The sequence below is a fragment of the Electrona antarctica genome (genome assembly GCF_951216825.1).
Source record: "Electrona antarctica genome assembly, chromosome: 5".
NCBI classification, from domain to species: Eukaryota; Metazoa; Chordata; class Actinopteri; order Myctophiformes; family Myctophidae; genus Electrona; species Electrona antarctica.
Window position 1 is genome coordinate 6,302,462 of NC_136810.1, and position 72,089 is coordinate 6,374,550.

At 44.0% G+C, this 72,089-nt stretch overlaps 1 protein-coding gene across 1 annotated transcript; it reads left to right on the forward strand.

Annotated features, from left to right (window-relative positions):
* Positions 1 to 931: 931 nt before the first annotated feature.
* On the forward strand, positions 932 to 43,617 carry tasor2 (transcription activation suppressor family member 2; the record flags this gene model as incomplete). The annotated part of the gene is made up of 20 exons (XM_079501276.1): positions 932 to 1,085; positions 1,210 to 1,332; positions 1,756 to 1,904; positions 2,396 to 2,491; positions 2,713 to 2,785; positions 12,330 to 12,421; positions 13,293 to 13,430; positions 14,630 to 14,766; positions 14,907 to 14,923; positions 16,092 to 16,191; positions 17,083 to 17,177; positions 17,680 to 17,783; positions 18,688 to 18,760; positions 21,394 to 21,465; positions 21,627 to 25,490; positions 27,293 to 27,703; positions 28,375 to 28,587; positions 41,618 to 41,723; positions 42,143 to 42,324; positions 43,385 to 43,617. Exons 2-20 carry the CDS (start codon positions 1,320 to 1,322, stop codon positions 43,615 to 43,617), a joined length of 6,168 nt encoding a protein of 2,055 aa, XP_079357402.1. The 5' UTR covers positions 932 to 1,085; positions 1,210 to 1,319.
* Positions 43,618 to 72,089: the final 28,472 nt, after the last annotated feature.

Sequence of the window (72,089 nt, forward strand, 5' to 3'; positions counted from 1 at the left end):
GTTTTTATTTTTAATAGGCCCTACACGTGGTATTCTAGAATAATTTTAGAGTTGATCCTGCAAGCAATATGTTCATTTAACTTTTTTTCTCTTTCCGTACTTTACTTTTCTATGTTTTGCTATGTCAATTACAATGCCTTGATGATGACAGACATTGTTCTGGAGTTTATGCCTCACCTATTTTAAACAGAACACACAGGCTTTATGTCTGTAGCAGCATTGTCTTTACTACAGGCAAGATCAGCCTGGGCCTGGGGACGGCCTGGGGCCCCAGCAGTCAGTGGGCCTTTTTAAGTATAAATATGAACTGTTAATTAATAATAATAATAATAATAATAATAATAATAACAACGTATGCACGCAAAGGGCCTCAGGGTTTCCAGGGGCCATATATATATTATATATGCTATTAGCCAGGGCTGTCAAAATGACTGCCAAAATGACAAAATTAACTGAGTTAATTAACTAAAATGACCCGCCCCATACATCCGATAATCCCATCCACATACCGGTAGGCACAGTCCTGACTCCTGACTCCTATAATAACAACACCATATCCTACCACACTGGATTTGTTATGAATAAAACATACATACGTTTGTTAAATGTACGGTATGTGTATCCATTCCCACAGCAATGTGCAGAAATACATGGCATATTTTGGACATATAGTTCATGTTGGAATGGTGGTTAATCATGATTAATACATTTTCAAATATATAAATCAATATTGTGGGGACTCTGCTATTGTGTAGCAGCATCAGATGTGTGGACATGGGCTTATATATCTATGGCTATGACTATACAGACCAACCAACGTTATTTTGTCAACCTTGACTTTTATTTTGGAAATTGTCGACCGGAAGTCAAATGTTTATTCTTGCCACACTGACGCGCAGGTGTCGGTGATCTCCAAACGAAGTGAACGCTTGGCACTGGTGGTTTCTGTTTCCCTTTAGAAACCTAGCCTTATAATGGTTAGAGTACATTTATTAAGTGATTAACATGCAGTCAATACCAAATTGGTCTCTTCGCAAGGAATAACAAACGAGGTTCACGTGGATGTGGCATGGTGGATATTTCGTGTAGGTTTTGTTCTAACTTCAAACTTTTTTTACTTCCTGGTTTTTGCTATATCACTCCCCTCCCTTCTTTTATTGTCGGGGTGGTAAAGTGACTTAGTTTTAACATTTAAAAAAAATCTTTCAGATGCGTGGAGTTACTGAAGTATCACCATTGGGATATTGGGATGTTTTTCACAAGAGACACGAGATTACGACGAATGCCAAAAGGAGATATTCAATAAGTGGAACTGTGCCATGGAAAAAAAAGGTTAGGTTTTGTGTGTGTGTGTGTGTGTGTGTGTGTGTGTGTGTCATGTGTGTACTAATTTTATTATGCTATTCACCAAGACTGACATAATAATAATAATAATACATTTTATTATTTGGCACTCAAGGTCGCCGTACAGGTTAAAAACAGTTGACAGGACAGGACATAGAAATGATTTCATAATAGCGCAGAAGACGCTGGTTTCCTGATTGACGGGTATTTAAAGTTACGAAAGTCAAAGTGTACACCAGGGCGAAAACATGTAACTTAGTCAGTTTTATATGCAGGTTTTGGGAGGGTAGACTATTTTAATCACCAACTACTATATTTTTGCTTATTTTACGCACGCCTGGCTAGTGGAAAGGTACAGCATTCTTCCTCCTGGCTGCTCAAATTAACCGACTTCCAAATTATGTCCACTAGGTTTTTTGGTACGTGTCTCCGAAAGTTCAGATAACTTTCTGAAGAACGTCTTGGCACCTCTTCAGAAATCATACTTATATGAGAAATCCAACGAGTCATTCAGATATAAATCCGCATTTTTAATCAAGAACCCAAGACTTCGAAAAAAGGTGAGATTGTGTTCACTCGGTCTTTCTTCATGTCGTCACGACTCACTCACTGCCCCACAGTATGTCGTTGGTTTTGTGGTGTCACCGTGTCATACTTTACCCTGTGTTTTCCCCCTTCTCAAGTTGCATAAAAAAACAGACCAAACAATATACGAAAAATATATATCCTACATTTAAAATAAAATAATAAAAAGGCAAAGTAGGCCTACCTCAGTCTCTTACTTTTGGTCACCAGAAACTGGTTTGACACAAATACAAGTATTACATTCCCAAACATTGACAATAACTCGTATTTAATCATCACTATAGTTGTAACTTTGGCAGATAAATATGGCTATGACAGATGATCAAAATCATGCATTAGGCTATAGTTCTATATCTAGAGCTCAGATTTGTATGGGCAAAGAATTAAGAACATTAAAATGAAAATAATCCCTTATTAATTTCATCCGAGCATAAAATCTGAATCAATTGCATCATTTTCTTCACAGTATGAGGCCTTCCGTGCCAAGAAAAGAACGGAGGGCTATTCAAAAGAGGAACTGAAGGAGTCGTATGGATTTGTGCTATTTGATGATGAAAACAAGGTAGAGGAATTATAACTTGTGTTTCTCATAAATATATTGTCAGTCACACAGAATAAATTCCATAACACATTAGAATCAATGTTCTTACACACACTGTGTGTGTGTGTGTGTGTGTGTGTGTGTGTGTGTGTGTGTGTGTGTGTGTGTGTGTGTGTGTGTGTGTGTGTGTGTGTGTGTGTGTGTGTGTGTGTGTGTGTGTGTGTGTGTGTTATATTTGAAAGGCTAATAAGCTGGGAGGAACTGGTGTGGTCACCGGAAATAGCACATGCACAACACTTGGAGATCCATCTAAGGGTAAATAATATTTTTGCAATTACTATCTAACACTTTTCCACTTTCCAGCCCACTTCCTGTCAGTGATTGCATCACCAGAGATAACCACAATTAACCAGGGCCGGATTAACACCTCTGAGGGCCCCTGGGCACTGAAGCTCGAAGGCCCCCCCCCCCCCCCCCCCCCAGAGTGACAGCCAATCTAGCGCATTGTTGCTGCTTTACACACAATTGCACTTTTCAGCTGCCCTTCTCACCAACAATAAAACACTAATCTTTTTAGACCCCATTTATTTCATTCGGATTAGCAGGGACATTTTCTGTGGAGCTAAAAAAAAGAAAAGAGAAATCTTGAGGGCCCCCTGGTGCCCAAGGGCCCCTGGGCACGTGCCCAAAGTGCCCATATGATAGATCCGGCCCTGCAATTAACGCAGTATTGAGTGCTATATGTAGAGAAAAGCAGTATTCCGCAATCATTACAGCTTTACATACAGTGTTATACCATTTAATTTAATAGCTACTGGAAGCTCTTTGTGTGGTTAAATCAAACTGACACAATTGTATTTTTGATGTGTAAATGATAGGTTAGTAATGGTATGTGACACCACATTTCTCTAATGACTTAGCATGCATGCATGCAAAAAGAAAGTTAGCAGGTATCTTACCAATCTGTGTTAAGCAGTGAGCACATGTTTGTCTTGACTTGTATCCCACTGTTTTGGAAAGTGAAACTATGGTAGTATGTATGAATGTGCAAAACTGAAAGTGAGTCAATGAAATAGAACAACATAAAAGGGGTGGGAGACTAGAAGGAACGAAATATACAGTAGCTGACATTTTTATTAGAGTTTTTAGAATTCTCTGTTTCCCTTCTGCTAATGGCAACGTTGAATTGTATGGTCTTTCACATGGCCTGACCTTGCTTGTGATTGAGGCATGGGCACAAATTGTAGATAATGTTCTTCTGTTGTAGATATCACTGTTCATCAGCTGAATTGAGACTGTTCCTGATAGTTAATGAGTAACCACACTGGTCACACTGGTCAAAGTCCTTTTACTGAGCTGTTGTATGAAACCATGTGATAACATAAGGTGTCATAAGACACCTTATGTTACCACCTACTGAAATCGATGTTACACAGTAATTAAGGGCCTTATCTTGCCTCATACATTTTTGTGTGAATGCATGTCCTGCCCCCACCCGGTTTTGTAATACCCGTCGTACCCGTTCTCAGAGTACCACTGTTGTAACAATCTGTGGCTGTGTCCCTTGTATTCCCTTATATGGACATCCCTCGATGATGTCATCACCAGTATAAAGCCATGTACAGGCATATCGGTCTGATTGGTTGTGATGGACAACCGCATCTCCATGATATATATCCGATCGATATACATCGATATATATATTTACATAAATAGATTATTTAAAAAAAATATATATATATTTTAGGGATGCACCAAAAGGGAAATTCTTGGCCGAAACCAAATATACCGAATATAGGAAACAGTTCAGTTGGCCGAAAACTGAATACCGAATATCCGAATATGATTCATATTATATATATGTTTTCCTTCCATTGCTGTCATGGCCGTACCTTAACCCATTTGGGCTTGACGTCTGGGAAAAAAAAAGTCTTCTGAAAGAATATATATTCAAAGATTTGTGCCACATTTTCACGATTTCTCAAAAATAGCAGACCTACAAGCTTGTAGCACGCCACTCGGTGGCGCGCTCATAGTGGCGCGCTATGAGCTTGCATTTTTAGCCATTTTCTGTCGAATATTTTCTGCGGCCGAATATTCGGTGCATAAAGCAAAGCAAAGTTCATTGTTTACCCAGGGTAAGTGGACTAAGCTCGAGATGCTTGTTTACAGCCACGCCCTGCTCATAGAACATTTCATGGTTGGGGTTCAATGCCTTGCTCAAGGGCACTTCAGCGGAGGTAATTTTAACGTGCCGGTCCGGGGATTCGAACTGGCGACCTTCCGGTATCAAGACCGCTCCGCAAACCGTTCGGCCACCGCTGCATCACTAATATATTTCTGTTGCAAAGGCTATATTGTCATCCAAACCCGACCCATAGTAACTACCTTAGAGGATACTATTTATTTTGATAGCTTAGACATACCGCAGGTGAATGCTATATGGTGCAATGTTGAGTACAGGGCTACAGGTCTAATGGTCTGTTAGATTGAGGCAACATTTATGTGGATGGATAACAGAATATCTTTTTCCCCAATAGTTTTTTTATGGTTGACTATCAATTCATTGTTAATATAGAATTATAGTAGATCAGATAGCCTATTTTGACTATTTTCAAATGTTTTTCAAAATAATAAATGCCTAATATAATAAGATTAGGCATAAGAGATGAGGCGCCATGCAAGATAGGGCCCTAGGACTTTAATTGATTATCATACTGTACATACAGTACATAATCAAACACATGAACTGTAAACGACAGCTACGGTTTAACCCTGGGAACATTCTTACAATAGTGGCACTGGCACCTTGCCAGAGAAAACATGAGTCTCATCCGACCAGTTGTGTTTTAGATCAACTTACTACTTTTTGTAAGGTGAAACCATTCCCTTGTCAAGCAACTCTTATCAGATTGTAAAAATGTCTTCTACATCCTGACAGTTTTCTGAAAAAGCTATGTTTCTATTTCAGTGGTTCTTCGATTTTTCAAAAATAGCAGACCTACAAGCTCGTAGCGCGCCACTCGGTGGCGTGCTATGAGCTTGTAGATCTGCTATTTTTCAATAGCTAAAGCATAACATAATGCTAACACCAAAAGGGGTTCCCGCCCAGAATGGGTTAAATGTGCATGAATATAGTTAGACTTAACTCATATCGCTATCGGCTGATATTTGCCGTTATCGGTCCATATTGGTATCGGCAAATAAAGCTGACTTTAAACGATGGGTGGCATCCGATATTTATCTGTTGTTGATGAGCATCAAATTTGGTTGTTGGTTATCTGTAGTCTACCAAGCTGGTTATCTGTAGTCTACCAAGCTGGTTAGCTGTAGTCTACCAAGCTGGTTATCTGTAGTCTACCAAGCTGGTTATCTGTAGTCTACCAAGCTGGTTATCTGTAGTCTACCAAGCTGGTTATCTGTAGTCTACCAAGCTGGTTATCTGTAGTCTACCAAGCTGGTTATCTGTAGTCTACCAAGCTGGTTATCTGTAGTCTACCAAGCTGGTTATCTGTAGTCTACCAAGCTGTTGGTTATCTGTAGTCTACCAAGCTGTTGGTTATCTGTAGTCTACCAAGCTGGTTATCTGTAGTCTACCAAGCTGTTGGTTATCTGTAGTCTACCAAGCTGTTGGTTATCTGTAGTCTACCAAGCTGGTTATCTGTAGTCTACCAAGCTGGTTATCTGTAGTCTACCAAGCTGGTTATCTGTAGTCTACCAAGCTGGTTATCTGTAGTCTACCCTGTTGGTTATCTGTAGTCTACCAAGCTGTTGGTTATCTGTAGTCTACCAAGCTGGTTATCTGTAGTCTACCAAGCTGGTTATCTGTAGTCTACCAAGCTGTTGGTTATCTGTAGTCTACCAAGCTGTTGGTTATCTGTAGTCTACCAAGCTGTTGGTTATCTGTAGTCTACCAAGCTGGTTATCTGTAGTCTACCAAGCTGGTTATCTGTAGTCTACCAAGCTGGTTATCTGTAGTCTACCAAGCTGGTTATCTGTAGTCTACCAAGCTGTTGGTTATCTGTAGTCTACCAAGCTGTTGGTTATCTGTAGTCTACCAAGCTGGTTATCTGTAGTCTACCAAGCTGGTTATCTGTTAGTCTACCAAGCTGGTTATCTGTAGTCTACCAAGCTGCAGATTCTGAACAGTTATTTATTTATTTATTTCTTATAATGAAGATTTGTTTGTTTCCCTAGCACAAAAGGGAGAATTAACCCATTCTGGGCGGGAACCCCTTTTGGTGTTTTACCCCCTCAGGCCGGGAACCCATTTTGGGGTTCCGTACAGTATGTACAGTATTCAAAAATGTAAAAAATTTGATTGCTGCTATATAAATATTTGAAGTTTTTCAGAAAACGGTCAGGATTTAGAGGCGTTTTTAGAATCGGCCTTAGGCCTAAATGGCATAATAACGCCAAAAACGAAATTAAAGTTGCAAGCAGCGATGACCGGGCCCTCGCGCATCTCAGCGTCTGTGCACGTTGGGGACAAATATCGATCAATCAGAACTGGGAGGATTTTCAACCGAGTCTAGTGAGGCAACTCATGACTCTCTACGACAAATATTATGGCAAATGATAGAAGCTATCGACCAATCGGAAGAGGGCGCGGAGAAAATTGACTCCAATCATGGACAAGGACCTTCAATCAAATCAAGTGACGTGAATCAAAACTACGACAAACCGCTGAAGTTATATTTAAAAAATCACACCCGTGTGAACTGAGTGGTGCAACTCCCCCCCCCAATCACAGCCGTGTGACGTGAGGGCTGCTCTTATCATTATACATCATCATACATCATCTCATGAACAACTGAATATATGTGATTGGTTAGCCGATTTCCTCATCTACATATGACGTAAAATTTCCCTTCATTGTCGATGGCATTTAATGTTTGTGTTGCCACAACTTTACGTTATATTTGAAGGACATATGACCTCATTTCTCCTTCCATTGTCGATGGCAAATATGAGACGTGTGGGGACAAAAGCTGTATATAGGACTCCTAGCGGCCCTCAAAAATAGGAACTATCAAATATAACATTGACCAATCAGAAGAGGGGGCGGGGCTACGTTACACCAATGAAGGACAAGGACTGAACCAAGTCCAATGACACCACCCACAGACTGGTGGGTGGTGTCATTGGACTTGGTTCAGAGTATGACAAACCATTGAAAAGTTATAGGACAAAATAGGAACTATCAAATATCAGAACAGGAGGCAGGGCTAAGTTACACCAAAGAAGGACAAGGACTCTGAACGAAGTCCAGTGACTCCACCTCCAAGTCTGTACGACAATCGGTTCAATAAAAAAAGAAAAACTTGATCTTGTAGATCTGCTATTTTACACTGTCACTCTCTTTAACGTCGCTCATCATTCTTTATATAAGCTAAATGATCTGATGAACACTGAGAGCCAAAGGCCCTGCCCCATCCATATATGTACTTTGTTGTTGTCATCCTGTTAGCAATAGCTAAAGCTATTGCTAATCAACACAACATAGCTAGCAAGCTAACGTTGCATATCCACACCATAGACAAGAGGATAATTTGCGCTTCACAGCTTTACTTTAAAGTGTACTTTGGTTTATAATCCATAGTTACTATGTATAATAATAATAATAATGTTACTATGAAAATGCATAAGACTGCACAGCGTCCTAGCTATTCTAATGTAATTTGAATATATAAACATTAAAAATGTTCTTTATTAGGGCCAGAGAACTGCACAGAGAATTCCTCCTCAGAATCTCATCAAACTCGTTCGGCGTGAATTTTCATAAAACCGCCCCCAGAGAGAAGCTGCCCCACCCCAACTGTAGGCGGGCAAAGTCCATGCACGAGCAAAAGGGCGCACAGCTGGGTTTTAACACAGAATGTTCGTTAAATAATCTATTCAGGCGTTCAGGGAGGTTAATAGTCTATTCAGGCGCGTTCAGGGAGGTTAGCAATTCCGCATTTTCAAGAAAAATCTAATCAATTAGGAATCAAGAAAATGCAGAAGTAGATACATTTGTTTGGTCAAACAGCTCCAGTACAATGCATACATACAGAATAAAGAGAAGCATGATGAACATATAAAAAATACATTATATCAGTAGAAATAGTATGCAGTAATAAAATACATTAGCTATAAGTTAAAAAGGCTCAAGTTAAGAATACAACATAAATAAAAACAAAACAAATACATTAAAGGACCACTTCACCACTTTTCAACATCTCTTCATATAATTGGTCCTCACTAATGTTCATGATAAAACACCACCATTTTTTCCTACTCAGTCTGTGTCTCATAGGAGGGCTTTGGGCAGTTCGGACACCCGTCCACCAGTGACATCATCATTAGGCAGATTTCTTTTTAAACAAGATTTGTTTTAAAATATATTTCGATTTTTATTATCGTGAGAACGATGGCTTCAACTTTTGCATTGCAACTTTTCAGGAAAAGAAAGCCTGCCGTTTCTATTAGCTTGGATTCACCATCGATGATGTCACTGGTAGACGGGTTTCTGAACTGCCCACAGCCCTCCTATGAGACACAGACTGAGTAGGAAAAAATGGTGGTATTCTATCATGAACATTAGTTAGGACCAATTATAGGAAGAGACGTTGAAAAGTGGTGAAGTGGTCCTTTAACTGACCAACCCCCTCCCGCCTCGTCTCTCCCCTTCAGTCATTATACAGTCTAATGGCTCTTGGGATAAAGGATTTCCTAAGTCTTATCTGTTCTACATGACCCTACAACCTGTTACTGAATTTGCTCTTCTGAGAATAAAGTGCTGTGTGCAATGGGTTATTTTTTTTTATCCCACGATTTTGTAACCCATTTTTCACCCCTGTGTCAATTATCTAATGTGATCCTGGGCTCTACACACCCTCCGCTAACCTGGGGAGAGCAACGGACTTGAACTCATGCTTCCTTCATGCATGAGTGTCCAAGTTGCTCCTTTACACCTGACAGGGGGGAGATTCCCTGGTTGGACGTAGCACGTGGAAGGAACACGTTATTCCAACCAGTTCCTTTCCCCTCCATCAGGCGCCCCGGCTGGCCAGGGGGAGGCAGTTTAGAGACCAGGATTACTGCATGTTTTTTGTGAGGGTACCTACCCTAGGGGACACGGGGAGGACATGCAAACTCCACACAGAAAGGCCCTTTCGCCAATCCCGCCTCGGGTATGGGCGATGGTTTCTGACATCATCCAGAATGGCTAGTGTCTTGGCCTGAGTCCTCTTCTCTGCCATCACTGCCACAGAGTCAAGCTTGGTCCCTATCACTCCAATCCAATCCAATCCACTTTATTGATATATCACGTTTCAGAACAAAGTGCTGTACAGGAGAAAATAAAAACAAATAAACTATAGCTAGCACACAGAACAACAACAGCGAGAATACAAAGTACAAACAGTGAAAACAACTGAGACACATCACAGAAAAGCAACAGCATCACAGTGAAAACAAAACATAAGGACTTTAGGCGAGATTTAAAAGTCTCGATGGAAGGGGCCAATTTGACGTGGGAGGGGAGAGCGTTCCATAATTTGGGGGCTACAACAGAAAAGGCTCGGTCGCCTCTGGACTTTAAGCGGGTCTTCTTTGTGACCCTGAGATTTAGCTGGCCCTCAGACCGCAGTGACCTTGGAGGAGTATAGACCTCAATAAGGTCAGACGGGTATAGAGGAGCCAGACCATTAATAGATTTAAAGACAAACAAAAGCATTTTAAAATCAACTCTAAAGCGGACAGGGAGCCAGTGAAGGGAGGCCAAAACAGGTGTGATATGCTCACGTCTGCGAGTACCTGTGAGTAGACGTGCGGCCGAGTTCTGGACTAGCTGGAGTCGAGCAAGGGAGGCTTGATTTAAACCAACGTAAGTGCATTTAATACAGTAGTCCAACCACGTAGAAATAAAGGCATGGATAACCTGCTCAAAATCGCTAAAGGATAGCACAGACTTGATTTTAGCCAGCAGCCTTAGGTGATAAAAACTTGAGCTGACTACCGCATTTACCTGTTTATCAAGTTTAAGGGCATTGTCTAGTTTGACGCCAAGGTTAGTGACCACAGGTTTCATATATCCCTGGTCCCTATCACTAGTAGAGTGTTCTTCCGGGTCCTTCAAAAGCCACTTAGCAACTTTCATTGAAATGGATAGCTGGGCGTGGCGCAGTTCGCTCTCTAGTGTATATATAACTCTATGGTAAGACGCCGTGACCGTGGCGAAACTTCCTTGTTTTCACTGCCAAACGGGAAGTGAAAATAGCTGATCTACAAGGTCATGTTTTTTCCTTTTTTCTATAACTTTTCAGAGTCCTTGTCTTTCATTGGTCTAACTTGGCTCCACCCCCTTTTCTGATATCTGTATTTGTAATCTCCTATATTTTGCCATAACTTTTGACATTCTTCTCTTAGCCACTTGTAAGTGGCCTCATTCTGCACTCAGCTTAGACTAGAGTCCTTGTTCATAATTGGTGTTACTTAGCCCCACCTAGTTTCTGGTTGGTCGATAGTTTATAGCCGGATTTGGGCAGATTACTACTCAAGCACTTCCGTTTTCCCGTCTCGCAAAATGAGAGAAGAAAAGGCTAGTGTTAGCATTAGCACACAATGTATCTTTTTCCAGAAACGTTAATATTTTATTATGAAATGGTTTGATATTTCATATAGTTTCTATCTTTTGCCTTAACTTTTGAACAGTTTGTCGTTAGCCTGACTAATCAAGGTCTAAATGTAGACCGTCTATATATAGACCTTGAAACGACGTTGTTTCAACGTCTAATCTAAGCCTAGACTGCTATTTTACCCCAATTTATAGACATTTTTTTTGCCATTTAGACAAAAATGCTCAGTGGGGAACTACTAGACCAGGGGTGCCCACACATTTATGACGTGAGATCTACTTTCAAAATGACCAGCTCAACAAGATCTACCCACTGAAAAAATAAGTGTACCATTGCTGAAAATAGTTTAAATATATAATGTACCTGGGGGGGCTTTGGAATAGGGAGGGAGGAGAAATTATGACAGGCAGTTTCCGCTGTCAAAATATGTCCCCCCCGTATTTAACTTAAATGCCCAATGCATTCTCAATGGCAATAGCACAAACTTTGGCATGCTACTAGTCCTACATCAGGGGTGCCCACACATTTATGACGTGAGATCTACTTTCAAAATGACCAGCTCAACAAGATCTACCCACTTACTCCACAGTATATAACTTTGTAATGCTACTGACGTTTGTGCACAACAATCTTGAAAACAAAGTAATACATTGTGGGTTTGAGCTGACAGGCCCTTCTAAATGTCAATCAAGTCACCTTAATTCAAGTGGCAAAATTTAAATTAAATATATATTTTTAGGGGCATGTAATGTGATATACCTGCACAGCCCTTGTGATCTACTGGTAGATCGCGATCTACCTTTTGGGCACCCCTGTACTAGACCAATATAAAATAGTAGGCTAGTATATGTTTTTCCGCGAGTAAAACTCGCAGGTCGGTCTGACCTGGGGCATAGAGAAAGTTATTTTCAAATTGGCAGAGATTGTAGATAATATGTTGAGTAATATGTAGTTCCCTATTCTTCATCTGCTGGGTCAAGACTGATAAAAGGTAGTTATTGAGTAACCACATGGGTCAAAGTCCTACTGAGCTAGTTGGAGTTTAATGTTCACTGAACTGTGGTATGAAACAATGTCACACAAGGTGAAAGGAACTGGTTAGAGATAGCAGATCTACAAGCTCACAATGCAATGCATTGCATCACAACACATTGTGAGCTTGTAGATCCTGATGGGAGAGAGCTGTTAACTATTTGATCATGTAAGCACATAACTGAGAATCATGTCTATTTAATCAGGGGCTTATATATCCAAGTATGCTGACTGCCTGGACGAAAACCTGTGGTCCCCTGGGAAATCTGGCTACATTGTCATCGTCACACTGACCAAGGTATTTAAAAATCACACTGTGTGAAGTAAGTGGTGCAACTGCGTGTGGGGGTCCCCGGGGGGGGGGACCAGACCCACAGGAACGCACCCAGGGTGCCGGCCCGATTCCGGCGAGCCGCCCCGCGTCCGAAACGGTTGAGAAATTACAGAGTTACCTTGTGGGGGTCCCTCTACTGTACCCTCTACTGTACTGTCGCTGTACTGTACTGGCACACCCAAAATCACCATATATACAGTTAATATGTGCGTGTGTATTTGTGTGTGCGTTAGGTTGCGCACAGGTGGTGAAAAACAACCATGCTGTTTTCATGCTCAGACGCACCCACCCACCCACCCAGCCACCCAGCCACACACATAGTCACTTAAGGAAGTGGTTGCACTACTTAAAACTAGAGAAATGAGTCGCGACACTGGGGCATTGTTTATTTATAGGGGTTCATGAAATTGAACTTTTGGCTCATATCTGATAACCTATTTATTGCATGGTCAAATTGACAGATACCAATATTGCAATACATACATGTTTCCAGTAGGGTGTATTTGTACCCCTCTTATACAGTAGACTTACAGGAAACTAGGCCTACTGATATTAGTTCCAACAACTTAAATGTAGCTTAAACCTTTCCTGAAAACACTGATCATCATCAATCATCACAAAAGGATTTTTCAGCTTCACTTTAGATCATAAATATTATAGAATACACTATCGGCTGACACGGTTATTTTGATATTTGTTCGATGCCGATATTGCATTTTTAAGGCCGTTATTGCAGATACCGATGTAATAACCTATTAATTGTGCATTCCTATTTATTAATTCTATTGAATAAAGATTCATGTGCAGTAGTAATCTAACTTTTGTTTAATTACAGGGCAGAGTAAAAGAAGTGCCTGAAAACTACACGCAGAACTTCACCGCACCTTCTGTGGGATTTGACTGCCATGTGTCAGCGAAGTTGTCTACCGTGTCCGCTAACACCAGCTCGTTCCTTGCCTTTGAGAGGACGCAGGTGAGAGACGTGTTTTTCTTTTCTTTTTGAGTGGTGTAAACCACTCCTACAACTGGCTTTGTTAGTTTTTGAGTGGTGTAAACCACTCCTACAACTGGCTTTGTTAGTTTACGTGTCTGTCTGTTCGTACCAAAAAATTAGCATGGTTGCTATGGTCACCCAGTTCACCCGGGTGTGATTTCAGCTTTGTTAGTTTACGTGTCTGTTCGTACCAAAAAATGAGCATGGTTGCTATGGTCACCCAGTTCACACGGGTGTGATTTCATTACGTCAGACATTACGTCAGACCACAGTTGATCAGTCTATATAAGACCTTACACCACTCAGTTCACACGGGTGTGATTTTATTCAGAATCATCTCGCTATTTTCCAATTTCTAGCTAGGCAACGCTTGCTTTGGCTTTGCGCTGTGTTTTCCAGATTTCCCCGCAGTCCACCAGCATTATAAGCGCAATCTTTAAACCCTTTTTCTCTGAATGTAGGCTGCATCGCTGGTGATTGAACAGTACGCAGATGTTCTGTGCTCGTTTCAGATTTTTCGATGCATCGCGGTTACAATATCAATGCTTCTGAAGTGAAATAAAGTTTGTTAAACTGACTTGAGTAATGGTGGATTTCGCTTCCTGATTTTTGGGGAAGGGAAAGGGAAGGGGTTTCACAATAATATAGAGCGCTGTATACGGTGGCAGTAGCAGAGCAGCGCCGGAGGTTTTGGTGTCTGTCCATCTGGAAGCAGCTAATCTCTGTAGTGTCCCCCTGAGTGCCTCCCCAGTGTCCCCCCAGTGCCTCCCCAGTGTCCCCCCAGTGTCCCCCAGTGTCTCCCCAGTGCGTCCCCAGTGTCTGCCCAGTAATTCATTAATGAATAAAAAATTTCGGCGCGCGGCAGCCGCGTCGCACTCATGGGACCGGACCTTAGTCTTTTTCAAAAAATATTAGTGGACCTTCAGCATTCTAGTTGAGGACCCCTGCTCTAGAAAGTAAAATAAAGTGTTACCATTACAATAGAAGGCAACCACACTAATAATAAAGTGTTACAATTACTATAGTCTGGTTGCAACCACACTAATTATTTTTCCACATTTGCTGCTTGAATATATATAATATTCATATATATATATGGATGGAATATATGTAATATTCCATCCATATAATAAACTGTATCAATGTATCTTCTTCAGAGCGTTGTTTTGGTTTTACAGTATTACATGTATGAGCGGCTACATGATGGACGTAATGAAGCAGCCCAGTCTCCCAGCAATGTCTGTCCCCTTGCCATTGTACCATTTTCATATATGGAAGAGAACAAGATAATGCCTCCTGAATCCCCGGAGAAAAGGTATTGTAATCAATCGTACAACAATACACATACTTAAGTATGTGTATTGTTGTTTCTTACCAAATATGTTATGAGAATGAAAAATCAAAGCTGGGAAATACAATATGATCTGTAAGATTTTCCCCCTTATCTCTTTTCAGCGAGGAGGGAAAAAAAGGTAAGTGATTTTCCTATTTGATATTTTGAAGGTGTAGTTATAGTTTCTGCCTCTATGTGGAGGCTGAAACTATAACTCATTAGTCTCTGGTTTATTGCAATGGACACACACACACACACCAAAAACCGGAAAAAATCTTTAACACCTTTAACTAACCACATTTTACGTTAACACCTTAAAAATCTTTAAAACCGTTCAAATCTTTCAAATCTTTAACACCTTTAAAACCTTTAATGCAGTTTAACACATGTACAGTAACACCTTTAAAACCAACACTTCTAAACCCTTTAGCACATTTAACAAAATCTTTTACACCTTTCAAATCTTTTAACACCTTTAAAACCTGCAACACCTGTAAAACCTTTACCTTTAACATCTGTAACACCTTTAACATATGTAACACCTTTAAACCCATTAATACATTTAACACCTTTAAAGCCTTTAACACCACTAATACAGTAACACCTTTAACACTAATACTTTAACACTTTTAAACCTTTTCACCTTTAAAACCTTTAACACTATTTTTGCCGTCTCTATTCATATATATGAATAGAGTTGGTCAAAACCATGGAGAGCGCCCTAGATTTAGAGTTAAAACTTATGAGCCATTCTAATGGAGCCGTAAACAAGGAAGTGAACAGCAGCGCACATGCGCGAAACACAAGAAGCATGTTGCAGAAGGAAAGGCCAACCAATATTATTATATATATTAAAAAAAGTAAGACATTTAAAATATTGTAACACCTTAAACCTTTACCACTACTAATGCATTAACACTTTTAAATACTTTAAAACCTTTAACACTACTAATATGTTAACACCTTTAACACCTCACATCAATATGTAATACTATCAGCATTCTTCCACACTGTTTCTTCAGGAACAGTACTTTCTAGTTATTATTATTACTACCATCTTTATTGGTGGTCCTATTGAGCCTGAGATTCCCAAACCCTGATGAGGGTCACTCAAGAAAAACGTATTCCTGAATCAAAATGATTCAATTAAATGATTTGGTTGTTTGAGGTATAATGCAGATAGTGATACACTGGAAGCCAGTAGTATCCAGTAGGAACATAAAGATGTCCAATTGTTAAAACGGAGCATTTCTGAGCTGTCTACAGTACTTCTTTAACTTCTACATAACGTGATATTGTGTTTCCAGTTTTCCATTATTTCCCTTGGAGAGGCCAACTTCAAATCGGTCCCCAGCTCTACTGTGTTGGGTTGAAATCCAAAACAGGGGCCTTATTCCCAGCACAACTGTAAGTTTAATATGGACCACGGCAAAGTACATGATTTTGTAACAGGCTCTATGAAGCCCATGTCTGTAATGCATTATAAATATACTTAACACATCCCCTGGGGTGTTTATTTCCTCTTGAATAAGACACGGCTGAAAAGACATCGGCCAGGGGCGAAATAATTATTAATGAATTAATACCTGTTTACCTACCTGTACATTATATTACCTGTTCTAATGCATTCTGATGTGATTATGTTGACCACTTGTCCAAGACCAATTCATCCCATGGGAGACTAAATAAAGTAACCTTGAATTTGAATGACTATAATGCATTATACAACTATGTATTACAAGTACTGTATGAGAAATATAATACACTATAATCATTGCATAAAATAATGTGAGTGCCCAGTAACTTTGAGGTTTTATGATACTTGGGGCAGTATTATGCGTGTCTTAAGTACCAGGTCTTATGACTTAACTTAAGACCTGGAGGCGTGGTCAATGCTGTTTGGCCACTCAGAATAGCCAAATGGCATTGATCACGCCTCCAGGTCTTAAGTTAAGTAATAAGACCTGGTACTTAAGACACGCATAATACTGCCCTTGACCTCCAGCAGCAACATTGACATATTATGATACACATATGACCTCATAAGTCATTATAAAATGTTTTGTAATGTTTTATAATTAGTTTTTTAATAAACCATTGTGAATATTTATGAGTGCTTATAGTTATGATAGTGTACAATTGTATAAAAGTATGGACACAAGTGTATAATACATATAATACGGACGTCATGGAAAGTGTTACCCAATATTCTAACTGACATTATTTACATTAACTGAATTTGTATGATCTTCTACTTAAGCCACATTGTTGTATTTATTCTTTTTGTTGCCATTTCAGGCCTGCAATACTAAAAATTGACCAAGCGATCTCTATGTTAGTCCTGAGACAGTTGGTGCCAAAGGCCATCTTTGAAACTCCTTTCTCTGGTGAAGGTATGTTCTTACAGTATAACTCATATATGATAAATAAAACCGGATAAATAAGTTAAATTATAAAACGAGTCTAACACAGGATCTTTTTTCATAATTAGACGGGATGATTTAGATCGCGAGTTATGAGCGTTTTAAGATTTTAGTTTTCGTCCGCTAAACAGGCAGGGAACATTTTCGATGACGTGTCACTGTTGTGCAACACCGAGGATTGGGCAACAAGCGCTCCTAGGCTGTGGAGCGATGCGATCGGTTTTGATATCATTAATCTCCGTCCCATTTATCAATCTCCGTCTGGGGCACTTGATCATGAACTTGACGGTGATCTCCGTCTGGGGCCCTTAAAGTGTTAAAGAGCTGCAGAGACTTTTACAGGTTTTACGTTCATAATTAACAAGAACCCCTTTGGTTTAACCAAAATATATCACTTGCAGCACCGTTAATGTTGTACTCTGTATTTCATAGACATGACTGTAAGTTTGTTTTAATGTATGCTGTCTTTCAGTCTCTCTGGATGGCATGTACTGCAGTCTATATGAATTGGTTCCCTCTGAGACGAAGGACGCTTCTCTCGCTCTCCTTACCCAGGAGCTGAAGGACAAAGACCTGGTCAGTGTCTGTTATCAGCTAGTTGAAAACCTTTTATTTATGCATTGCCATCAACATCTGTCTTCTGTGTTTTCATAATAATTTGTTCAGCTTTATTACTGTATTAAATGCATTAGTTTTAATGTATGTTTGTTGGGTAGACCGTTTCCATGATCATATATATATATATATATATATATCGAATTTTGTCACTACCGAAACAACCATGTCACTTAGTGACTAATTGTTTCGGTAGTAACTGTTTCGGTAGTGACAATTTTATCTGGTTTTTAGCTTAACTCTACAATGCTAGGCAAAAAATGGCTAAGAAAAACAGCTTTGAACTGATGTACATGGATAGAAACATCACATTTAACAGAAAAAACAAAATTGTTTATAATTTATGAGAAATTATGTGTTTCGGTAGTAGACATTCAGACTTTGGAAGACATTGATTTCAGACTGAAGTAAACTAGCTACTCATCATTTGGCCATGATGAACATGAAGTCTGTCACTTCTTGGTGAAGAGTGTGGGGGTGTGGCTTAAACCAGGCTCCATCTATGGACTTAAACTCTTTCTGTTTCGGTAGTGACATGGAAACATGGGACAGCATTTTTTATATAAAGTTTTTTAATTTAAAAAAAATCTTCTAGATCAATTTCATTATTTCAACTTATATTTAAGAAAGTACTTTAGTGGTTAGAGATTGGGATAGCAACCTCTAAGTAACATATAAAGGATGTTTTTTTTAAATATTATCTCAATTAATGTATTGTAAGTGTGTGTGTGTGTGTGTGTGTGTGTGTGTGTGTGTGTGTGTATATATCAAAATGTATATCATATTGTTTACTGATGCAATACTTTGGAGGTGTTTGATTCTCTTCAGTGTTTGTATTGGTTAATAGAACATTTCTTTTGCACAGGCTCTTGCTATCAAGCTGAAAGATGGTGGTTTTCTTATGATGTTACATTCTTCCCAATTCCAAACATATGATGGTAAGAAATGTCAATGATGTAATCTAGGGTGAAACTTTTGTGCACTGTGTCTATAATCTGTTCTTAATGTAATCCTAGCACTGTGTAATCTATAGTCTGTTCTTAATGTAATCCTAGCACTGTGTAATCTATAGTCTGTTCTTAATGTAATCCTAGCACTGTGTAATCTATAGTCTGTTCTTAATGTAATCCTAGCACTGTGTAATCTATAGTCTGTTCTTAATGTAATCCTGGCACAGTGTCTATAGTCTGTTCTTAATGGAATCCTGGCACAGTGTCTATAGTCTGTTCTTAATGTAATCCTGGCACAGTGTCTATAGTCTGTTTTTAATGGAATCCTGGCACTGTGTCTATAGTCTGTTCTTAATGGAATCCTAGCACTGTGTAATCTATAGTCTGTTCTTAATGTAATCCTGGCACAGTGTCTATAGTCTGTTCTTAATGTAATCCTGGCACAGTGTCTATAGTCTGTTCTTAATGTAATCCTGGCACAGTGTCTATAGTCTGTTTTTAATGGAATCCTGGCACTGTGTAATTGTCTGTTCTTAATGTAATCCTGGCACTGTGTAATCTATAGTCTGTTTTTAATGGAATCCTGGCACAGTGTCTATAGTCTGTTCTTAATGTAATCCTGGCACAGTGTCTATAGTCTGTTTTTAATGGAATCCTAGCACTGTGTAATTGTCTGTTCTTAATGTAATCCTGGCACAGTGTCTATAGTCTGTTCTTAATGTAATCCTGGCACAGTGTCTATAGTCTGTTCTTAATGTAATCCTGGCACTGTGTAATCTATAGTCTGTTCTTAATGTAATCCTGGCACAGTGTCTATAGTCTGTTCTTAATGGAATCTTAGCACTGTGTAATCTATAGTCTGTTCTTAATGTAATCCTGGCACAGTGTCTATAGTCTGTTCTTAATGTAATCCTGGCACCTGGCACCACCTCTTCAGGAAACACTACCCTTCCTCTCTGCCTGACCTACTTGTTGTTAACTAGTTGTACGAACGTTTGTTTTCTATTGTTGTATTGTTTATTGGATCTTGTTTAGTCGATACACTTAATTGTTTTAGCTCATGCTCATTTGATTTAGCTATTTTGTCTCATCCGGTTAAGGAAATAGGTAGCTGATATATTGCACTTTTACCTTAGCGCTAGGTATACTCTTGGTTGCTTGTTTTTGCAGAAAATGCACTAAAGACTTCTGGTGATTAGTAGTTTTTGTTCCCTACCTATGTTGAATACACTTATTGTAAGTCGCTTTGGATAAAAGCGTCTGCTAAATGACTGTAATGTAATGTGTAATCTATAGTCTGTTCTTAATGTAATCCTGGCACTGTGTAATCTCTGTTCTTAATGTAATCCAGGCACAGTGTCTATAGTCTGTTCTTAATGGAATCCTGGCACAGTGTCTATAGTCTGTTTTTAATGTAATCCTGGCACTGTGTAATTGTTTGTTCTTAATGTAATCCTGGCACAGTGTCTATAGAGCGTCGCAGTCCCGCCCCCTACCATGGACCAGGAAATGATTCTCCGTTCATTTCAGAAAGTATTTATTTAAAGACGTTTACGCCGCGGACAAAGCCAACTCGAGTCGTGACAAATCATGACAACAAACACAATTTTTTGGGCCGAACAAATAATTAGAAAGAAGAAAAAAACGGCAGGTTACAACACTTTTTGTTGTTTTTCTTCTTTGTAATTATTTGTTTGGTCCAAAATATTGTTTGTGTTGTCAGGAGTTGTTACGACTCGAGTTGGCTTTGTCCGCGGCGTAACCGTCTTTAAATAAATACTTTTTGAAATGTCTATGGGAAAAATGCATTGGGATTCATTTCCTGGTCCATGGTAGGGGGCGGGACTGCGACGCTCTATAGTCTGTTCTTAATGTAATCCTGGCACAGTGTCTATAGTCTGTTCTTAATGTAATCCTGGCACAGTGTCTATAGTCTGTTCTTAATGTAATCCTGGCACAGTGTCTATAGTCTGTTTTTAATGTAATCCTGGCACAGTGTCTATAGTCTGTTTTTAATGTAATCCTGGCACAGTGTCTATAGTCTGTTCTTAATGTAATCCTGGCACTGTGTAATCTATAGTCTGTTCTTAATGTAATCCTGGCACTGTGTAATCTATAGTCTGTTCTTAATGTAATCCTGGCACAGTGTCTATAGTCTGTTCTTAATGTAATCCTGGCACTGTGTAATCTATAGTCTGTTCTTAATGTAATCCTGGCACTGTGTAATCTATAGTCTGTTCTTAATGTAATCCTGGCACTGTGTAATCTATAGTCTGTTCTTAATGTAATCCTGGCACTGTGTAATCTATAGTCTGTTCTTAATGTAATCCTGGCACTGTGTAATCTAATCTATAGTATGTATAGTTTATATCTGTTAATAGTGCAATAGTGCTGTGTAATCTATAAGCGGTTAACCACTTAAACCCTCTGAATTTACTAAACCTGACCTGAGTTGTACTTGGACTGCTTTCTTCCCTCTGCACCAAATCTGTTCGAATAGCACACTGAGCTAGTAGATCTGTAGACCCCGGAATATAGATACTAAGGTTCAAGTGGTTAACCATTTAGACACAGTTCATTTACTGCTTAATGGTATTTTAACTGGAAATGTATTTTTCCAGATGCTGGCTCCAGTACAAATGGGGTAATACAGGGCATCTTTGTATATCCAGAGTCACGGGCAATACAGAGAGGTAACGACTGCTTTTTATATTGTGGAATTCTTTTAGATAAATGTCTTGCCCAATTAAAATGCATTTCCATTGTGCCTGTTTACATGCATTTTCTGTAGATGCACAATTAAATATGCCCATTTAATAAATTAAACACCACTCATGTCTTGTTTTCTTAACAGCTATCAAAGTTGGACAGAGTGGGCCTACCATTTCAACTGCAATTCTCCAGGTTCTGCCAGCACTGAATTATGCAGAAAGTGAAATGGAGAAATGTTCTGACGGAGACACTGAAAGTGGCGATCTGTGTGGATTATTGGAGCAGCATATCCAGAGTTATGCAACACTAATAAATCCTGGTTTGACAAGTTCTTACAGGGAATCCAGCATCTTTCCAGATCAGTATGATGTGCCTGATGCCTTCAAAGATCTCTACTCTGCCCCCAAGTGGACTGACAGGGCATGGAAAACCTTGGGGTCATATCTGAGCAATCTCATCACTTTCCAGCTTCCGGTGTCAAAGGCCACAGAGCTCTTGGCGGCGGGGCAAGAAGAGCAACGGGAGGACCTTGATGATGTCTATATCTGTTTGTCATCACCTGACGAGACAGCAGACACTTCTAATAGTATTTACCCTGAGGATAATTTGGAACACCAGGATTCCCCTGCGCACACTGAGACATTTGTGGACAGTCACGTAGCTGACTCTGCCATTAAGCCTCAAAGTGAGTTGAAAAAGAGTGTGGAGTCTAGAGTTTCCCTCGGCGACACTGGAAACTCTGTCTCTGTACATGCTGAGACATTGATGCCGGACAGTCAAATCACAGTCTCTGCCATTAAGCCTCAGGATGAGGCTGTGGAGAGTGTGGAGTCTAGAGTTCCCCTCGGCGACACCGGAGAATCTGTCTCTGCACATGCCGAGACATTGATGGACAGTCAAAGCACAGACTCTGTCATTAAGCCTCAAGATGAAGTGATGGAGAATGTGGAGTCTACAGTTTCCCTCGACGACACTGGAAAATCTGTCTCTGCACATGCCGAGACATTGATGGACAGTCAAAGCACAGACTCTGTCATTAAGCCTCAAGATGAAGTGATGGAGAATGTGGAGTCTACAGTTTCCCTCGACGACACTGGAAAATCTGTCTCTGCCGAGACATTGATGGACAGTCAAAGCGCAGACTCTGTCATTAAGCCTCAAGATGAGGTGATGGAGAATGTGGAGTCTAGAGTTCCCCTCGGCGACACTGGAAAATCTGTCTCTGCACATGCCAAGACATTGATGGACAGTAAAATCGCAGACTCTGCCATTAAGCCTCAAGATGAAGTGATGGAGAATGTGGAGTCTAGAGCTTCCCTCGGCGACACTGGAAAATCGGTCTCTGCAAATGCTGAGACATTGATGGACAGTCAAAGGGCAGACCCTGCCATTAAGCCTCAAGATAAGGTGATGGAGAATGTGGAGTCTAGAGCTTCCCTCGGCGACACTGGAAAATCTGTCTCTGCACATGCTGAGACATTGATGGAAAGTCAAAGCACAGACTCTGCCATTAAGCCTCAAGATGAGGCAGTGGAGAATGTGGAGTCTCGAGCTTCCATCAGTGACACTGGAAAATCTGTCTCTGCAAATGCTGAGACATTGATGGACAGTGAAATCGCAAACTCTGCCATTAAGCCTCAAGATGAGGTGATTGAGAATGTGGCGTCTAGAGTTCCCCTCGGCGACACTGGAAAATCTGTCTCTGCAAATGCTGAGATATTGATGGATGGTCAAATCGCAGACTCTGCCATTAAGCCTCAAGATAAGGTGATGGAGAGTGTGGAGTCTACAGTTTCCCTCAGCGACACCAGAAAGTCTGTCTCTGCACATGCTGAGGCATTGATGGACAGTCAAATCGCAGACTCTGCCATTAAGCCTCAAGATGAGGCTGTGGAGAGTGTGGAGTCTAGAGTTTCCATCAGTGATGCAGGAAAATCTGTCTCTGCACGTGCTGAGACATTGATGGACAGTCAAATTGCAGACTCTGCCATTAAGCCTCAAGATAAGGTGATGGAGAATGAGGAGTCTAGACTTTCCCTCTGCGAAATCTCTGGGACATTTGTCACAGGAGTGCCGTCAACAAGTGAACAGTCAACAGAATTGATTGTTGTTGTTTCTGCAGAGGGAAGAGTTACAAGAGTCATAGATGACAATCCAAGTACGTCACCAATAAAACATGAGCTTCAGCACTCAAGTTTAAATTCAGACAAGCTACAAAAACCAAGTGTAGACGCCATGAATCACAAGCTTGACAGAGCTAAGAACTCCTTAGATTTCCCTGAGAACAATCATACCTCAAACATTGATTTCAGGAAACTACCAAGTGGTAGAGGAAGAAGAGGTAAAAGTAAGTCAATGAGGCAGATCTCAGTTCAGACTTCCTCCATACCATCAGACAAGTCACCACTGAAAACTAGCATGTCCTTGAGTGATAAATGTGACACAGATGGCCGGCCACCAAAACGGCCACATCTAGCCCTTACATTCGATTTGAGAAAACTAAGGAGAAGAGGAAGGGGAAGGGAAAGTGGTACAAGACGGTCACCAAGATCTGCAGTTCAGACATCCAGCATACCATCAGACAAGTTACAACTGGAGACTGGCATTACCTTGAATGATAAATGTGACACAGATGGCCGGCCACCCCTGAAGCTACGTCTGAAACTACCACAGAAACTCGATTGGAGAAAACTACCAAGACGAAGAAAACACAGACATGAATTGAGGTCTGCTGCAGTTGAAGTGGAGGACAAAGTACCAGGCATCATGGAAAGTGTTCTTTTAACAGAACTTGAAGATTGGCCTCTGAGAAGGAAAACTGAACGATGTGACTTGAAGCCAGTTATCTCACAGTGTGGAAGGATTCTTGTCCCACATGGTACTGCTACTACTGCTGATATTACTGAACAGATCAAGTTTTTGAGAAATAAGCAAATGGCTACCATCGATGAGAAACGCACTGATGAAATGTTAGTGGATCCTTCTGTGGGAACACTTGAACAAAAAGAAAGAGATGAAGAGATGAAGCTGCAAAATGCAGATCCAATTAAAGCCATTGATGAAGACAACCATCTTAAAGAAATGGATGTCGGTGAAGGCGATTTGGAACAAACAAAGATGAAGTCGCAAGATGTGAAGGAACATTCTCTAGAGAACAATATATCCCAGGAAAATTGCAGTGTTGCTCTTACAGGAACACTAATTGCTGTACAGCAAAAGGACAGTGGGATTCCCTTACCAGCAGAGGATGTAAAAAGGAGAGACTTTTTGTTCTTGAGTAAATTAAAAACTGTGCTTTCAGAGGGAAACAAGAGGAAACTTTCTCACTTTGTATCTGCAGATGCAACATTATCCTGTAGTTCACGTGTTAATGAACCTTCACGCAAGAAGAGTAAGGCCGACTCTGACATGGAGATGTTGAGGAATCATGATTCTGTTACAAGTATCTTGGATTCCACAGAAAAAACTGAGAAAATGACGTTGGATCCAGTTTTTGCACATGCCTTAGGTCTAGCTCCTAAAGAGGTGCTAGATGAGCTACAAAATACCAAATTTCTGGATCAATCAACAACAGACTCCACAACCACCAAATTGCTGGATCAATCAACAGACTCCACAAGCACCAAATTGCTGGATCAATCAACAACAGACTCCACAACCACCACATTTCTGGATCAATCAACAACAGACTCCACAACCACCAAATTTCTGGATCAATCAACAACAGACTCCACAACCACCAAATTGCTGGATCAATCAACAGACTCCACAATCACCACATTTCTGGATCAATCAACAGACCCCACAACCACCAGAATTCTTTATCAATCAACAGACTCCACAACCACAAATGACCAAGTTGCTGTTCAAGCCCATGTTGCTGCTCAAGCCTTTTCAGAAAAACTGGTTCAGACCATACAAAGGCAACCGACACCTATCATCAGGAGGAGGATGAAAACACTCAAAAAGAAGCAAAACCTTTCTACTGAGACAATAAAAAACAAATGTAAGTTGCATGTCACAATTACAATATATTATTAATTATAATATCTGTTCTATATTCTATCCGTGCCTCGGGTGTATAAAATGTTGATTGTCAAGAGTGGCTGACACTGATTACTGACTCCCTGCTCCCATCTCTCTCATTACCTTTATCAACTTTGTATACTATCTTTTCCAAGTTGCTTCAGCTTCAGCTTTCTCTTCATTTCTCTAACATTTTCCCCAATTATATCTATATATTCATTCATCTCCGCCAGGGGATTCATGTTGTCATCGTTGCGTGTCTGTGTGTTTGTCCGTCGCTAATCTTGCATGATACTACTAGACCGAACAGCACTATATATTTTTTTCTGCATGCTGCCAGCAGGACAATTAACGTAATTACCAAATGTAGCCAGTCAGATGCCTGTCCCTCTGGCTTATGGGATTTACATTACCAACTGACCAATTACAATACTCCCGTTGCTATGTCTTATAGGATTCACTGGTAGGCCTACTGGCAGTTTACAGGCATGCAAGTCGGCACAAGCCAAGGCTCAAAACTGGAATGCAACTTGTAGTTAATAAATAATAAATAATAATGCATTGTAGTTGATGTTAAAAAATATACTTTTCAGTAAAACTTTTCAGATCACTGTCCATTTAGAGGCAATACTACTGCCCCACTGCCTTGTATTGCCTAACTTCCTTTTGCAGAGGACTTTCTGAGTTGGGCAGAAAAAAACAAGTATTTTCAAATTATAACCTTTGTTTGATTGGTGATACAAACATTGACAATGAATTAACAACCAAACATTGCAGATTACAGATATTTGGTAGCCAGTGATTGTTAATTGGAGAGTGAGGACAACAGATGACGTGGTGGTAGTTGCATGCTGCACCAGTTTCATGGCTGTACATAGCAATTGAATTGCATACAAGGCAATTATAGCATTCCTCCTGGCGGAGATTGTGCTCTACTGACCACACCTTTCTAGTTGGAAGGTGATAGTCATAATTGAACCTTCCTGTTTTGCTATTATTATTAGAGCATGCCTCCTGGCAGAGATTGTTCTCTACTCAGCACACCGTTCGTTGTAGTTGTAAAGGGTTAGTCATAATAGAACCTTCCTGTTTTGCTATTATTATTAGAGCATGCCTCCTGGCAGAGATTGTTCTCTACTCAGCACACTGTTCGTTGTAGTTGTAAAGGGATAGTCATAATAGAACCTTCCTGTTTTTAGGTGGTAAACTTTTGTGGCCCGAATTTATATTTGACGAAGTAAATTAAAGGGATACTAGGTAAGACTGTGTGTTTGTGTAAACATTGCACCCCCCCCCCCCCCCTCTCTGACAGGCATCAAACAGGTAGCTGTCTATATATAAATATATATATCACACCCGTGCTCTTACATACATCATCGTCCATCATCTCATTCCGGCCAGTCACAATTCGTGTCCTAACCTTTGTCTTCAATGTTTGTGTTGATGCAATGTTTGCGTTTACACAAACACTTAAACTGACCATTCATTGTCAATGGCATTCAATGATTGTGTTTGGACAAACACTCAAAACTGCCCATTAATTGTCAATGGCATTCAATGATTGTCTTTGGACAAACACTCAAAACTGCCCATTAATTGTCAATGGCATTCAATGTTTGTGTTGCACACAAACCCTCAAAGCTGGACATAGAAGGCCCCTAAAAGAAATAGGCTAAATGTTACCTAGTTTCCCTTTAATGAATAAGTAAGTATTGCTGTCAATGTGCTACCTTTTCTTTTACTGTTTCTATCTCTTTTTTCTTCTCTCTTTTGTCTTCACAGGGTGGTTGCATTTGCATTCATCTCTCAATTACAATGTTTGTACTAGCAGCAATTCAGTCAGGAAGAATCAGAAGGAAAAAGTCGGCACTACTTGCCCATCTGCAGATGCTTTGACCTTACTTGCTGACATGGCCCTCAGTGTTGCTAGTGACAATAATCCACAGCAGCCAGAACCAACACTTGAGAGGAAACTTGACACGAGTTTGGATGGGTGTGACAAAGATGGTGCCAATCCCAAGCCAGAATCAATGCTTCATGCTCTACTGAGAAAGCCTTCTGCTTGGTCCATGTTGCCCACTAAATATCCTTCATCCAAAGGTGTTCTGGGACACAAAGGTGTGGTTAATTTTGTATCTAACGAGCATGCTTACTCATTGCCCCCGTCTTCCTTTCTACTGTTGGGTTTGTCAGGTATCCCTTTTCAAGTGTCCCCTTTACGTGGTTCTGGAGGTCTTCTGCACCATCACCAGAATATGTACTGCAGTGAAGCTCAGGCACAACATCTCTTTGTCTCGGAGGAAGAAGAGCGGCGACGCAAATATGGACCAAGACCTCCGGAATATCTACAAGACGCCGTGTGCACGAAGAGGTTCAGACAAGCTCGATCCTTTGTGGAAAAGAATGGGAGAGTCACAGTTACAAGGACATGGAAAGAAAACTATGACTTCAATCTAGACAGCAAGTTTACCACTGACCCAAGCGATAAAACTGTCATCCGAGCCTTGCATGGGTATGTCACTCATTATGTTAGAATTTGAAGAATTTCTCATTTGTATTCATGTATTAGATATACACTCACATTTGATTGGTCAAATTAAGCAACTATCTGTTTGTAATAACACATTTTTGTACTCTTCTCATCTTGGATAGCCCATGGGATTTCACAGTTCCAGACACCTTTGAAGAGGTGCGTCTTATCGTCCACATGTGGATATCACTCTTCTACAGCCGGTCAACTGTGAGATTTTTTCAGCTTGACCCTGAAGTTCTGCATTCACAATATCCTGATCCTTTGCAAATGCTACTTCAAATGGCACCAGTCCCAGCTCAATCTGAGCTCCTGAAGAACTCCTTTGCTCCAGTCCCAGCTCAATCTGAGCTCCTGAAGAACTCCTTTGCTCCAGTCCCAGCTCAATCTGAGCTCCTGAAGAACTCCTTTGCTCCAGTCCCAGCTCAATCTGAGCTCCTGAAGAACTCCTTTGCTCCAGTCCCAGCTCAATCTGAGCTCCTGAAAAACTCCTTTGCTCCAGTCCCAGCTCAATCTGAGCTCCTGAAGAACTCCTTTGCTCCATTGCGTACTATACTTCCAAAGGCTTCTGCTCCAGTGCCTACTATAACTCCAAAGGCTTCTGGTCTAAACAAAGAGCCACCACCCCCATATGCAGTGGCAGTGTTGGACCTGAAAGTCAGAAACCAGAGTTTGATGGACCGTACTTCTGATCCACGCAGCCAGAGAAAAACGAATGTCTCTAGTGAAAACACGGTAGATGTCAAAACCTCTCAAGTACTTCAGCCACCAAGGGGATTACATGGAACCTGTGCTTCATATCTTCACCATGCAAGAGTAGAGGTATGTATAGTTTATTTGTTAAATATACAGTATTTTTTAAGTGTTGCAACCACTTCCTTAAGTGACTATGTGTGTGGGTGGGTGGCTGGCTGGGTGTCTGGGTATGGGCACAAAACAGCATAACTGTATATATGGTGATTTCAGGTGTGCCAGTACAGTACAGTGACAGTACAGTACTGTCACTGTACTGTACCCCCACACGGAGTTGCACCACTTCACACGGGTGTGATTTTTAAAGACTCACGCAGTGCTTGGACTAATATAATGCTTTAAGTAGAGTCCTGACCTCCAGGCCTCAAACGTTCCTCTGCTCATTTGATAGTTTTGGACAGATGGTGGCAATAGTGGAAAGGTTGTAGTGACGGCAAAATGTGAATCTAGTTGGGAGCATTTTGTTTCTGTACAACTTTGTTCAGAAATTAAGGTCCCTGCACACTGCTGCGTTTTTCGGATTTTTAGCAGCGTTTTTCCGCCGGTTTTCCGAAAAGTCTGCAAGGAACTCGACTTCGTCTCATTCCTGACCGCATCCCTGTCGTGGCAATAATCACGTTAACCCACACCCTCTCGTGTAATATTGCTTAAATGACCAAAATGTAGGTTGCCAGTGGTGTCATGGTCGTAGAACTCAGTACCATGCCGTGGTACCAAAGACATTGCGACGTGCACGTGCAGGTACGGAACGGAACGGTGCACGTGATGCGTCCCTTTTAGATTCAAGAGAACCTCGGGTCACAAGACTTTCCAAGACGCACCAAGTACCCAGTGGTCTAGGTTTATTGGCGGAGGGCGTGTCGAGTACCGTGCCCAAATCAAATGGCTACTACTTTGCATAACAACAGAATTAACTGTTTACCTGAACACACGTTCTCATACACGGTAAGCAACACAGCAGTATGGGCAGTATTATGCGTGTCTTAAGTACCAGGTCTTATTACTTAACTTAAGACCTGGAGGCGTGATCAATGCCATTTGGCTATTCTGAGTGGCCAAACAGCATTGACCACGCCTCCAGGTCTTAAGTTAAGTCATAAGACATGGTACTTAAGACACGCATAATACTGCCCTATGGCTCCAGTAGGCTACTGCTTCTGTGTTCTGCACGCAACAACAACGCCTCCTCCTCCATCAAGGAAGAGAATCGTACAAAACAAACTTTTTAGTTTTGCTACTGCTGCACAGTAAAGAAGTTCATCTGATTATTTTAAGTCTACTTTTGTGTTTGTGTGTCTACAACTCTCATACACTATAAACAATATAGGCTTAGGCTATCAGCTGTTCTGTGTGTAGGGGCTGAAGTGGTTAATGTAGGCTATGTTTTGTAATAATCAAAATCTACAAAATAACTAGTAACTAAAGTTTTCAAATAAATGTAACTAAGTAGCCTTGCCGAGCCATGAGGCCCATAGGGCAGGAGCCTATCTCCTGTTTCTGTAGCGTGAGGCAGCTTGATGTACAAGTACACCCCCTGGACATGACGCTAGTATGTCGCAGGGACTTACCCCCAATCCAACCCTTGATGCTGAGTGTCAAGCAGGTCCCATTTTTTTTAGAGTCTTTGGCATGACCCGGCCGGGGATTGAACCCCGACCTCCCAGTCTCAGGGCGGACACTCTAACCACAAGGCCACAAATTTGAAATACTCCAGTAAAGTAAAAGAAATACCTCAATTGTACAGTACAGTACATGAGTAAATGTACTTAGTTATTTCACACCACTGTCAATAAAGGTAACAGGCCAGTGAAACTATGCGCGCGCACACACACACACACACACACACACACACACACACACACACACACACACTGCCAGTAGGCCAAGGAAGAACCTCCACCCCAATTTATGGTCGCGATATAACAGCCTGCTTCACGTTTTGACCTACTGTACAAACACAATCTTTTTCCCCATGGATTCCTCAGATCATGACTCAACATAATGGGTCCTCAGATCATGACTCAACATAATGGGTCCTCAGATCATGACTCAACATAATGGGTCCTCAGATCATGACTCAACATAATGGGTCCTCAGATCATGACTCAACATAATGGGTCCTCAGATCATGACTCAACATAATGGGTCCTCAGATCATGACTCAACATAATGGGTCCTCAGATCATGACTCAACATAATGGGTCCTCAGATCATGACTCAACATAATGGGTCCTCAGATCATGACTCAACATAATGGGTCCTCAGATCATGACTCAACATAATGGGTCCTCAGATCATGACTCAACATAATGGGTCCTCAGATCATGACTCAACAGTAGTCTAGGGTAAAGGTACGCATAGCATAAAATGGACAGGAAACCAACTGCAAATTCGAAAATGCTTTTACTTGCACTTAGAGAAAAAAACAACAAAGTTGTTGTTGTTACAAATGGCTCAATAAATAGTAAATACATGATGGAAGTTAATCGACTTTCAAGTACATTGGCTATCCTTCTACCCTAATAGAAAGGGCCAAGGGGTACACAAGCACATGGCCGTTTATCCGTTCTCCTTCTTCTACCAAACCACTCCATTAGCACACATCTCTCCATGCACAAAAAAATCCTGCACGCCACCCGAATCCATATGCACTACACTACATTTGTACATTACTGTACAAATATTACTTTTGTCAGACACACTGTTATTGCGCAACATGTTGTGCAATAACAGTTGTGATGTAAATTACATCACAACTTCCTCATTCCCCGGCACCTCCCCTTTTCACTGCACACACACATACACACACGCACGTGCGCACACACATACACAGGGCACAGCAGCACGGTACAGTACAGTATGGTAAGGCACAGTAGAGTATGGAACAGTACAGTAGCGTACAGTACATTATGGGACAGTATTGTACAGTACCGTATAGTACAGTACAGTATGGCACAGTTCAGTATAGTACAGTATGGCACAGTTCAGTATGATACAGTATGGTCCAGTATGCTACAATACGGTACATTATGGTACCGAACCATACAGCACAGTGCAGAAGAGAACAGAGTACAGCACAGTGGAGTGCAGTACAGTACAGTACAGTGGAGTACAGTACAGTACAGTGAAGTACAGCACAGTACAGTGGAGTACAGCACAGTACAGTGGAGTACAGTACAGGAGTACAGTGGAGTACAGTGGTGCACAGTACAGTACAGTGTAGCACAGTACAGTGGAGTACAGTACAGCGGAGCACAGTACAGTACAGTGGAGTAGAGTACATACAGTACAGTACAGTGAGTACAGTACAGTGGAGTACAGTATAGTGGAGTACAGTACAGTGGTGTACAGTATAGTACAGTGCAGTACTGTACAGTGGAGTACAGTACAGTGGAGTACAGTACAGGGGAGTACAGCAGAGTACATACAGTACAGTGGAGTACAGCAGAGTACAGTACAGTGGAGCACAGTACAGTAGAGTAGAGTACAGTAGAGTATAGTACAGTATACTATTCCCGCTAGGTTGCCACATTTACGACATCCAAGCAACTTGGTATATAGAAACATTGCCACTTGCCATGCTTGCTTTTAGACGGAAATAAAAACAAGCAAAACAAACAATGGGGCCACTCAGCCAGGTTGCCAAGTTTGCACTTTCCAAGCAACTCGATATATGAAAACATCATGGGTTGCCATGTTTGCTTTTCCAAGTAAAAAAAACAGTATCGAGCATCGCCACAGTACAGTACAGTACAGTACAGTACAGTACAGTACAGTACAGTACAGTACAGTACAGTGGAGTACAGTACAGGGGAGTACAGCAGAGTACAGTACAGTGGCGTACAGCAGAGTACAGTACAGTGGAGCACAGCACAGTACAGTAGAGTACAGTAGAGTATAGTACAGTATACTATTCCCGCTAGGTTGCCACATTTACGACATCCAAGCAACTTGGTATATAGAAACATTGCCACTTGCCATGCTTGCTTTTAGACGGAAATAAAAACAAGCAAAACAAACAATAGGGCCACTCAGCCAGGTTGCCAGGTTTGCACTTTCCAAGCAACTCGATATATGAAAACATCATGGGTTGCCATGTTTGCTTTTCCAAGTAAAAAAAAAAACAGTATCGAGCATCAGTACAGTACAGTGGAGTACAGTACAGTATAGTACAGTGTAGTACAGTACAGTACAGTGGAGTACAGTACAGCACAGCAGTGTACAGTATAGTACTGTACAGTACAGTGGAGCACAGTACAGTACAGTTGAGCACAGTACAGTGGAGTACAGTGGAGTACAGTACAGTGGAGCACAGTAGAGTACAGTACATTACAGTACATTACAGTGTAGCACAGTGGAGTACAGTACAGTGGAGTACAGTACAGCGGTGTACAGTATAGTACAGTACAGTGGAGTACAGCACAGTACAGTACAGTGGAATACAGTACAGTATAGCGGTGTACAGTATAGTACAGTGCAGTACAGTACAGTACAGTGGAGTACAGTACAGTACAGTGGAGTACAGTACAGTGGAGTACAGTACAGTATAGCGGTGTACAGTATAGTACAGTGCAGTACAGTACAGTGCAGTACAGTACAGTGGAGTACAGTACAGTGGAGTACAGTACAGTGGAGCACAGTACAGTACAGTTGAGCACAGTACAGTGGAGCACAGTACAGTACAGTAGAGTAGAGTACATTACAGTGGAGTACAGTACAGTGGAGTACAGTACAGTGGAATACAGTACAGTGTAGTACAGTACAGTGGTGTACATTACAGTGGAGTATGGTACAGTACATACAGTACAGTACAGTAGAGTACAGTACAGTGGAATGCAGTACAGTGTAATACAGTGGAGTACAGTACAGTGGTGTACATTACAGTGGAGTATGGTACAGTACGGTACAGCACAGTACAGAACAGTGGAGTACAGTACGGTACAGTACAGTGAAGTACAGTACAGTACAGTGGTGTACAGTACAGTACAGTGGAGTACAGTACAGTGGAGCACAGTGGAGTACAGTACAGTGGAGTACAGCACAGTACAGTACAGTACAGTGGAGTACAAATATATATATACGGAAATAGCGACAAGTACATATATATTCATCCAACCATAACCACAAAATAAATAACAATAAACGGCTCGCCGTTACACTATGTATCTATGGCAAGGCGCTGATTATAAAAACATACATGTAATGGTAAACACTAAACCGTGCAGGCACACACACGCACACTGGCACAGAGACCAAAGAGAACACAACAGAGTGAGACGAGGCATAATTGGCACAGCACTCTGAGCGCAGCCCAGCACAGCGGCCCGCTTTGAATCGAAGTCGATGCATTGAGTTTTTTAATGAATGCCCTACCTCACACACACCACCTCTCTCCCACGTGATTCTATTCTACGTCCGAGCATAGACATGGTAACGCCCCGGCTGCCTCTGATTAGACTACCGACCATGGACCCCCATGGTCTCACCAGACTGTCCTCCGAGACGCCAGATTACTCTGGTGGGAAATAATAAAATAATAAATAAATAATAAAGTACAAGAGAATGACAGCTTGGCACGCATGACAGAATGCAGCCTTGTAACTAACTTGTAACTTATTTTTGTAGAAGAGGCAAACTAATATTGTTTATGCCGTTTGCTTTGATTGAATGATTGATTGAACACGTAAGCTACGTTGTATGATTTGATTTGGGTGTGTACTAAATTAAAGTGTTGGTGTTGATTATCGTGTATTAATCTAATTATAGTAAACTAATACTATACTAAAAAGGATAAAGGGAAAAGAGACCTTTTTACAGTACAATGATGTTTCAAACACTTTATTTAGAACACACCCAAATCAAATTACGGTGTACGTGTTCAATCAATTATTCCATCAAAGCAAACGGCATAAACAATATTAGTTTTCCTCTTCTACAAAAATAAAAGTTACTGTCGTGCGTGCCAAGCTGTCATTCTCTTGTATTATATCGTACTTGTATATATTTAGCCCATTTCCCACCAAGGAGTAACCTTGCGGCAGACTATCCAGCAGAGCTATCCACCTCGGAGGAAACTCCTGGTAAGGCCGGCAGTGTCGGTAGGCCAATCAGGCAGGCCGGGCGTTACCATGTCAATGCTCGGACGTAGAATAGAATCACGCCTCTCTCCCACCCTACATCCCCTTCTATCTCTCTCCCATCCCCCTCTCTCCTACCTATCTCTCCCCCACTCCCCTTCTCTCTCTCATGCTAATCAACCCCCCTCCCCCACCCTCTCACTATGTCCATACTTTGTCTTGATGTCAGGGATATCCATATATGGGCAAGTAACATCAGATACAACAGAAACCTTGCCAACAAGCTGATTTGTGCATATCTGTGCACCTGGCAGGGTTATTGCATTGACAATGCTTTGCTTACAGTCCATACTGTATATGGACATATTTGCGCACCCGCAACAGACTACTTTTGAAAAATTGTCTGGATACCCAAACACTGGTGGATAAAATGTATGCCAAAAATGGGGTGAAGAAAAAGGTACTGCTAATTATTAAATGTAGGTACATTATTAGGGTAAGAAGAATACTTTACAAGTTTACATATACATTTATTGAACAGAGATGATTTTCTGTGGGACATGTGACAGGGACTTTTAGCTTAAAGATCCATTTGGGAATTCATTGTTTTCTTTTTTTCTCTCTCTCTCTCTAGACTTTTGTCCGCTCTCAAGGGTGTGAGGCCACTACTCCATCACAGAAGATCTGGATCGATCTGGACCACACTGTAATGCCTCTTAAAAGTGCAATGTGTACAGAGACGTCTAGCATTCAGCAAGAGAGTATTCTGGGGACTCAAGGAATTGTGACTGTTTTGCAGAAATCGAGTAATGAAAAGTCTGAAGTATCTGAAGCTTGTGGAGAAAGTCAGAGGCCTGATGAGCGCATTCAAAGGATATATGAAAGATGTGACCTAGAAGCTTCTCCAGCAAGACTTCATATAGACGAAGATTATGCAAGTGATTGTTCCACACCAACACTTCATATAGATGATGATTATACAAGTGATTGTATTGCTACAGTCAGTGATAATTATGTTTCATTTGAACAACAATCTGATGGAGAGGAATCTAAAGCACGCACGTCAAGTTGGGCTGAAAGGATAAGACAAGGAAAGAAAGAAAAGGATAAGAATGATCGTCATGTTGAAGATGAGTTTCCAAATGGAAGGGAATCTGAACGTGATAGGATTGGCTATGGTGACAAAGGAGACGATACCCGTGTGGAGGATAATGCCACCATGAAGGACAATGCCACCATGAAGGACAATGCCACCATGAAGAACAGTAACATTTCACTACATCAAATTGTTGCACCAGACAGTCCCTCTCACAACAAGCCTCGTCATGTGGAATATATACTGACCATACCTGATGAGAACACTCCTGAGTTAGCTCATTTAATTGCATCCATCTCCCACTCCAAGGATATTCTTGTAGGAGAGGAAAAAAAGATTCATCCAATTGAAGAGGAGAGACGGATTGTTCATTCAGACGAGTTATCTTTCCAGCAGCAATCCAAGCTGTCTTCGGTCAAGGTATCAGAAATGCAGGAAGGTCAGGCAGAAATTCCATTCATTGGAATAGACAATGCTATGCAGGATGTGTTGCTCTCATTGTCCGTGCATTCACAAGACAAGGCAGCAGAATTGGATAGAAAGGATAGATTAGCAAGGACACATAGTCAGGAAGTAATCCCTCTCCTTAGAATGGAAGATGATGAGCAGGACATGTTGGAACATTTCTTATATTCAGAAGACACGGTTGAAAAAGAGAGAAGGATTGATAATTCAGCTCAATTCTCTTTCCAGCAGCAACCCCAGCTTTCTCAATGCACGGTATCAGAAATGCAGGAACCCCAGCTTTCTCAATGCACGGTATCAGAAATGCAGGAACGTCAGGTAGAAATTCCATTAATTGGAATGGACACTTCTCCGCAGGATATGTTAGACTTTGAGTGTGAAGAGAACACTCCGCCTTTAGGTGAGTTTGACACAACCATCTCCCAATCTGAGGATATTCTTGTAGGAAGTCAACAAAATGATGTAAATGGAAAGACTGATCATTCAGCTGAAGATGAGATGAGGATTGACTTAAAAGATCAGGTAGAAATCCCATTCATTGGAATAGACCGCTCTAGGCAGGCTTTGTTTGACTCACTGACCTTGCATTCACAAGACGACGATAAAGAATTGGATAGAAATGAGAAGACATTAGCAAGGATTCATAGTCGGGTACAATTCCTTACAAATGAAACCTACAGGCAGGATTCATTGGACCAGTTCTTATATTCACAAGACAAGGTTGAAGAATATAAGAGATTACCAAGGGAACATAGTGAGATAGAAATTCCATCAACACTATTCCAAGGATATGAAGAGGGTACAGATTCCCAGCGGTTACAGTCTCCTAACAAGGCAGAAGGAGAAATTCCATTCCTGTGGGGTCTAGAAGAAGTTCCACCCCTAGAAGTAGAGGATTCCAGGCTGTTAGACCTACAAGCCACACAATATGCGTCTAAAGAAGGGTTTCAGACAGTGAAAGATGCTTTGCATTCCAACCAACAAATAGGCTATATTGAAAGTGAGTATGATGACAGGTGTGCAACCCCAACCATCGATGAGAAACATGACAGATGTCCAACCCCAACCCTCGATGAGAATCCATATGACTATATGCCTTCTTGTAGTGGTGATGAAGAAGTCTGCAAAGTTGTCACAGACAAAGATCTCAGTGTAAGACCAACTCCTATAAGAGGCCAGTTGCCTCTTGACCAGGAACTTCATATGTCTGAAGAAATTAGTCCTAATCTGAACAATCTTTCTGACCTTCACATCAGGACGCTCAGAGTACTGAGTTCCTTATCCAAACAGCTCTCTAAATCTGGCCACGCTGACGCATTCGCATACGCTGACGCATTCTTTGAGAATGCAAAACTTGAGAAAAGTAAAAACAACGCTGATTTGCTACAAAATTTAGTTAATGATAATTCATTCAGCCAGCGCCCAATCATGGCTGTGAAACCATCTAAGAACGACAGCGGGGCAAATTACATTTGTTCAGAAGAGCCCATGGATACGTCGGAGACTGTTCCCAGAGGCAACCGAACCACATACCTTACACCAATCACCACTCGCATGGGGATACAAGCAGGCAGTTCCAGTGGTATGCCCGAGGTCCTCAAAAAGCAAGAAATCACTTCAAAGGCAAAATGGGCATCTGATGATGAAGAGGTTATTGAGAAGTTTAATTTGGATGAACCAAAACTTGCCCTCATAGATGCATTATATCAGTACCCAGGAAGTGACCATTCAGACATCAAGGTGGGTCCCTCTATGAAACTGGGACAAACGTCTGCAGACATTGTTGAAATAAGTGAGAAAACTCCTTCAGCTTATGGCGGCAGAGAGACGGATGGCAAATGTTTTACTATGGATGATTCAACAAGCTCAATGAAATGCACAGTGTTTTACTCCAGTAGAATGGGAAGTAAGCCATGTCTAATGGAACAGCTCTCTGAAAGGTGCCAACAGTCTGACCCCACCCAATCTTCAATGGAGCAAGAGTGTCTTATCTTCTCGGAAAAAATGAACCAGCTTATGAAAAAGAAAAGGAGAGGGCTTGGCTCAAGTCATATCAAAGACTTTGACAGATCAAAGACCCACAGGACAGAGAAGGTCTCTCCTATCACTGTGCGCTTTTCCCGTCTACAGGAGCAAGAGGATTCATTGGAACACTTTGATTCGCAACCACGTCTTGCTGGTCAAAGGATCAAGGTAGACATGCAAGAGAGGGAATGTCTGGCGGAAACCCCGGTCAAAGAGAATACCTTACAATTTCATAAATTGTCTTATGGAAAAGGAAATCAGGGAGCTTATGCTGCGGTCTCTGACATGACATCAGAATGTACCAGGTCATACCAAGCCATGATGAATGATGTTTGTTCCGGCAAAAATATGTCATCCAAAACTGAGGGCCCCAAACAAGATAGCAGTTATTCAAAGTCTGGATTGAGCAACCATGTTGACTTGAGTGGTCAAACGAAGAGAGAAATGTATGACAGCCTGCAAAGTAATCTGAATTCAGTTGTGAGACAATCCTGTAAAACCAAGTTCAGATTCTACATATTGGTGACTTCAGAGGACATCTTCTTTAAAGAGACAAAGGTATGGTTAACCATTTTCTTTTCTTTTTTTTGTGTTTTTTTTTGTGGCTTTCGCCTTTATTTTAGATTTTTGAGTGGTGCAACCACTCCAAGGAACCGCTCATACATAGTGCTGCACTGTTGCCTGCTAATGAGAGAGAGAGGGGGGGGAGGGGAGTTGCACCACTCAGTTCACACGGGTATGATTTTTTTATAGAGGGACAAGACAGTAGGCTGACAGGAAATGGGGAGAGAGATGGGGGAGTGACATGCAGTAAAGGCCGTCGGGATTGGGAGTCGAACCCGCGGCACACTGCCAGACTCGGGCTACCGGCCAAGGTGCCTGGACTGCTGAGCCACGGCCCAGGCCTGGTTAACCATTTTCATCTAATACTAGCCTAATCACAGCAGCCATGTTGACAGTGCCATCATGGACAGCTCCTGTGCAGTTATCTTAATGCTGGCAGACCAACAGACTTAAATGAAACACCCACAATTCACATTATTACCGTAAGCTGTGTTTACCTGTCAAAATGGCTGCTGTGGAAAGATTCCATGTATATAATAATATTTTCCAGCTAATATAATTGGCTCAAAAAATAATACTATGAATGCCCTGCACTCTTGCTATTATTTTAAAATGATTTAATGCTGCATCTCAGAGGGTGCCACCATTGCATTGTCTTATATCAATGGTATAAAATGTATGATGTTTTAGAGTTGTTTGTGCAGTTTTAGTGTAAAGTTGTAAACATATTTTTTTGAGTGGTGCAAACCACTCCAACAACTGGCTTTGTACCCGTGTTTGTTCGTACCAAAAAAAATCACACCCGTGTGAACTGAGTGGTATAAGGTCTTATATAGACTGATCAGCTGTGGTCTGACGTAATGTCTGACGTAATGAAATCACACCCGTGTGAACTGGGTGACCATAGCAACCATGCTCATTTCTTTTGGTACGGACAGACACGTAAACTAACAAAGCCAGTTGTAGGAGTGGTTTACACCACTCAAAAACGAGCATGGTTGCTATGGTTAGCAACCAAAAAAACGAGCATGGTTGCTATGGTTAGTATGTGACGTCACTGACATAGCTGATCAGACTATATAAGACCTTGCACCACTCGGTTCACACGGGTGTGATTTTTTGTATTCCGTGCTGACATGCCTTCCAGGGGCATCATGAGCCATCATACCTTGAGACTGGACTTTCCTAGGTTACCTTGTGGTGTTTCGTAAAGTTAATCTCTTTTCAATCTGTCATTCTAAAGGCACAGTTGGAAGCAAATGGCCACACTGAAGTAGAGCCATCTCAGTTCTTCCTGGATGAGGGTTCTTCATTGCCACTACTCATCATAATCAGGAATGAAGATGTTGCAGAGCATATTTGTGAGGTAATACAATGGCTACTATCAAAGGACTGGCAATATGGAGAGCAATCGCACAATAATATATATTGCAGAGAGTTTGTTTTAACTATGTAAATACGGTTTGATTTCCATGTGCCCCGTTTTCTCAGGTACCTTATTTGCCCAGGTTGAAGAGGTCGCCAGGTGTATTCTTTTCAGGAATTGATGAACCTGATGATATTGTGAACCTTACACATCAGGAGGTTTTCACCAGAGGTGGTTTTGTGGTGTTTGACAGATCAGCGCTGGAGGAACTCAGTGTTGGTATGAATTGTTTTTGGATTATTGAATAGCAGTTTTTGTTTTATGGAGATCTTGTAACATAACAGCATACATCATTTTGTCCAATTGTTAATTGAAATTGGCTATTCCTGTGTGTGTGTGGCGTGCACGGAGAGAGAGAGAGAGAGAGAGATGCGTCCTGTGTCGGTCTCACAGGACGGTATCGCGGTATCCTGCGTGAGATGTCAAAATGAATTGGAATAAAAAACAAATTATCGCATCTTGGTGAACTCTTGCAGTGTGTGATGCCTAGTCGGCTACCAATCGTTTAGTGTGAAAGCCACAAAGATATATTGACAGTCGATTTAAAAAAAAGACTCCTGTAGTGTGAAATACATAACGATCTGATGACTCGCCAACAACTTTAAAACTCCTACAGTCTGTAGGGGCCATAATGCCATGTGTTCTCACATGAGAAGTTTCACAGAAGTGAAGACAATGATGGGTGGGGCAATGGGGCATGCCTTTATGCCACCAAGCTGGAGGGGGTTAACCTGACTCCGCCAGATGGGGCAGCAGAGAGTACACTGGGCCACAAAACGGCCTGGCCAATCAGCAGCAGCTAGAGGCGGGATCAAGGCGGCACTGTGTATGCCTTGATCCCGCCTCTAGCTGCCGCTGATTGGCCAGGCCGTTTTGTGGCCGGGCATCAAGTCTGCCTGAGAGTTCCCAGATGGGAGCAGGAGGGGGGAACCCAGTGTACTCTCTGCTGCCCCATCTGGCAGAGTCAGGTTAGGAGGGGGTGGTCAAGGCTCCTATTGGTCCCAAACCCAGTCAATCAGTTGCCTGTGAGTGCATGTAATGCTTCTGTGCTTATGCTGAAGTCACAATCTCCTAAAGCAAGTTTCCTCACTTGTTTATTTAATTCACCGGGGTTACCTTCGTAACCTATAATTTTTCATGGTGCTGAACCTTGTCTAATCTTTTTTTTAAGGCAATGTGAAAAGTCTATTGCAAGCGTTGGAGGACCTGAATAAAAAGGGCAAATGGAAGTGGATGCTGCACTACAGAGACAGCCGTCAGCTAAAAGAAGAAGCACGGTACACTTAAACGCTATTGCCTCACTTTAGTATACCAAATGTTTGTTCTACACTTTTGTTTAACCCATTTTGACCTGAGATCAGATTCTAAAAAGTCTTCTACATCCTGACAGTTTTCTGAAAAAGCTATGTTTCTATGTCAGTCGTTCTTCGATTTAAAAAAAATAGCAGACCTACAAGCTCGTAGCGCGCCACTCGGTGGCGCGCTATGAGCTTGTAGATCTGCTATTTTTCCATAGCTAAGGCATAACATAATGCTAACACCAAAAGGGGTTCCCGCCTAAAATGGGTTAATTACTTAAATGTTAAATAAGTCAGAATTGATGCATAGATTGTTTGATCAAACAATACATCAGTTTACTAAGCTGTAGGGAGCCAAAAAGAAGCTAATGTGATTAAATTGCTATTTCTTTCTGCAGGTTGAGTCCAGAAGCAAAGGAGAAAAAGTACTTGATCGACTGCTGCCAAGAAGCTGGAATGGTGGAGGTCCTGCCCTACCACGAGTGTGACCTGGTGTCACAGGAACAACCCAACTACCTCAGTTGTTTGAGTAATTTACAGGTCCAGAATATATCGGCACGCTTCCCTGTCTTCATAACAGGTATGACATTAATGTACTAATATATAGAGTATACTGTGTGTGTGTGTGTGTGTGTGTGTGTGTGTGTGTGTGTGTGTGTGTGTGTGTGTGTGTGTGTGTGTGTGTGTGTGTGTGTGTGTGTGTGTGTGTGTGTGTGTGTGTGTGTGTGTGTGTGTGTGTGTGTGTGTGTGTGTGTGTGTGTGTGTGTGGACGTGACGTGACGTGACGTGACGTGACGTCCTGCAACTTATTTCACAAATATCTGTCCTGTGACTTTCACAAATATCTGTGAAGCCGAAGGATTGGCATTCTTGGCATGTGTTAGAAGGAAGGGGGCAGATGGGAGGAAGATGATGGGAATTAGCCAAAATAAGTAGTGGTACCAATGGAACTACTTGGATTGTTACAGACTAGGGCTGTCACGATTACAAATTTAAAGTTGAAGATAAATTATCACACAGATAATTGCAATTAACGATTTAATTGTGTTTCTGTTTCTGTTGACAACTGGAGCATATTCTTTATTTTTAATTTTTTTTATCCCACGATTTTTGTAACGCTTTTGTTTCCACCCGATGCCAATTGCCTAAGCTGTAATCCTGGGCACTACTCTCCCTCTGCCAACCTGGGGAGAGCACTACTCTCCCTCTGCCAACCTGGGGAGAGCACTACTCTCCCTCTGCCAACCTGGGGAGAGCACTACTCTCCCTCTGCCAACCTGGGGAGAGCAGATATGACAAATAACTTGAACATACCCAGAGAACGACTGCACTACTACTATGTGCATGTACTATTATACTATATATACTTTTAAAGTAGTAAAAATACTGGAAATTGGTGATCTACAACGCTTACAATGTGCCACTTCTTGATGCGTTGTAAGCTTGTAGATCTCCTAATTCGCCGTCATATACAAAAGGTTTAGGATACAAGGATTCAGGGAGAGACGGGATGCTGAGGGTGGAGAAGGGATGCTGAGGGTGGAGAAGGGGGAAGATATACAACACAGGTCTGGGAGAGACGGGATGCTGAGGGTGGAGAAGGGGGAAGATATACAACACAGGTCTCTGGACACATTTAGGGATGCTGAGGGTGGAGAAGGGGGGAGATATTCAACACAGGTCTGGGAGAGACGGGATGCTGAGGGTGGAGAAGGGGGAAGATATACAACACAGGTCTCTGGACACATTTAGGGATGCTGAGGGTGGAGAAGGGGGGAGATATTCAACACAGGTCTGGGAGAGACGGGATGCTGAGGGTGGAGAAGGAAGGGGGAAGATATACAACACAGGTCTGGGAGAGACGGGATGCTGAGGGTGGAGAAGGGGGAAGATATACAACACAGGTCTCTGGACACATTTAGGGATGCTGAGGGTGGAGAAGGGGGAAGATATACAACACAGGTCTCTGGACACATTTTAACCAGGGACGTTGGAAGCCAAGTTCAGTATATATCACTGAGTCTGGAAAGAAAAGATATCACATCATTTTACTCATGGGCAGAGACATTTGGCAACAATCTTTTAGAACAGTAAACTGCTTTAAAGGGTAAGACCACCTTTTGAGAGGTTTGGGTTGTTTTATTACCTTATTATGGGCAAACTAGTCTATTCCATGAGTTATTTCGCTCCGTTATGTTGTTTTCCTGATGTCATAAACTGTCAGAATCAGCTTTTGGTTGCGTTGGTTTATGTGCTAAAAGAGTGACTTTGAGAGCTGTTTCACCATTACAATGGAAGTCAATGAGCGACTTTTTTATTTCTTTTTTATTTCTTAAATTGCTAATAAACAACACAACAGAGTGAAATAACTCATGGAATGTAGTTTGCCCATAATAAGGTAAGAAAACAACCCAAACCTCTCAAAAAGTGGTCTTACGTCTTACCCTTTAAGCTTCTCTTGCGTCAAGGGGCAACATTTGTGCGACTCTGCCAAATGTTGATTTCAAGGTAGTTAACTATACCGATGGCCTCTCCAGGATGTGCTTTCCTAAAAATATTTGTATTATATTTTCTATTTGGACAGATTAATTTCTAATTACTGCAGGTTCTAATTGGCGTTGAATTAAAACAAATGAGGCAACGCATTAAAAATCACATTGTTTTTATTCTTACAGATGCAACAGTGGCCAGTGTCTTTGGAAGAAATGGAATTTTAGCCATGAATATAGATGCATTCCTGATCACTGCTCAAAGTGAATTTTATACTTTGTCATAAATGGGGACGAATTGAAGAGCTATTTGGAATGCTACTTTCAAGCTTGGCTAAGTACATGGACATCCACTCAAAACAACATAACAACAACCGCAAAATCAACAAAACTGTAAAATGGTTATTTCAAAATTCTACAGTAATTGTTTATTCTACAAAATGGTATAAATTATACTTTTTTTTACTTTTGTACCTGACTTGATGTAGATTTTTGGTTTGATATTTAAAGTTTAGTGTAAATGTTTTTTATTTATTAACCATTTAATGGCTAGGCTAACAATGATACCAACGTGTAGGTAGGTATGTATATATGATCTTATTTTTTTAGATTTATTTTTTTACTATTGCACTGCAAAATATGTATATGGGGACCCATACACATTCAGTGCTTCTATCGTCATTGTTTGGCTGTTTTCTCAATTTTAAGAGATGTAAATATTGTCATTGTTCAGCTGTGTTTTAAATTGTCATTGTTCAGATGTGTTTTAAATTGTCATTGTTCAGATGTGTTTTCATGATTAACAGTAAAGATCAAGCAAACTTTAACCGTTCTAGTACCTGATTGAAATGTATACAATCTGTCTGAAATGCTTGTTTAGAGTTTGATATCAGTTGAGTTCTTTCAAATGTTAAAGGTCCTACAACATGTAGATGTATTGCCATGTTTTTGTTCTTGCTTAATGTAAATCGCTCTGGATTAAGAGCATCTGCTAAAGGCCTAAATTGTATATAACAAAGTTGAATTGTAAAATTCAACTTTTCCAATGTTATTATCAGGCTTTCTCATATTTGGGTTTTTATGTACATTGGTCTCAGAACAGGCCAACTGATTTTGGTGCTACTTGTGATGTCATCGGTATCTCCCCATCTTCAGTTACAAATTTGCATTTAGTCTTTGGAGACTGGGAGGGGAGGGGGTGGGCCTTATAATGAGTCAAAGATGTGGGAGGGGAGTAGCTGGGATGAGGGTGTGGCGGAGAAAATAATTTGCATACACAGCGCCCCCACCACATCAGGACATTGTGGTACTGCAGCTAAATTGCTTTAGAAGCCAGACAGAAATGACATTGACGGGTCATATCAGAGTGGTGATTTAGGCTCAAACCATTAGAAATATGGTTGAGGGACATAAACAATAAAATAGTAAACCGTTTTAAAATGCATGTTGTAGTTACTTTAATATTTTAATCTGCCTATGACCTGTCACATCACAAAATATGTCTACTGTTTAGACAAGAAACTCAACAATGTCAAGAGAATTTACGTGATAGACAACTTTTTTCAAGAAAAGGAGGAAAACTGGGCGTTCCTTTTAAACAAAAGTAAACCATGTCTTAAAAACAATTACTCCAAGATTTAGCCGCTCCTATGTCCAGCTTTGAGGGTTTGTGTAAAGTCTGTAAACACAAACATTAAATGCCATTGATAATGAATGGCCAGCTTTGAGTGTTTGTTTAATTTTGTAATATATTGTTTGTCTTATTACTTATTTCTAAATCACCACTCTGATAGTGATATTACCAGTCCATATAGTTTCTTCCTGGCTTCTGAAGCAGTTTTAGCTGCAGTACCACCTCAGTATGTCCTGAGGTGGTGGGGGCGCTGATATGCAAATTATTTGATATTTGAGTCATAATGCTGATGTTAGATAATCCACCCGTGTGATCACTTAGGATCAGTACGATTGTTTTCCACGAGTATGGGCATGCTCTGCCGACTGATAAAACGAAAACCCGGAAACGACCGGATTAAGGTTGGCGAACATGCGTTAATATTAGGACCGCGCTGCGACATGCTTGCGGTTATGTTTAGGTGAGGGTATGAGGAGGCTTGTCATTCTCAGTAAGCTCCCAGCATGTCCAGTAGACTGATAAGATAGGTTAACGTGTCATCAACGCCAATCGCAGCCAGTAGGCTCCAGAATACATGCAGTAGGTCCGATTGGCTAGATAAGATCGGCGTAATAAGTAACATACTGGGAATTATAGGTTGATTTGAAATGGCTCGATAATCCCAGGATAATCAGTTGAGCTGTTCCTGAGAGCAATTTCCATAAAAGCCCCTATATGATGAGAAAAGCCTGATTGTTGCCAAAATTGCATATTTGTGGGGATAGAAAACACATTTGCGGGAGCGCAAAAAACACCAAAACAATTTGAAAAGTTGAATTTCATGTTGTAGGACCTTTAATATCTATGTAGATCATGGCCTGGTGCATCACCGGCTATCTTGCCTTCAGACCGCAGTAGTTCAAACTGCAGGATTCAGTGAGTTGGTGATCAGCAGAACAGGTGTTTTCGAAGGCACCGTAGTGTCACCCTTCTTGATCACCCTTTACACACCCACCTTTTCCACTTCAACTCTGAAATGTGTCACCTTTGTGACTACGTCATTGATGGCTGTATTATGAATGTTGTATTGTTTATTGGATCTTGTTTAGTCGATACACTTAATTGTTTTAGCTCATGCTCATTTGATTTAGCTATTTTGTCTCATCTGTTTAAGGAAATAGGTAGCTGATATATTGCACTTTTACCTTAGCGCTAGGTATACTCTTGGTTGCTTGTTTTTGCAGAAAATGCACTAAAGACTTCTGGTGATTAGTAGTTTTTGTTCCCTACCTATGTTGAATACACTTATTGTTAGTCGCTTTGGATAAAAGCGTCTGCTAAATGACTGTAATGTAATGTAATGTATGAATGACAACACGGACAAAACTATGTCTGAAATTTCTTTATTAGGAACAATCCCTTGAGATGAACCATCTCGTTTTCAAGGGGGTCCGCGATTCACAAAATACACTTCATACATAAAGACACTTTTTTACAGACAGTTCAACCAGACAAAAACAAGACGAGACAAAACAATACAATTCATAGATAAACAAAAAACAAACAAAAGAAAACTGCAACAAAACATTTCACATAACATGGACATAACACATGGATCATTGCATCATGGATCTGTTACAGTGATGATTAGTGAAAACATGAACAGGTAGTCTCAAGATGAGAGGACAGCACAGTTTTAAACAAATGAAAAGATGTTATTGAACGAATATGGACAGGTAGATTGTTCCAGTCACAAGGAGCTTTGAACATAAATGGCAATATTTCCCAACACGTTTATTTCCCAACACATTTTTGTTCACAGCGTTTTCACATAGGTAAGTATAACCCCTGGGTAAATCCCAGCCAATCAGTGATGGGGGGGCAGGGTTTAAAACAGTTGAGAGAGAATCATTAGGATTTGTTTTTACTGAGTGGCTCCAAACAGGCAAACCGTATAGAACAGCGGTTTCCCACATACCCTCTAAACATACATGTGTCACTGTCAACATTGAGCAAACGTGACCCCCTTCATGCTGCATTGAGGTTCATTACCAATTCCACCTACAGGACTGATCGTCACTGTACTCTGTATGCCTTAAGGCTCATACATAGTCTGGATTTTCGGTGGTGAGGTGACCACCGAACTACAACATGACGTCACGAGCCGCGGTGAAGAGCAAACCACCGCCACTGCTCCAGCCCTTCTCTCTGTTTTTACTCACCACCGCTCAATGTTATTGTCTCCACCAGGCCGAAGGCATGGGGAGAGAGTATGTTTTGCACTCCGTCCGTGTGTGTGTCCGTCCGTCCTTCCTTCCGGCCGTCTGTGTACAGCTAATCTCCGGCACCGTTAACCCGGCCGATGCCAAATTTTGCACACACACTCCCTGGATGCCAACGATGAACCTCTGCCCCACATTTTCCAGAACGGCCAGTTATAGCGCCACCATGAGGCAGCTTTTCACATTTTGTACCTACAACTGCACCGATCTGCGTGAAACGTTGCATGCACACTCCCTGGATGCCAACGATGAACCTCTGCCCCACATTTTCCAGAACGGCCAGTTATAGCGCCACCATGAGGCAGCTTTTCACATTTTGTACCTACAACTGCACCGATCTGCGTGAAACGTTGCATGCACACTCCCTAGAGGCCAAGGACAAACCTTTGACCTGCATTTTCCGCATCTGCCTTTTATAGCGCCACCAGGAGGCCGACTTTTGTAAAACACATTTTTTGATATTACTCCTCCAGATTCTGTCCAAAAATCTCACAAATCGTTACACAGTATCTCTATGGTCATGTGCTCAAGTCGGATCTGTCCGATATTTTATATTCCATCCTAATTGGCTAGAATTGGCTTTCACAGTTTGCAAGATTGCCCCGTTTTGAACAATAGCCTCAAATCATGAACGCAGCATGCAATTTACGTGAAATCTTTCACACTTTTTCTTACTAGGCTGAGGAATATATCCCACCCTTTTCACATTGGCCTGTTATAGCGCCACCAACAGGTTGATTTTTGCAAAACACATTTTTGGAACAAAATGCCTCAAATCATCCAATTGCCATCAAAGGCGTATGAAGAAATGGCAATCGGTACACATGATCTCTGTAGTCATGTGATCAAGACGAGTCTGTTGGATTTCTCAGATTGTACACTGATTGGCTAAGATTGCCTTCCAAAGTTTTCAGGAGTGGCCCGTTTTGTACAAAATGCTGCACATGTCCTGCTCATCCAGAATTCTATCCTCAGAGATGCTATGAGTGATCTGGCTCTGCATTTCCTCAACAAAATGAAGAAAATTGTTGCAAAAAAAACAAAAACATCCTCCTAAACATTTTGCCAAACATCACACACACTCCTATCCTCCTGGTGGAGACCTGTGCCCGGAAGGGCGGTCAGCTCACCACCGGAGCGGTGGTCACCTCACCACCGGAGCGGTGGTGAGCTCACCACCGGAGCGGTGGTGAGCTCACCACCGGAGCGGTGGTCAGCTCACCACCGACAATCCAGACTATGAATAGGCCTTAAGTCGGTTGGTCCTCCTTAACGTCTTGCAGGTTGCTACATTGGTATACTCTCACTTATAAAGCCATTGACGGTAATCTCCCACCTTACATTTGCTCTAAATTTGAACTTGTCCTAAACTCTCAACCTCAGATCAAATGCTTGGCTGCACTATATTGTGACTCGTGCCCCCAACACAATCTGAGTCTGGGAAAGAAATCCTGCATGATTTGGACCCTACAGACCAGACTCAAACTGGCTTCTGTGATCCCCCTAGTGAGTTTTAAAAGGATTGCCATGGGCATACTTCCCAGACTGCTTTGACTTATATTATAGCAAATGTTGTTTCTCTAGCTTTTTTCCAGGTGCTTGAAAAGCGCCTGGACTACATTTGCTACTTCTCTATTAGCGACCGTAGTGACGACCTTAGTGGACACTTTTTCATGATTGGCTGCCTCTAGGCTGCCTCTAAGCCAATGGGAGACTTACCCATAAAACCCATAGTTCTGAACGCCATAAAAAGCCATACTCAAGCCAAGCCCTATTAGCTACTCTTGTGTAAGGTTAACACCAGAAATAGCCAAAAACGACCAGAAAGCGTTCAAATCACATCAATACTTCTCTTTGTACAAAATGTTTGAGGTGTATTTTTTTACCACATGCTTTTTACGACCCTTATGGTGTCTAGTTATTGTTGCCCAGGTCAAATAATGTCACAAGGGGCTCATTTTAACCCTTTCTTACACCTATCCCCAAAACGAACCATAAGATGGATATAATAGAAATACCATAGCTGTTGAAGTAAACAACATAGGGACACATTTTTCTTTATAATTTGGACCCAATGAATTCATCAAAATGGTAATTATTAAGAAGACACATCTTGACTATTTCAGGACAGAAACAACAAAAAACGACCAGAAAACGTTTAGTAGAGGCCCCAGGAGGGGTCCATTTGCACCCCCCTTATTGTTTTCTAGTTTGGATTTTTGGCATCCATAGGATATAAAGATTTTGATGATCCTAAGAAAAGACAATGGTCCAAACTTGTGTTTTATTTTCTCAATGTTTTATTACCCCTATGAGACTTGCGGAATTGCTGGTTGGAACACCGGTGAGACTGTCTTTCGGAGACTGTGGCACACTCACATTTAGAGATAGACCAAAGATAGATATACCATTTGATTCTAGACAACCTCAGGTTTCCAATGGGACCAACCTTGTCATGCCACCTTGTCGGGAAGGGGGTAAATACTAATGCATCTATAGGCCCCATACACTGGCTAGTGGCCAATGTACTGCATGTATAGACCACTGTACTGCTTCTCAACTCAACACAAAATGTATTTATAAAGCACATTTAAAATGACCAGGTCACCAAAAGTGCTGTACAGGTTAAAATACAATTGAAATGGAAACAAACACAAAACATTAGCATCTGTAAAAGAAGATCATAGACTGCCAGGTTCAGCTGTCGCTAAAGACCACACAGAAGGAATTAGTATTTAATACAGATTGACAAATTCCATTGACTGGGCAGCTCTGATGTGTAGGGGGCTAGGAACAGCTTGCCCAAAGTGGGATGCAGTTGCTGCAAAGGCTTGATATATGCAGTATAGTGGTCTACATATGATAATGATAATGATAATGAACTTTATTTATATAGCACCTTTCAGAGCAAGGCTCCAAAGTGCTGTACAGTACAAGGTACAAGTTTAAAAGCGAGAAACACAAAGGGAAAAAAGACAAAAATATCAACAGTTGAAAATGTACAGTCTCCTATAGAAAGGGTAAAAAACATTCTTTGTAGAGGTGAGTCTTGAAAAGTGACTTGAACACAGGCACAGATGGTGCTAGCCTTACATGCACCGGTAGAGCATTCCACAATTTGGGCGCCCGGGCGGCAAAAGCCCGATCAACTCTGGTGACTAGGTTCGTCCTAGGGACCTCAAGTAGGGCCCTCTCCGATGATCTGAGGATGCGTTCCGATCTAGGTGGGGACAGCATTTCGAAGATGTAGGTAGGGGCCAGCCCATTTAGGGCTTTATATGTAAGGAGTAGAATTTTGAAATCGCATCTGGCACTCACAGGCAGCCAGTGCAGAGTGGCAAGTACTGGTGTGATATGGTCTCGTTTCTTAGTGTTGGTAAGCAGTCGGGCAGCAGCATTTTGGATTAACTGTAGGCGGGATGTGGTTTTCTTAATAAGGCCGGAGTAGAGGGAATTGCAGTAGTCGAGGCGTGATGAAATGAGGGCATGTATGTATGCACTACAGTTATCTATAAATATAGTACAGTGGGCTACCTATACACTACTGTAGTCTACAGATGCACTAAAAATGCAATAGAGTGGTCTAAAGATCATGACAGTTGTCTACAGGTGCACTACAGTGGTCTACAGATCACAACAGTGGTCTACAGATAGGGCTGTCAACACTCCTGAATCCGGAAGGAGTCTCCTGAATTTCGACCCCATCTCCTGCGGTGCTCCTGAATTGTCATTTCTCCATACTTTCTCCTGGATTGGGGGATATCCATGGTTTTGCATGGCAACCTGTGTCAGAATTAAACTGTGCATGTGCAGTTAATTGATCAGCCATAGAGATGCTAAAACAGCCAACGATCACTTGAAATCTGACTAAGAATAGAGCCTCATAAGGGACACATCAGCACATTTCACACCAAGTCAACAGGGGCAAAAGGTTTAGCACCAAATACGCCAATAGCCTTAAAACATTAAACAAGGAGGACAACATGACAGAGACACCTTGGCTGGTGTAAGACTTGTAGTGCCGCACATGCTCAGTTGCTCCTCTAGGCCGCACACAGAAGCCTGTGAACATAGACATTTCGTGCATAGATGTGCCACGCAATGGTAGACCTGAGGCCTGGTATGGTAGGCCTCAAGCCTCAGGCCTGGTATGGTAGGCCTCAAGCCTATACATACATACATACATACATACATACATACATACATACATACATACATACATACATACATATATTATATTTATGTATATATATTTTTGAGTGGTACAAACCAGCTTTGTCTGTATGTTTGTGTACCTGTGTCCGTGTACCTGTGTACGTGTCCGTGCACAGGTGAGCATGGTTACCATGGTCACTGACATTACGTCAGACCACAGCTGATCAGGCTATATAAGACCTTGCACCACTCAGTTCACACAGGTGTGATTTTTAAGAGTAAAGAGAGCCTACTGTCAGCTGTCCAGCAGTTCAAATATTATTACATTTAATTTCAGAATGGTAGACCTGAGGCCTACCATACCAGGCCTGAGGCTTGAGGCCTGAGGCCTACATGGCACATCTATGCACGAAATGTTCACAGGCTTCTGTATGCGGCCTAGAGGAGCAACTGAGCATGTGTGGCACTACAAGTCTTACACCACATGCGTTCGAGAAACCCAGCCCTTGAAATGTAAATGTAACCTAGAAGAAGAGGCTGAGTGAGCCTGAGTGAGCTCCTACAAAAATAGAGGAAACTCAAATAACCAAAACATAATACATAGCCTGTGCGGCTAGTCTTGAGCCTCCGGTGGCTAAAGACACCCTGTATGACCAGTTTCGCAGGAGGATTCAGGGCGACCTAGCGAAGCCCCAGACCAAGGCTGAGATCCCCCTCGATGACGGGTTCCTGAAATCCCTCATGGTGTCTTGGGGTCAGCCCTACGCAGCTTCCACCTCCCTGGGTGGAGGCATGAAACTGCTTGACTGCGCAGAACAATGGGAGGCGGGCCTCGAGGCTGGCTCATGGGTATTAACCCCAACGTCTTCCATAAGGACCCGGACTTCTCCTTGCCTACGGACAAGGACGACTCCAAAATTAACAAGGCTGCCTACAAGTGCGCCTCGACTGCGGCCAGAGCGCTGAACGCCACGACCCTTCTGCAGGGGTCAGCGTCTCACGTCCTGCTGGAGGCGGGTGACGGGCCTACCCCGAACACATGGCTGAGTTGAGGCGCCTGCACCTTGAGCTCCTCCGCCTCACTCAGGCCCAGGTGGAGATGGTGGGCAGAACCATGGCAAAACTACTGGTCCTCGAGAGGGCCAGGTGGTTGGAGCTGTCCCCTAAAGTGGGACGCACTCCACTAGAACAGAAGGTCTCCACTTCGACACTCTTCGCGTCCATGCTGGAGGAGATGCGCTCCCGCGACGGACAAACGAAGACTGACACGGAGGTCATCGGTGCTTGTCTCCCGGAGACGGGAGCACGGCCCAAACAGGCTCAACCCTACAGGTCGACCTACGAGCGCACCAAGGACAGGGACGAACGTTCCAGGTCCAGGAGAAGCACCTTCAAGGTCCCCGACGCTCAGAGGGCTCCGTCAGCGTCGGCCTCATCTTCCCGCCCACCTCGCAACCGCAAGAAGGTCGACAGGCACAGGCGCCCCTCTGCCTCTCCGGCCGGCGGCCCCCGCAATGGGGATAAGAAAGGAGGGCCACCCGGTGGGAAGGCGAAATAACCAGACTCGCCCCCATGGGGAGATGACGGGCACAGTCTCCCCCACCCTTCCCCGAGTTTCTTTGAAGCGCAGCATAGTGGCCACGGGCCTCATGCCAGACGCTCTCAGTGTGGACAGAAAGAGGACTTGTTTTTAAAAAATAAATGTTTCTCCAGTGTTTTCTGTGCCACCGCGTTTCGCAAAAAAGCAGTGTTCTCTACTGAAAACCGGTCTCAGGAATCGTCATTTGAAACTGAAGGGAATGGGCCCACATCCCGGGCCTTCAAGGAGGCCCGTGGCAGTCGGCCGAAATGCAAGCGAAGCTGCCGTGGACACAGCACCAGAGCCCCTGGTCCATATTGCAGAACAGAGGCCCCAGGCCCAGGTTCTGCGGTTCGGCTTCAGGGGACAGATATACGAATATCTGGTCCTTCCGTTCGGGCTGTCACTAAGTCCAAGGACTTTTGTGAAGTGTACACAGGCAGCCGTCACCCCGCTACGCCAGCGGGGCGTTCGGATAGCGATGTATGTGGACGATTGGCTGCCTCGTCTCTCATAATCTAGGGAGATCTCCGTTGTTTTGATCTGATGGATATACTAAGCTCTTCATTTCTGACTTCTCACCTGCCTCTCGTTCAAAATATGAACGCAGGGGATGATCGAGCGATATTATGGAAACGAGAGCAAGGTAAGCAAGCACAAATATGTCTCTTTTTTTTGGCTTTCGCCTTTATTTTATATTTTTTTATGGAGGGACAGACAGTAGGCTGACAGGAAATGGGGAGGGAGATCGGGGGGTGACATGCAGTAAAGGCCCCGCGGCACACTGCCAGACTGGATTACCAGCCAAGGTGCCTGGATCGCTGAGCCACAGCCCATTTTGTTCCGGAACTGAAGGGGGGAGAGTAAAAGCGGCCATGTGCCCCCCCCCCCCCCCCCCCCCCCCCCCCCCCGCCCACCCCGACAAGCACTTGGAATTGTAGGATTTGAGGCATAGAAAGGAATATTCCATCCACACACTCTGTAGTACTCTTAGGAAAGTTGTTAAGGCATTTCAGTTTATTTCATTTGGACGGATGCTATGCTGAAAGGCAGCCGTTTGAAGTCATAAATAGCACCAGAGTTCAAAGGGTGCAGATGAGAACAGCTGCACAAATTGGCGTCGTTAAGGCGTGCATGGTAACAGTTTGTGTCGCGTGTGATTTCACAGCAGAAGATATATAAGATGATGCACCGTGTTGAAAATGACTGTAGACGTCGAGAGAGAGAGAGAGAGAGAGAGACTCAGACAGACAGACAGACAGACAGACAGGGGATGTTGTCTTGGACCGTTTCCAAAACAGGAGGACCAAAGCGATCCTCTCATGCTGCTGTAGCAGTGAGGAACAAACTGTATTCCTTTGGAGGCTGCGGCGATGTAGTGACCTTCAACAACATGGAACAGATGGATGTCCATGTCTTCAACACAGTGACTTTATGCTGGAAGCAGTTACCTCCAGTGGAACCAGGAAGAGGAGACGGTCCCCAAGAGGTTCCATCCATTTGCTTTGGCCACACAGCTGTGTTGGTTGAAGATACAGTCTACATCTGGGGAGGATTCTGGAGATGGGAGTTTTACAATGTGCTTCATGCATTTGATGTCGACACCCACAGATGGTTCCAACCCAGGGTTTATGGCACTGTTCCAGAGGAGAGGTACACTCACTCAGCCTGTGTGTTGGAGAAGGTCATGTTTATCCATGGAGGATCCACCAAGCTGACATATTGGACTAATGACATGTACAAGTTGGACACCAGCACAATGGTCTGGACTGTAATTAACACCAGAGGAACTCCACCTCCTGTTTCATCATGTCACTCTGTCACCATCATCGGGACAAAGATGTTTGTATTTGGGGGCTGCTTGGACCAGGGGGTCTACAACAGCATCAGAGTGTTTGACACAGATACCAACGTCTGGCTGAATACACCTTCTGCACAACTTCTACCACAAAGACGCTGGTGTCATTCAGCATTTACCTACAATGGAGAGCTGTACATATTTGGTGGCTGGAAAGGTAACCAGAACTTCAATGATGTGTGGAAATTCAGTCCAGAGACCTTCTCCTGGAAGAAGGTTGAGCCCAAGGGGAAAGGACCATGTCCAATGTATCTTATGTGCTGTTGCATTGTGGGAGATCATATCATCCTCTTTGGAGGAAGAATAGGAGATCACACTATCTCTGATGAGCTGTTCATCTTAGACTTGAGTCCTAGTCTTAAAACGTTATGTAAGCTGGCAGTTATTCAGTACGCTTTGGACCAATCAGAACTCACACACGACATCAGGTGGGAACTGGCAACCATGACCAAAAATCCCGGGCCTTCAAGGAGGCCCGTGGCAGTCGGCCGAAATGCAAGCGAAGCTGCCGTGGACACAGCACCAGAGCCCCTGGTCCATATTGCAGAACAGAGGCCCCAGGCCCAGGTTCTGACCTTAAGGGCGCCGCTATACCACAAAAGGGTTCTGAGCTGGCTTCAACTCCTCTGGCGCTGTGTCTACAGGAATGGAATCGGTGTGGTGTTCATCCTTGGGTGTTGAACACCATCTCGAAGGGGTACAAACTACAGTTTGCCAGAAGACCTCCCGCTTGTTGGAACGTTCTGTTTTCGCAAGCGAGTGGTCAGGCAGCCGAGGTTCTTCAGGACGAGATAACATCTCTGTTGGAGAAGAAGGCTATACGTGTGGTGTCCATGGAGCAGAGCAACACAGGATTTTACTCCAGCTACTTTCTCGTGACAAAGTAAGGGGGGGGCATGCGGCCCATTCTAGACCTATGTGCTCTGAACGGCTATTTGAAAGTGTTTCGCTTTAAAATGCTCACGAGCAAGGCGCTGCTGCGCATGATGCGCTGAGGGGACTGGTATACAACTCTCGATCTCAGAGACGCGTATTTCCACATTCCCATCTACCAACCACACAGAAAATTCCTGCGGTTCGGCTTCAGGGGACAGATATACGAATATCTGGTCCTTCCGTTCGGGCTGTCACTAAGTCCAAGGACTTTTGTGAAGTGTACACAGGCAGCCGTCACCCCGCTACGCCAGCGGGGCGTTCGGATAGCGATGTATGTGGACGATTGGCTGATTTATGCGGACTCGGCGTCAACACTGCGACTACACACAGGCTGGGTGGTAGATCACTTGACTTCTCTGGGTTTCAGCATAAATTACGCCAAGAGCGTGTTAGTGCCGACGCAATCGATGGATTACATAGGCATGACGTTGAACGCTGTGTACTTCACGGCGTGTCTCTCCGACGAGAGGATCCGCTCGTTTCAGTCATGTCTGGCGTTGTTTCGGACGGGCAACAGGGTCCCGTTCCGAACCTGTCAGAGGTTGGCGGGTCTCATTCCGGGACTCCAGAACATGGTGGCGGATATGTTGTCCAGGGCCGGTACCTCTATGCGGCTTGGTCACTGCACCAAACAGTGGCCAGACAGATGTGGGAGAGGTTCGGCAGGCCACGAGTGGATCTGTTTGCGTCAGAAGAGAACAGCAAGTGTCCACTGTTCTTCTCCATAGCAGGGACGGCTCCGCTAGGTTTGGATGTCCTGGTGCACCAGTGGCCCCAGGGCCTACTTTACGCATTTCCCACGCTGGAGAGAGTGAGAACGCAGCGCCTGTCAGTGATCTTAGTGGCCCCAGGGTGGGGCTCTTGGAGATCAGACATAGTCCCTCTCCTGTACGACCGGCCCTGGCAGCTTCCGTTGTGCAGGGACCTAGTGACCCAGGCGGGAGGCGAGATATTCCACCCACAGCCGAAAGATCTAGACCCTTTGAAGTCGGTGGAGTGAACGGTTCTCGAGTTACGTGGATGACAGACAGACAGACAGACAGACAGACAGACAGACAGACAGACAGAGAGACAGACAGACAGACAGACAGACAGACAAACAGACAGACAGACAGACAGACAGACAGACAGAGAGACAGACAGACAGACAGACAGACAGACAGACAGACAGACAGACAGACAGACAGACAGACAGAGACGTACGTGGTTCACCAAATGCATGGCTTTGGAAGATGACGTCATATGGCAGCCAGGTCTATGTACTTTTCACTGTTTGTTCAGAGCACTACATGACGACGTTAAGACGTCACGTGGCCAATATAAATACAGTGGACGCCCCTCACTTCACGCCAGTGTCATTTTTTTCCCTTTGTTTCAAGGTCGTCCTATCAGGTCGCTGCATGCTGTTCTAGGGTTAAAGGTCATCCTATCAGGTCGCTGCGTGCTGTTCTAGGGTTAAAGTTTCGTCCTATCAGGTCGCTGCGTTCTGTTCTAGGGTTAAAGGTCGTCCTATCAGGTCGTCCTATCAGGTCGTCCTATCAGGTCGCTGCGTGCTGTTCTAGGGTTAAAGGTCGTCCTATCAGGTCGCTGCGTGCTGTTCTAGTTCTCAAGGTGGAACTTCTTTAACACATTCAGACCGTACGACGTGTGGAAACGTCATAAGCAACCCAACCGACGGGTTGCAATGACGTGTGTACACGTCCTAAGGTGTGTACACGTCCTAGGGTGTGTACACGTCCTAGGGTGTGTACACGTCCTAGGGTGTGTACACGTCCTAGCGCACCTGCAATGATACCAGACCAGAGAACAATATTATGATTTATTTTATTTTTTTTAGTTGGCCTCCAAGGCCACCGTCTTCGTTCACCAGCGGTCCCGGTCACTTCCCTGTCTATCGCTGCAGAAAGAATGCCTCGTCTCTCATAATCTAGGGAGATCTCCGTTGTTTTTATCTGATGGATATACTAAGCTCTTCATTTCTGACTTCTCACCTGCCTCTCGTTCAAAATATGAACGCAGGGGATGATCGAGCGATATTATGGAAATGAGAGCAAGGTAAGCAAGCACAAATATGTCTCTTTTTTTTGGCTTTCGCCTTTATTTTATATTTTTTTATAGAGGGACAGACAGTAGGCTGACAGAAAATGGGGAGGGAGATCGGGGGGGTGACATGCAGTAAAGGCCGTCGGGATCAGGAGTCGAACCCGCGGCACACTGCCAGACTGGATTACCAGCCAAGGTGCCTGGACCGCTGAGCCACAGCCCATTTTTTTCCGGAACTGAAGGGGGGGAGAGTAAAAGCGGCCATGTGCCCCCCCCCCCCCCCCCCCCCCCCCCCCCACCCCCGACAAGCACTTGGAATTGTAGGATTTGAGGCATAGAAAGGAATATTCCATCCACACACTCTGTAGTACTCTTAGGAAAGTTGTTAAGGCATTTCAGTTTATTTCATTTGGACGGATGCTATGCTGAAAGGCAGCCGTTTGAAGTCATAAATAGCACCAGAGTTCAAAGGGTGCAGATGAGAACAGCTGCACAAATTGGCGTGCATGGTAACAGTTTGTGTCGCGTGTGATTTCACAGCAGAAGATATATAAGATGATGCACCGTGTTGAAAATGAGTGTAGACGTCGAGAGAGACAGACAGACAGACAGACAGACAGACAGACAGACAGGGCGATGTTGTCTTGGACCGTTTCCAAAACAGGAGGACCAAAGCGATCCTCTCATGCTGCTGTAGCAGTGAGGAACAAACTGTATTCCTTTGGAGGCTACGGTGATGTAGTGACCTTCAACAACATGGAACAGATGGATGTCCATGTCTTCAACACAGTGTCTTTATGCTGGAAGAAGTTACCTCCAGTGGAACCAGGAAGAGGAGACGGTCCCCAAGAGGTTCCATCCATGCGCTACGGCCACAGAGCTGTGTTGGTTGAAGAGACAGTCTACATCTGGGGAGGATACTGTAGAGGGGAGTTTTACAATGTGCTTTATGCATTTGATGTCGACGCCCACAGAAGGTTCCAACCCAGGGTTTATGGGACTGTTCCAGAGGAGAGGTACTGCCACTCAGCCTGTGTGTTGGAGAAGGTCATGTTTATCCATGGAGGATCCACCAAGCTGACTAATTGGACTAATGACATGTACAAGTTGGACACCAGCACAATGGTCTGGACTGTAATTAACACCAGAGGAACTCCACCTCCTGTTTCATCATGTCACTCTGCCACCATCATCGGGCCAAAGATGTTTGTATTTGGGGGCTGCGTGGACCAGGGGGTCTACAACAGCATCAGAGTGTTTGACACAGATACCAACGTCTGGCTGAATACACCTTCTGCACAACTTCTACCACAAAGACGCAAGTGTCATTCAGCAGTTACCTACAATGGAGAGCTGTACATATTTGGTGGCTGGAAAAGTAACCAGAACTTCAATGATGTGTGGAAATTCAGTCCAGAGACCTTCTCCTGGAAGAAGGTTGAGCCCAAGGGGAAAGGACCATGTCCAATGTATCTTATGTACTGTTGCATTGTGGGAGATCATATCATCCTCTTTGGAGGAAGAATAGGATATCACACTATCTCTGATGAGCTGTTCATCTTAGACTTGAGTCCTAGTCTTAAGACGTTATGTAAGCTGGCAGTTATTCAGTACGCTCTGGACCAATCAGAACTCACACACGACATCAGGTGGGAACTGGCAACCATGACCAAAAAAAGCGTAAAAAACAACACATCATACAACTAAGAAAACGAGTCAGGGTCGCTTCCCTGTGGATCCCAGTTGTTGATGATGTCATGTAGAGATGCAGTCTACCATTTATTATCAATGGAAGCCCAGTGACATGAAGATGCAAAGATGCAGTCTACCATTTATTGTCAATGGAAGCCCAGCGACATGAAGATGCAAAGATGCAGTCTACCATTTATTGTCAATGGAAGCCAGCGACATGAAGATGCAAAGATGCAGTCTACCATTCAGCATAAATTACGCCAAGAGCGTGTTAGTGCCGACGCAATCGATGGATTACATAGGCATGACGTTGAACACTGTGTACTTCATGGTGTGTCTCTCCGACGAGAGGATCCGCTCGTTTCAGTCATGTCTGGCGTTGTTTCGGACGAGCAACAGGGTCCCGTTCCGAACCTGTCAGAGGTTGGCGGGTCTCATGGCCTCTGCAATATCCGTTATTCGGCTAGGCAGATTGTACATGAGACCATTTCAGAGGTGGATGCAGTCACTGGGTGTAGGACAACACCGTTGTCATCATCTTGTGAACGGTGGGATGCTTCGAGGCATTACGTCAGTGGAGAGGCGTTCAATTCCTCTCAGAGGGCGTGATTATGGGGATGGTCGTATCCCGGAAAGTACTCGGATGCCAGCCGGTCGGGGTGGGGTGCCACCCACGAAGGCAGAGCAGCCAGAGGTGTATGGAGTGGCAGCATCAAGTCTGCCCACATAAATTACCTAGAGCTGATGGCGTTGCAGCATTTTGAACGGTTCATCAGCGGTTGCCATGTCCTGGTCAGGACGGACAAAACAACGATGATGTGCTATATCAACAAGCAGGGGGGCCTACGGTCCACCAAACTGCATGCGCTAGCACACAGACTGACGTTATGGTGCGACGGGCACTTTCTGTCGATCAGAGCCTCCCACGTTCCGGGACTCCAGAACATGGTGGCGGATATGTTGTCCAGGGCCGGTACCTCTATGCGGCTTGGTCACTGCACCAAACAGTGGCCAGACAGATGTGGGAGAGGTTCGGCAGGCCACGAGTGGATCTGTTTGCGTCAGAAGAGAACAGCAAGTGTCCACTGTTCTTCTCCATAGCAGGGACGGCTCTGCTAGGTTTACTTTACGCATTTCCCACGTTGGAGAGAGTGAGAACGCAGCGCCTGTCAGTGACCTTAGTGGCCCCAGGGTGGGGCTCTTGGAGATCAGACATAGTCCCTCTCCTGTACGACCGGCCCTGGCAGCTTCCGTTGTGCAGGGACCTAGTGACCCAGGCGGGAGGCGAGATATTCCACCCACAGCCGAAAGATCTAGACCTCTGGGGCTGGCCCGTGAGAGGTTGAATCTTGGCGCGGAGGGTCTTCCCCAGCTCAAGTTGTGCCATTTCAAGCACCAGTGAGGGTCATTCTGTCGTTCCTCCAGGACCTCCTGGACAAAGGCAGAGCCTTTAGTACTGTCAAGGTGTATCTGGCTGCTATCTCAGCCTGCCACATCGGGTTTGAGGACAAGACTGTAGGCCAGCTCCCACTATGTGCCAGTTCATGAAGGGGGCTAGCCACCTTCATCCGGTGACCAAGTCTCTGGTCCCCTCGTGGGACCTTGCTTTGGTTTGGACTCTGTGTCCCAGCTGCCGTTTGAGCACTTGGAGGAGTTGAGTTTGAAGCTATTATTGCTGAAGACAGCGTTATTGTTAGCTTTGGTGACCGCTAAAAGGGTCAGTGATATCCATGCTTTGTCGACAAGTGCGGAATGCATGAGATTCAATGGAGATGCAAGGGTGGTCATGAAGACCAGTCCAGCATTTCTACCTAAGAACCGCCTAGCTACCCCGGTTCCGATGGACTTGGCGGCATTCTGTCCGCCTCCCTTTGCCTCTGAGGAGGATAGGAGGAGGCATAACCTCTGTCCGGTGAGGGCGTTGAGGTTGTATTTGGACAGGACTAAGGTGACGAGGAAGACTACACAACTGTTTGTCTCCTGGGATCCCAAGACTGTGGGACTGCCTATCTCAAAGATTAAGCTTTCCCAGTGGATCATGGAGGCTATAGACCGGGCCTACTCTAGTAGGAATTTGGTGCCTCCCGTAGGGTTGAAGGCACATTCCACGAGGGGAATGGCATCGTCCTGGGCCCTCTGTAGGGGGGTCTCTGTTCAGGATGTTTGTTCCGCTGCAAGTTGGGCATCATCTTCCACGTTTGCCACCTTCTATAGACTGGATGTGACAGCGGTCCTGGGCGTAGCCTCCATGTAAGGGAGAGACTTAGTTCCCCACAGGGGACGTTGGTTTTCTCCAGGGCGTTAAGACAGTTTGTTCTGTCGGACCCTCTTAGGCACATATAGCTGACTTTGGACTGCCTTCCCAATAGGGTGCAGTAGTCCTGTTGAGGGACGTGCTGTGGTCCTTTGCTCACAGATGGGGTACGGGCCCTAGGGGTCCAGACTTCGCGATGACAATAAGGGAGTTAATGAAGTCTCCCATAAGTGAGCAGCCTTGTGAAGCTGATTATTAGAACTGGGGGTTACGAACTTAACCAAAGTTCTATAACAGCGAGCAAGGCTGCTCACTAAGATTCCCTTCTTGTTTGCTTGAGAAGAGAACAATTGTTATCGAATGAAGCCGCGGGGCGTTGACGCACTGTTATACCGGTGCGCCGGCGGGCGTGGTCAACGTCCTTGCGTCTTAAAGTCCCAGCCAACTATTGTCTGTGAGCTTATAATAAATGCTTCTGTGTTCACGCCAGGAGGCACAAACTCCCATAAGTGAGCAGCCTTGCTCGCTGTTATAGAACTTTGGTTACGTTCGTAACCCCCAGTTGTTTTGGGTAGGGCTGCACTGATGCCACTTTTTTCAGACTGAGTACGAATACTTAATGAAGTACTTGCTGATACAGAGTGCCATGTATTATTTGTTTGGTTTTAATTTAACCCCTTTCTTCAATCTAGTTAATTGAAAACTGTCATTTGAACAGCACAGCCAAAGTAAGGTCAAATAAAAAATAAACTTGATTGCTAATGTACAAGTACATAAGCAGAGTACTGGCACTAATACCGATATCGTTGCAACCCTAGTTTTGGAGAACCACTTGGGGTGACTGTATTGGCATTTTTGTATTATTTTAGTTTGTTTATGGTACTTTTGTGTAGGCTAGTACTAGTGCTAGTAGTTTGGGGTAGAGCCTACTTTTTTTTTGGTTCTGGGTTTTGGTCAAGAGCCTAACTCCTGTTTCTGTAGTGATAAATAAACAAATGAAAAGTTTGTTTTTGGGTTTTGGTCAAGAGCCTAACTCCTGTTTCTGTAGTGATAAATAAACAAATGAAAAGTTTGTTCTGGGTTTTGGTCAAGAGCCTAACTCCTGTTTCTGTAGTGATAAATAAACAAATGAAAAGTTTGTTCTGGGTTTTGGTCAAGAGCCTAACTCCTGTTTCTGTAGTGATAAATAAACAAATGAAAAGTTTGTTCTGGGTTTTGGTCAAGAGCCTAACTCCTGTTTCTGTAGTGATAAATAAACAAATGAAAAGTTTGTTCTGGGTTTTGGTCAAGAGCCTAACTCCTGTTTCTGTAGTGATAAATAAACAAATGAAAAGTTTGTTCTGGGTTTTGGTCAAGAGCCTAACTCCTGTTTCTGTAGTGATAAATAAACAAATGAAAAGTTTGATCTATATCGACCTCACTCTGACCGTCACTACGGTCATAACAACGAATGATGCCCTCATCTTCCTCTTCTCGAGACCAATATATCAAAAATGTCATGCCCACATGACCCGGGGAGGCGGTCTCACCGTATAAATTATGCCCGGTGAGGGCGGCTCCGCCTCTTTGCCTCTCTCGCCTCATGAGACCTGTACGGTAGGTGAATGGTATCGTATCTTTTGAGATATATATATACTGTTAATGCGGACTGCTTGGTTTTCGCTAGTAGTCTTTCCACACTCACTGCTTTGGTAACCCGTACACTTCGGTGCAGGCGCCTTGCGTCCCTGTGGGTTGCAGTGTTGTGTGACTTTATAGCCTACTGTGATTGTTTGCTAAAGCTAAACACGTTGTTGTTGTTGTGTATACTTGTTTTGTTTGGCCTACAGGGTTTTTCCCTTCAGTTAGGCTGCCTTAAGAGTTCCGTTTGTTGCGGAACGGCCGGGATACGGCTACTTATTTTTTTGTTATTGTTGTACCCGTTGTTGCGCTGTTCGCAGCTGCGGGGGTTAAGTGGAGGCTCCATCCAAGTTGGTGGTAGTCCTGTCAATTCCGCGTGGGTTCCCATGCGATGTAGTTATCCACACTAGTATTTCTAGTAGAGTCACAAAGTGATATTTTTCTTTAACTTGTCCTCCCTCCATACCGAGTGTATTGTGAGTAGGTGAGAAGAAGCTGTTGCTTCAGTCACGTGAGTTCCCTCAGACCGCTGTGCGCAGCAGGTGGGATTTGTTTTTGTTACTTGCTATTCTGCTATTCCCTCTCATACGTTCGCGTATAGTGAGTAGACGTTTTGATTAACATTGTTATTATTTTGTGCATAGGCCTACTGCTATTTACTACCCCTGGTGCTACGCTGTCCGCAGCTGGCAGGGTTTATTTTTGTTGCGTTAGTTATTCCCTCTCATACGTTCGTGTATAGTGAGTGGATGTTTTTGATTAATACTGTTATACATTTGTGCATACTGCTATTCGCTATCCCTGGTGCTACGCTGTCCGCAGCTGGCAGGGTTGTTTTTGTTATGCTAATCCCCTCTCATACGTTTATGTGTAGTGAGTGGGTATTTTGAGTTTCGCATATTATTACCCCTGTTACCACACTGTTCGCAGCGGGTTGGGGTTTGCGTTTTTCTGTTCCCTCAAGTACGTGCGCGTACTAGGGTTGTTTTCCTTTTATATTGCGGCCCCTGATACTGCTGTTCGCAGCTGGTGGGGTTCCTGCATATCCCTCGGGTGCGTTCGCGTACTGTGAGTAGGGCGGTAATTGAGCTACTATGGCTTCCTACGTCTGCTGCTGTTGTCAGGCAGCCATGGACCCCCGTGATGGCCACCGGGAATGTCCCGTTTGTTTGGGCAGAGCCCATGTGCAGCGGGACGTTGAGGACCCCTGTAATGCTGCCATCGACTTGCCCTATGCCGAGAGGGCTCGGCGGGCAGCGCTGGGGGGGGAGTTGGCTCCCCCTGCCCAGGAACCGGTGCTTGGCCGGAGTGACAGGCTTTCTAGAAAACGCCATCGGCGTCGCTCAGGTGACCATGATTATAGGAGGTCTCGTGAGCACACCTCTCGGGCCCCTAAGCGTTCTGCTCACCCCCAGGAGGTCGGGGAGACGCAGGGTGCCACTCAGAGGGAGATTTTGGCTGCTATTCAGTCCCTCAGTGAGCGGATGGGGAGGTTTGAAACTGAATGCTCCTCAACTGCGGTGTCACATGAGACTGTGTCCTCGCAGGCATCTCCCTTCAGGGGGGTGCCTGGCCCGGAGGATGACCCAGATGTGCTGTACATCCATGCGCCTGGCTCCCTTACTGGCAGTGGTCTACGTTCGGACCACGCTTCAGTCTCAGGCAGCACCAGATCTGCGCTCTACGAGGAGGAGCTGGCAGAGTCCGCTCCGGACGTCTCGGCTAGTGAGACGCTGGTGTCGCATGTGTTATCGGCAGCTAAACTATTGGGTATGACACTTACAGCCCCGAAGTCTGCCTCTTCGGCGGGTGTCTTCAGTGCGGTGTCCCAGGCTCGCTTGTCCCCTACTGTTCCAGAAGCAGAGGGGTATTCGGGGATGCTAATGACTAACTGGGGGAAGCCTGATAGTGACTCCTTATTTAATGCTGGGTGCAGGGGCCTAGCAAAGATGGCTTATCCTCCCGAGTCCGGCTTGGGAGACATGCCACCGGTCGAGCAGGGCATGGCCGCATTGACCGATCTTGGCCCTGACCGAGTTACCACTGTCCCACGTTGCCCCAGTAAACAGTGCGAAAAGACGGATCGTCTGGTGTGTCGCACGTACAATTCAGCAACCCGTGCAGCTCGCTCGGGGAATGCATTGGTCCTCCTCTTGGCTGCTCTAAGTAAGACAATGGGGGCGGAGGACACAGACTCCCGGTCCCTGATAGATTCCGCGGTGTTGGCTCATTCTCAGCTCACGCGGGACATTGGCGCCACCATGTCATCAGCCATGTTGGCTCGTCGTCAGGTCTGGCTGGCTCAGATGCGTCTCCCTGAGAACATCAAGAAAGAGCTGCGGGAGAAAGCAGTTGTGCCGGGCCATGTGTTCCATCCAGACTTCCAGGAGACGCTGGACAGAACTGAACGCTGTGCTCAGACACGGGAGAGCGTTCAACGGTTTCACCGGTCTGTTACCTCCAGACTCGGACCACGGCGTTCCTATCAAGGCTCAGGGCCCCACCAAGGGTCCTGGGGGCGTGGCAGGCACCAGGATGAGGCGTTTCGGGCCCCCAGTTCGGCCGCCCGGCAGCAGCCTCACTGGCAGCAAGGTTCTAGATCCCGAGCCACTAACAGAGGTGGCCCTCAAGGGCGTCACCCCCGCAAGGGCACAGGGCGCCAAGGGGGCTCTGCATGAGAGTTCGGGGCCGGCCGTCGAACGTCTCTCCCGGCTTTGCTTGGACAGCTGGGTAGAGCGTACATCAGACCCCTGGGTACTGGAGACAGTCGCCAGGGGCTACAAACTCCAATTTCGACGGCGTCCCCCCCCAGGGTCCGTATGACTCTGGTCAGGGACCCTGTCCAAGCACGCGCGCTGGCGGAGGAAGTTTCCACCCTGCTGCAGAAAGGCGCAATTACAAAGGTGAGTTCAACCGATCAGAAAGCAGGTTTTTACTCAACATATTTTCTGGTGCCAAAAAAGGACGGCGGGTTTCGGCCCGTCCTCGATCTCAGGTGGCTAAACAGGTACATGAAGGTCCTACCTTTCAAGATGTTACAGACAAAACACATACGCCAGTCCATTGGTCAGGGAGAGTGGTTCGCCACTCTCGACCTGAAAGACGCGTACTTCCATGTCCGCATTTGGCCTGGTCACAGGCCCTTTCTCCGCTTTGCCGTTCAAGGGCAGGCCTACCAGTTCAGAGTGCTCCCATTCGGGCTGTCATTGTCTCCGAGGGTGTTCACAAGGGTAGTGGCGGCCGCTCTGTACCCTCTTCAGCTTTCAGGCATGAAGGTCCTCCCTTATCTCGACGACTGGCTGATCGCCGCACCGTCTCGCAGCCAGGTTGCGGCAGACACAGAGCAGGTGTTGTCTCATGTCCGGTCCTTGGGTTTCCAAGTGAACCTAAAGAAAAGCAACCTCGAACCCAGGCAACAGACAGGGTTTCTCGGCCTGTGTCTCAATTCAGTGACCATGGTGGTCTCTCTGTCCCCGGAGAGGGTTCTACGGATCCAAACACTCCTGCGCCACTTCCGTCTCGGCACGCGTGTCGAGATGGTTCTGGTCCAGCGGCTGTTGGGGATGATCGCATCCGCCACAGCAGTCGTCCCACTCGGCCTGCTCAGGGCCAGACCTCTCCAGAGGTGGCTGAATTCATTCGGCCTCGATCCCAAGCGGGACCGGCATGTGAAGCTGGTGGTGACAAGGCCTTGCCTTCACGCTCTACGGCCATGGAGGGACTGCACGATGCTGACACGAGGGGTCCCGCTTCGGGACCTTCCGTTCAGGAGGACTGTGGTGACGACGGATGCCTCCCAGACCGGCTGGGGAGCCGTATGGGAAGGCAGGACAGCGAGAGGTCAGTGGGCACTTCCTTGGACGTCCGAACACATCAATGTGTTGGAGCTGAGGGCTGTTCACCTCGGCCTCAGGGCTCTCCTCCCCTTTATCCGCGACAAGCATGTCCTGGTGAGGTCAGACAACACTTCAGCGGTCTATCATATAAATCACCAGGGGGGCACGAAGTCACTTCGTTGCCTACAGGTGGCTCAGGAACTGTTGTGGTGGGCCGCGCCTTGCTTGGCCTCCCTCAGGGCAATCTATGTGCCGGGAGTAGTGAACACGGCAGCAGACCTTCTGTCCAGGTCCGGCCCCCTCTCCGGCGAGTGGAGACTTCACCCACAGGTGATCTCACAGATATGGACCCGCTTCGGCCGGGCCCGAGCAGACCTGTTCGCCTCTCGAGAGAATGCTCACTGCGAGCTATGGTTCTCCCTGACGGGCCAGGGGGGCCCCTTGGGCCTGGATGCTCTGTCAGGAGAATGGCCGGACGGCTTGATGTACGCTTTCCCTCCACTGCCCCTGATTCCTCAGGTGTTGCATCGGGTGAGGCTGGGTTGCTACAGGATTCTGTTGATTGCACCCCGATGGCCAGGGAGACATTGGTTTCCAGACCTCCTTCAGCTGGTTCAGGGGTCTCCATGGCCTCTGCCGGCCAGAGCAGACCTCTTGTCCCAGGCAGAGGGTCAGATTTGGCACCCCAAGCCGATGACTCTGCAGCTCTGGACCTGGCCTCTTCTGAGCCCCTCCCTCAAGGGCTAGATGAGGCCGTCCTTGACACAATGCGTAATGCCAGGGCGCCTTCCACCCGGGCCAATTACGACCACAAGTGGAAGTGCTTCTCTGCCTGGTGTGCTGCCCAGCAGGCGAATCCTGTCACCTGCAACGTATCCCTGGTTTTACGTTTTCTCCAGTCCCTCTTGGATGCTGGCAGAGCAGCCAGCACCATCAGGGTGTATTCCGCCGCTATTTCCCTCCGGCATGAGGAGGTTGATGGGCTACCAGTTGGTAGGCATAGTTTTGTCACTCAGTTCATGGCTGGTGTCAAGCGGCTACGCCCCGGACGGGCCTTGAGGGCCCCTGCTTGGGATCTCCCTCTGGTACTGCGGTCCTTGATGGGAACCCCGTATGAGCCGATGGATCAGTCCGATCTGAAATCCCTCTCTCGTAAGACGGCACTTCTTTTGGCGCTTTCCTCTGCCAAACGCGTCGGTGAGCTGCAGGCCTTGTCAGTCAGCCAAGACTGCATGAGGTGGAAACCCGAGGGCACAGGGGTGTCGCTGTGGCCTAACCCGGCATTTCTGCCCAAAGTAATTACTCCGCAGACGGTGAACCGAGTGCTGGAAATTACGGCATTGCGTTCTGCTCTGGGCCCCCAGGAAACTGTGGAGGGCCTTTCTACATTGTGTCCAGTCCGAGCACTTCGTGCTTATGTGGATCGCACACAGGCCATACGAGGCACAGGCACGCAGCTGTTTGTCTGCTATGGGGGCAGGAGGTTGGGGCTTCCCTTGTCCAAGCAACGGCTGTCGCGTTGGCTTGTGGACACAATCTCGGCGGCCTATGTTGATCTAGGCCAGCCGGTCCCTGAGAATGTAGTGGCCCACTCCACAAGGGGAGTGGCCACTTCTTGGGCTGCACTAAGTGGAGTGTCCATGGAGGACATTTGTGCAGCGGCTTCATGGACTGTGCCTTGCACATTTGCGAGGTTCTACAGGCTAAACGTGGAATCCCAGCTATCGCTGGGTTCCACCGTCCTGCTTGCAGCTGCCCAGCGAGATGGTGATGGGGCTGAGTACCCTGTTCCTCGCGACCCGGTTGGTATAAGTCATCCGTTGTTATGACCGTAGTGACGGTCAGAGTGAGGTCGATATAGATCGTAAGTTATGGCTATAACTATGGATCTATGAGACCGAACGATGACCGTCACTATCTCCTGTCGCTCGGAACGTTCTGAGGCGTTCGAGGCTGGAGGCGGAGCCGCCCTCACCGGGCATAATTTATACGGTGAGACCGCCTCCCCGGGTCATGTGGGCATGACATTTTTGATATATTGGTCTCGAGAAGAGGAAGATGAGGGCATCATTCGTTGTTATGACCGTAGTGACGGTCATCGTTCGGTCTCATAGATCCATAGTTATAGCCATAACTTACGTTCTGGGTTTTGGTCAAGAGCCTAACTCCTGTTTCTGTAGTGATAAATAAACAAATGAAAAGTTTGTTTTGGGTTTTGGTCAAGAGCCTAACTCCTGTTTCTGTAGTGATAAATAAACAAATGAAAAGTTTGTTTTGGGTTTTGGTCAAGAGCCTAACTCCTGTTTCTGTAGTGATAAATAAACAAATGAAAAGTTTGTTTTGGGTTTTGGTCAAGAGCCTAACTCCTGTTACTGTAGTGATAAATAAACAAATGAAAAGTTTGTTTTTCTGAACTGAATGTATGACGACCACAGACACACAAAAACATCAGCAGGGAACAGCATCAGGGACGCGTTATCAATGTGTTCAATTCATAAACTACAGTGAAAAAAAATATATATGGTGTTAATTTTTTACTTCGAGTAATAATTATAGGACGTAAAGTAAGGGTAACGCAGTGTGTCGTCGGGGACTGGACGTTGTGTGTGTGCGTGTGCAATAACGGATCACTACAATTTACCAATTGTGTGTGTGTGTGTGTGTGTGTGTGTGTGTGTGTGTGTGTGCGTGTGTGCGTGTGCGTGTGCAATAACGGATCACTACAATTTACCAATTGTGTGTGTGTGTGTGTGTGTGTGTGTGTGTGTGTGTGTGTGTGTGTGTGTGCGTGCGTGCGTGCGTGCGTGCGTGCGTGCGTGCGTGCGTGCGTGCGTGCGTGCGTGCGTGCGTGCGTGCGTGCGTGCGCGCGTCAGACTGCCACAACAGCTTTGTTCGCTTCCCACGTTTACGCGTCTTACTTGCAATACAGGTTTGACACACCCAGTGTCAGTGCTACTTGGTTACTTGGTGTCGGTGACATCCAAGAAACTTGATACTTGATTGTATGCTGTGCCTGTGTGAAGTTTTGGGTAGTTATAGCTACTATCTGTTGTTTTGGGTAGGGCTGCACTGATGCCACTTTTTTTCAGACTGAGTACGAATACTTCAACCCATTTTGGGCGGGAACCCCTTTTGGTGTTTTAAACATGTTATAATTTAGCTATTGAAAAATAGCAGATCTACAAGCTCGTAGCGCGCCACCGAGTGGCGCGCTACGAGCTTGTAGGTCTGCTATTTTTGAAAATTTGTGAAAATATTTATTTCAGAAAACTTATTTAGAAGGATTTAGAAGATTTTTTTTTAATTTCGAGGTCAGGCCTAAATGGGTTAAGTAGCGTACTTGCTGATACAGAGTACCATGTATTATTTGTTTGGTTTTAATTTAACCCCTTTCTTAAATCTAGTTAATTGAAAACTGTCATTTGAACAGCACAGCAGTAAGGTCAGTAAGGTCAGTAAGGTCAGTAAGGTCAAATAAAAAATAAACTTGATTGCTAATGTACAAGTACATAAGAAGAGTACTGGCACTAATACCGATATCGTTGCAAGTAGTTTTGGATAACTAACTACTGGCATGTTTTGTGGTACCTTGGGGTTACTGTATTGGCATTTTTGTATTATTTTAGTTTGTTTGTGGTATTTTATGGTACTTTTGTGTAGGCTACTTCTGAGTAGTTTGGGGTAGAGCCTACTTTTTGTTTGTTCTGGGTACTTTTGGTCAATAAACTTCATTTTTCCCATAGAGATTTACAAAAGTATTTATATCAATTATTTTAACACTAGAATCAAGCCATCCATGATCCTGGTGAATCATGTCTATAAAACCTTTGATTATGTGAGAGAGAAAAAATGAATTATATGATATACTACATTTCATTGTTTAGCGTTTTTCATTTTAATTTTTTCACATAATCAAAGGTTTTATGGTCATGACTCACCAGGATCCTGGATGGCTTGATTCTAGGTTTAAAATAATTTATATATATTTT